The following is a 71174-nucleotide window of genomic DNA, read 5'->3' on the forward strand; positions in this document are numbered from 1 at the left end:
TTTTTTTTTTTTTTTTGGTTTTTCGAGACAGGGTCTCTCTGTGTAGCCTTGGCTGTTCTGGACTCACTTTGTAGACCAGGCTGACCTCGAACTCACAGCGATCCGCCTACCTCTGCCTCCCGAGTGCTGGGATTAAAGGCGTGCGCCACCACGCCAGGCTCATTTTCTTATACTAAACACAAAAGGGTCTGTTTACTGTTTACAAAACAGGAAGAAGAAGAAGAAGAAAAAAAGGAAAAATAATCTAGCTTCCTAGCATAGCCTTTTTTTCTTTTTCTTTCTTTCCTTTTTTTTTTTTTTTTTTGTTCTTTTGGCCAAAGTGGCTTAGGGCTTGCTTGCTCAAAGTTTTTTTTTGTTTGTTTGTTTTGTGGTTTTGGTTATTTGAAACCTGCCTGGCTGACCTGGAACTTGCTCTAGAACTCTGCCTGCCTCTGCCTCCCCAGCGCTTGGATTAAAGGCGTGCACCCCCCACCCCTGATGTACAGTCGAAACTTTTAACGACGATCTGCTCCCAAGATGTAGCGATGCTGGGTCTGAGTGAGCAAGGGCGCATTGCCAGGTCCACCCAGGGCTTATCACGGCTCCTCAGTGGGTGCAGCCTATTGCGAGTACACAGCTCTCCTGTCTGCGCTGTTGCTGAGCCGGGAAGGACGTTCCTTGCCTTACCGTTCTTCATGCTCCAGTGCTCTGCACTGAAACTAACTTCTGGGTTAAGATAAAGTCAGTCCCGTGGTGGGACACCATGGAGCGCCTATGGTTAAAGTCGGCCTCTTTCAAGCCGGGTGTGGTGGTGCACACCTTTTGTTCTTTTTGATTTTTCAAGAAAGGGTTTCTCTGTGTAGCCCTGGCTGTCCTGGACTCACTCTGTAGACCAAGCCAGCCTTGAACTCACACTTGCCTCTGCCTCCCTGAGTGCTGGGATTAAAGGTGAGGTAGAGGTAGGTAGATCTCTGTGAGTTTGAGGCCAGCCTGGTCTATAGAATAAATCCAGGACAGCCAAGCCTACACAAAGAAACCCTGTCTTAAAAAAACAAAAAACAAAGGCAGGCGTGGTGGTGCACACTCTTAATCCCAGCTATGAGTTCAAGGCCAGCCTGGTCTACAAAGTGAGTCCAGGACAGTCAAGGCTATACAGAGAGACCCTGTCTTGAAAAAAAAAAACAACAAAAAAGGCCTCTTTCCTGGGCAAAGCCTAGGGACACTGCAGCCTGGCTAGCTCTGAGGGCTGCCTTTTCTTGCTTGCTGTATAAATGAGGCCTGGGTGGGGCTGGGTGTGGGTAATGGCCGCTTTTCTTTTTGAATATTCTGCTTTCTATCTATGCATCTATTTATCTTCATTTTAGATATCTGGGGAGGTCAGAGAACAGCTTTTAGGAAGCTTCTATTGTTGGTTCTGGGTCTGGAAGGGTGAGGTGGGGGGGGATGAGGGTAGAGGGTTGTCAAATTCAGATTACCAGGTTTATAGGGGAAGCAGTTTTTTCCAGTGAGTCATGTCTCTGGCCCTCCCATCCTTTCTCTTTTCGAGACAGCTATTCCACTATAGAGTTTCTATGATAACGCCGTTTCCCACAGTTCAGACAAAGTCACACTTCCTCTCTACCGATTCCCTAAGGAACAAGGTGGATCCTGTGGTTTGGATTACCATCTCTGTTCTTTATTTGCCCCCAAAGTGGCCAGGCAAAGTTATTGGAAAGGAAGCAGGAAGCACTAGCTGTGAAGAGTCACAGCTGGGGGTGCAACGGGGTGGGGTGTCACACGCGCAGGGGTGGGGTGGGGCCCTGGCTCTGGGATTATAGTTCTAGTCCCTGAGCACCCAGGCCAGGCAGCTCACAGTCATCTCTAACTTTAGTTCCAGATGATTGGATGCTCTCTTCCCACCTGCTTGGGTACCTGCACACGCATGCACGTACCTACTCATGCAGTGGCTCCCACCCACTCATATTAAAAAAAAAAAAAAAAAAAAAAAAGATTTCAGGGTTGGGGATTTAGCTCAGTGGAAGAGCACTTGCCTAGCAAGCACAAGGTCCTGGGTTCGGTACTCAGCTCTGGGGGAAAATTTTTTCTTTTCAGCAGGCAGTGTTGATGCACACTTTTAATCTCAGCACTTGTGAGGCAGGGGCAAGTGGATCTCTATGAGTTCAAGGCCGGCCTGGGCTACAGTGAGAATTCCAGGATAGCTGGACCTATACAAAGAAACCCAGTCTTGAAAAACAACAACAAAAAGAGATTTTACAGCAGGCTACAGCAGTGAAGGCCCTGGGGGGCAACCAGCATGTTTGTGGCGTCCATTTGTTTTCCTTCTGTCTGTTTGAGTCCTGCGAGCTGCAGAATATTCCAGCCAACTGTTTGTTTGACCAGAGTTTCACCTGCCGCTCTCCCAAATTAAAAAGCCCCGGAGACAATCTCCTGAGGCGGCTTACCCAGTACAGGAGCCTTGAGGCCTGGGTCTGATCCTTGAAACCACATAAAAGTGGAAAGAGAGAACCAACCCCTCAAAATTATCCTTTGCCCTGCATAGGTGTCCTGTGGCAATGCACCCCCACCTGTCTCTCAGTCCCAGCCCTCAGGAGACAGAGGCATGCAGTCTCTGTGCTCTAGTCAGTGCTGTTCAGGAGTTCAGTTGAGTCAGTGAGGTAAGAGGCAGTGAGTGCAATAGAGCAGAGTTCACAGCTGTTCAGTTTGGGGAATTCAGAGGCAGCTTTTACTGGAAGAGTGTTGCAGAGACAGGTTGAAGAGAGAACAAACTAGACTCAGGTGAAGACAGAACAAGCCAGAGAATGAGAAGGAGCCAGAAGATTAGAACAGATTGCTAGAGTTAGTTTGAGGCCAAGCAGAGCAATTCAGTCAGAAGCTGAGAGAAGCCAGATTGAATCAGTCAGCTTGGAGAGGAGTTTGAGCCAGAACAGCTGAGTTGAACCAGCCAGCCAGAGTTCAAAAAGAACTAGAAAGGATGAGCTTATTCAGCAGTAGGTCTCAGAGGCTGGAATATTCTAGGCCTACATTAGATTGTATGGAGGATAGAAGCTTCCAGGATTAGGCCTAAGTTAGCAGACTTAACTCCAAGATAGTAAGCCTCCAAGAAGATAAATAAATAAAAGGCAAATAAAAGTTACTTTAAAACACACACACACACACACACACACACACAAATCAGGTCAGCAAGAAGTCATTTATAGAAGTCTGACCTGAGTTCATGTCCAGTGTTTACATAGTGGAGGGAGAGAACAGACTCCTGCAGGTTGTCCTCTGACCTCCACATGGGCGTTGTGGCATATACACATTAATAAATGTCATAACATTTAGTAAAAAAAAAAATTTAAAAGTAAATAAAAACACCACAGTATCACCACCTTAAAAAACTCAAAATCAAGCCAGGAGGTGGTAGCTTTATTCTTTAATCAAGCACACCTTTAATCCCAGCACTTGGGTGGTAGAGGCATGAGGATCTCTGAGTTCGAGTCCAGCTTGCTCTACAAAGCGAGTCCAGGACAGCCAAGGCTACACAGAGAAACCCTGTCTCAAGAAACCAAAACCAAAACCAACCAACTAAACAAACAAACCACCTCAAAGTAAGCCAGGCAATGGTGGCACACATCTTTAATTCCAGCACTCGAGGCAGGGGATCTCTGAGTTCGAGGCCAGCCTGGTGAACAGAGTGAGTTCCAGGACAGCCACGGCTACACAGAGAAACCCTGTCTTGAAAAACAAAATCAAACCAAACCCAGCAAAATCCAAAGTAGGTGTTTGGATTCCTCCATCCCTCCCCTAGCCTTTGCCATCCTGAGAGCCTTTCCTTCCCCTCTCCTCCCTGTTCTCCCCCTTTTCATTTCCTCTATGTAGCTCAGTGGACATGAGTACAAGCAATAGCCATTTTCTCAAAGCTTGCTATAGCAGCTACCAATGTGACTGGCAGATTTGCGCAGGCAGTGCAGTGGGAAAGCTTTTGGGAGAAGGGGAGGGCTCAGGTGAGTGCCGATTGGAGGTTGTTGGCCCGGGAAAGCTACAGATGTCTTACCAGAAGCAGGCCATCCTGAAGTGGGCAGTGGGTTGCCCACCTGCCATCCCAGTACTCAGGAAGTTGAGGCAGATGGATCATCGCGAGTTTGAGGCTAGTCTGAGTCCATAGTGATTTTTCAGCTAGCCTAGGTTACATAGCCAGACCTCCCCATACTGGGGGGAAAAAAAGGAAGAAGAAGAAGAAGGAGGAGGCTAAGGGTTTAACTCAGTGACAGAGTGTCTAGCTGTGTGAATCCCTGGGTTTTTTGTTTGCTTGGTTTTGGTTTTTCGAGACAGGGTTTCTCTGTGTAGTCTTGGCTGTCCTAGACTAGCTTTGAAGACTAGGCTGGCCTTGAGCTCCCAATCTACCTGCCTCTGCCTCCCGAATGCTGGGATTAAAGTCGTGTGTCACCACACCTGGCCTTCCCTATCATCTTGTAAATCAGGGTTGGCAGTGCAAGCCTATACTTCCACTTCGAGCACTTGGAGGAGGAAGAGAGTCATAAATAGGGAGTTCAAGGTCAGCCAGGGCTATCTGAGAACATCTTTTTTTTCCAGACAGGGTTTCCCTGTGTAGCTCTGGCTGTCCTGGACTCGTTTTGTAGACCAGGCTAGTCTCAAACTTGTAGAGATCTGCGTACCTCTGCCTACTGAGTGCTGGGATTACAGGCGTGTACCACCGCACCCAGCATCTGAGAACATCTTAATAAAGAAACAATATAATTATTGTATGAGATTATAATTAAATTAATTAATATAATGTGTTTTGGTGGATGCTTCCTAAAGGTGGCAGTCCTGTTGATGATCTAAATCAGCAATTCTCAACCTTCCTAGCGCTGTGACCCTTTAATACAGTTCCTCATGTTGTGGTGAACCTCCTCCTAACCATAAAATTATTTTTGTTGCTACTTCATAACCGTAATTGTGCTACTGTTATGAATCCTAGTGTAAATATTTGATATGTGTCCCCTGTGAATGGTTAAGAACCATTACTCTAAATAAACCATGTCCCTTTATGGGGAGTCATCGTAAATGTGACTTTACTACTGGCCACCAGAGGGCGCCGTGCTCCAGGATATTGTGAAACTGAGGCTCCCTCAGTCAAGCACACAGGCAGGAGATCGGGAAGGATGCCTATCAAGCCTTGTGGTCAGTTCCCAGAATGTTAAGGAACTGAACATTTTAAAAGAGATTGGTTTAGCCGGGCGTGGTGGCGCACGCTTTTAATCCCAGCCCTCCGGAGGCAGAGGCAGGTGGATCACTGTGAGTTCAAGGCCAGCCTGGTCTACAAAGTGAGTCCAGGACAGCCAAGGCTACACAGAGAAACCCTGTCTTGAAAAACCAAAAAAAAAAAAAAAAAAAAAAAAAAAGAGAGAGAGAGAGAGAGAGAGAGAGAGAGATTGATTTAAAGCGGCGCAGTGGTGCCACACGCCTTTAATCTCAGTATTTAGGGAGGCAGAGGCAGGTGGATCTCTGAGAGTTTGAGGCCAGCCTGGGCTACAGAGTCATTCCAGGACAACCAAGGCTACACAGAGAAACCCTGGCCCCCAAAACAAAAAAAAAAAAAAAAAAAAAAAAAAAAAAAAAAGAGAGAGAGAGAGAGATTTACTTAAGGTGAGCAGTTAAGAGCCACTGGCTGCTCTTTCAGAGGTCCTGGGTTCAATTCCCAGTGCCCAGATGGCAGCTCATTACTGTCTGTGGCTGCAGTTTCAGGAGGTTTAACACCCCCTTACAGAGATATACATGTAGGCAAAAGACCAATGCACACAAAATAAAAATAAATAAATCATTAAAAAAATGAAGAAGAAAGAAAGAAAAAGAATGACGGGCTGGGCTTGCAGCTTGGGTACTACAGTGCATCCATGACACCAGGCAAAACTGGGTGGTGGTGGTGTATACCAGTGGTCCTGACACTTTAGAGGTGAGAGCAGGAGCATCAGGAGCTTAAGGCCATCCTTGGCTACACAGGAAGTTAGAGGCCAGCCTGGGCTACATGAGACCCTATCTCAAAAGACAAAGCCAAACCAGGCCTGGCTGAGATGGAAGGTGCTTGCCATTAACCTTGATGACAAGCCCTGCCCCCAGGACCCACACTGTGGAAGACGACAGCAGATGTTTTCCAACCCCCAGTGCCCCACAACTAAGCAAATGTAACACAGCACCAGAGCACAACAAATCCAAGCCCTGTTAGCATCTGCCTAAAAGCAAAACCTCAGATCTTAGCTTCTGCTACAAACTGGCCCACCCCAGTCCAAATCCAGGAACTGTTTCTCGCCACCTTGTTCCAGAGTCCTCAGACTCCAAAGAGTCGATCCTCTGACTCAAGGTAAGGGCCGGCCCAGCCTGTGTTGTTGGCCTTTGGTGGTGGTGGTGGGCAAGATGTGTGGAGCGGAGGGAGCATGGAAGCCTAGTGCTGGTTTAAAGGAAGCATAGAAGGGAGGTGCGCCTTCAACCTCGAGGCTTTGCCAAGCTTAGCGCTAAGCCTTGAAGAAGAAACAGAAGTCTTCCAGGAGAGGAAGAGGCAATTGGAATTGCACAGAAAAGATGAGAGGGAAGTCATTTATTTGGTGCTGTCTGGACTAAGCAGGAGGATGACTTAAGAGGGGGATCTAGAGGGACCAGGACCAGGCTCTGGCTTTGCCTGAACCCTGAAGCAACACAGGATGGCATGAGAAGATGCCAACCAACCAGCCTTTAGCCCACCACTGCCTGAGAAATTGAGCATAGGTCTTGGAGTTCATTATGTACTGATTTCTTCTAATTTGAAACATTTCCTCCTAGGAAGAAGGGTGACTCCTTAAGATGCAGGAAGCGAACAACTTATAGATCTCAGGAAGTTCCTGAAATCAGCAGGATTCACAAGACCCCCCCCCCCCAAGGTTATAGGAGTAGTTATGATAGGCTTGGGAGAGGAAACTAAGCTGCTTGTAAGTTGTGCTGAGAGCTTCAGAGATGCAGCTTTCGTGAGTCCTTGCCCATGTGGGATAGGGTGGGCTTTTCAGGGATTCATATACCTTTTGAGTGATCCTATTCCTCCAAGTAACTGACCACCCACACTCTTGCTAGTAACGCCAGGAAACTCACTGGCTCATAAAGTTAGACTTTGATAGAATCATTGCTTCGGTTTGTCTTTGGCTTCCTCTGTGGGGGCAAAAAGATGTTTGTTCTTGTCACCCCAGAAAAAAGTTGACACAACAGGGTTCTGTCTAAGGAAGCCTCTGGAGGGATTTCCTTTCATTCTCCCATCTCCAGGATGTTACTTGGGAGTCCTTGGTCAGCCACACCAGCTGAATTACCAAGCTCCACGATACTAAGAAATCCCATCTCAAAAATCAAGACAGGGCAAGTTGGCTCCGCGGAGAAAGGCTCTTACAGCCTAGGTTAATGATCTGAGTTTGAACCATGGAACCCACATTGTAGGAGAAGGAAATCAACTCCCACGAGGTGTTCTCTGACCCCCCACACCAGGGCTCTGGCATGCGTGCCTTTCCCCAGCATACATAGATAAATGTAATATAAACAAAACTACAGTGTTTGGATCCTAAGCATTGATTTTGACATTGATCTATTGCCTCCACAATGCACACATACATGAACACACACAGAACACACATGCACACACAGACGCACACAGCTGCCCAGACACCTCTGTCTAAATCCACAATGAGTTCAGTTCTCGCTGGACTTTGCCCAGTGCAGTGGTTGTTACTGATTAGAATCTATCCTGAACACACCAGTTTTGTTTATCTTTGATACTCCCTCCCTCTCCTCAGACATTGTGAGTGTCCCTAGGTGGTGGCTCCTGCCAACTCTGTCTCTCTGAATAACCTGTGAGCCCCACAGGGAAGGAACAAGTGCCCAGATGGAGACTTTGCCCACATTGGGAGACTGAGTCACTGGGAGACTGGGGCCTGCAAGAAGGACAACTAGGGATGGGGCATGCTCTCCTTTACTTATCTCGGCTGCTTCTAGAAGGTTGGGCTTACCTTTTGATCAAATGACAATCATTGTTGAAAAGATACACAAACACAAAGAACATCTATAGACAAATATCTGAGGGGTTGTTAGCGCCCCTGCTTAGAATCACCGAGTGAGGGTCTAGGGGTGTGGCTCAGTGGTAGAGCCCCTGCCTAGAATCCCCCAGTGAGGGGCTGGGGTGTGGCTCAGTGATAGAGCACCTGCCTAGAATCCCCCAGTGAGGGGCTGGGGTGTGGCTCAGTGATAGAGCACCTGCCTAGAATCCCTCAGTGAGAAGCTGAGGTGTGACTCAGTGGTAGAGCACCTGCCTAGAATTCCCCAGTGAGGGGCTGGGGTGTGGCTCAGTGATAGAGCACCTGCCTAGAATCCCTCAGTGAGGGGCTGAGGTGTGACTCAGTGGTAGAGCACCTGCCTAGAATCCCCCAGTGAGGGGCTGCGGTGTGGCTCAGTGGTAGAGCACCTGCCTAGAATCCCCCAGTGAGGATCTGGGTGTGGCTTAGTGGCAGAACTCTTTTTTGTTGTTGTTGTTTTTTGAGACAGGGCCTCTCTGTGTAGCCTTGACTGTCTTTGACTCGCTTTGTAGTCCAGGCTGGCCTTGAACTCACAGAGATCTGACTACCTCTGCCTCCTGAGTGCTGGGATTAAAGGCATGCACTACCATGCCCGTCTTGTGATGGAACTCTTTTTTTTTTTTTTGGTTTTTCCAGACAGGGTCTCTCTGTGTTAGCCTTGGCTGTCCTGGACTCACTTTGTAGACCAGGCTGGCCTCGAACTCACAGCGATCCGCCCGCCTCTGCCTCCCGAGTGCTGGGATTAAAGGCATGCGCCACCACGCCCGGTTGGAACTCTTTTTTTGTTGTTGTTGTTTTGTTTTGTTTTGTTTTTAAGATTTATTTATTACATATACAGTGTTCTGCTTCCTTGTACACCTGCACACCAGAAGAGGACACTAGATCTCATTACAGATGGTTGTGGGCCACCATGTGGTTGCTGGGAATTGAACTTGGGACTACTGGAAGAGCAGCCAGTGCTCTTAACCACTGAGCCATCTCTCCAGCCCCATGATGGAACTCTTACGTAGCATACTTGAAGCTCTGTTTGCATCCTCAGCTCTGCAATAAATAAATAAGTAAATATTTTTTAAATGATAGAAAGGAGTGACATAAGTGACAAACACTTAAATTTATTGATTGAACCAAGGAATTACCAGTTTTAAACTGTGCCAGTTATAGCATATATTGTTAGGCAAAGCTTGTCATTGAGTTTGGGGTATGGCTGCATGGCATAGCCCTCACATAGTATACAGGAAAACCTGGGTTCCATGCCCACACCTTCCAATCCAATCTTTCTTGTAAGGCTATGGTAGGTGTCACCTGGAAACCAGGCTCTATAAGGTGAGTGACATCAGAGCTTTCCTCCCTATTTTGCTAAAACCGCCTGCATTGTTCAGTAGACACTGATTTCCCACCGACTATTCTGGCTTGGGGAGAGTGACATAGAGAAGTAGGGGCTATGTTAGATGTCTAGCCTTTCTCTAAAGACCCTGCCATGACCTTAGCTTTTTCTCAGAAGGCCAGCCCCTCACTCGGGGACTCTGGGCAGGCACTCTACCACTGAGCCACACCCCAGCCCCTCACTGGGGAATTCTAGACAGGTGCTCTACCACTGAGCCACACCCCAGCCCCTCACTGGGGGATTCTAGGCAGGTGCTCTACCACTGAGCCACACCCCAGCCCCTCACTCGGGGACTCTGGGCAGGCGCTCTACCACTGAGCCACACCCCAGCCCCTCACTGGGGGATTCTAGGCAGGGGCTCTACCACTGAGCCACACCCCAGCCCCTCACTGGGGGATTCTAGGCAGGGGCTCTACCACTGAGCCGCACCCCAGCCCCTCACTGGGGGATTCTAGGCAGGGGCTCTACCACTGAGCCACACCCCATCCCCTCACTGGGGGATTCTAGGCAGGGGCTCTACCACTGAGCCACACTCCAGCCCCTCACTGTGGGACTCCAGGCAGGTGCTCTACCACTGAGCCACACCTCAGCCCCTCACTGGGGGATTCTAGGCAGGTGCTCCACCACTGAAACAGAATTCCTCTTCTAGTGCCCCAACCTCTCTGTGTCCTTAAGTGCTTGTATGGCACAAGTAAGTCCTGGGTTCAGTCCTCAATACTACAAAACTATAAAAAGGAAAATGAAAGGAAGAAGGAAATAAAAGAGCGATGGAGGGAGGGAAGGAGGGACGGAGAGAAGAAGGGACGGAGGAGGGAGGTGGACTGGTGAGGAACTATGAAGATGTAGATTTGTTGGCCGAGACTCCCTCTGATGTGTACAGGGCAAGATGGTGGTCCTCAGGTTTTTCTCCCAGCTGCTGACCACCGCGCCAACCACCTCTTCCCTCTTCCCCCTCAAACACAGCCAAACCTTCAGTCTGGAGCAAGAGTCAGGCCCTCTGTTTCCATAACAACCACATCCTAGCAGTAAAAATAGTAACTTATTTTTTATTCAACTTCTTTAGCTGATGGAGGGGGAAACTATCCGTTTCTAGACTTGTGTTTTATTCCCGGGGTCTCCTACTGGTCTCCAAGGAGCCTGTTGTCAAGACCTGCTTGAAGGGGGACAGTCAGAAGGCTAGACAAACAGCCTAGGCCAAGGAGAAGGACACAGCCTTGGAGAGCTCCGACCCAAGCCTTTCAGGAGCTGTGGCTACAAGTGACCACATGGGATCCGACCTGGACTCTGTGATGAGGAAAGGTCATCAGAGAGGGTCACGGTGCACCAGCAGACCTTGTGAGCTGAGGCAGAGGGCTCGGGCAGAGATTCTGCTGGACGGCAGACAATGCATCTGACAGAGAGCCTTGATCCTGCAGGTTAGCACAGGGCTGGGCAATGTCGGGCTTAAGGCTCCTGGTTTTTGTCTCTGGGAAGTCTGTAGAAGTTAGAGCTCTGAGAGTTGTGTTTGCCGGGGAGCTCAGGATGCAGAACATAAGATTCAAATACATATAGTCCGCCCCTATGAGCTGTGTCCCTTGGGAGTGTTTTGGTCCCCCTAAATTCCATTATCTCCCATGAGTACCATACCATACTGACCACATAACCCTGGCTCAGTCCGGCTGTGTGTGTGTGTGTGTGTGTGTGTGTGTGTGTGTTGTGTGTACTTGTCCCCGTAGAGGCCACAGGTCAACATAGGGCATCTTCCTCTATTGCTTTCCATCTTTAAAAATAATAATAATAAAGATTTATTGGGCTGGAGAGACAGCTCAGAGGTTAAGAGCACTGACTGCTCTTTCAAAGGTCCTGAGTTCAATTCCCAGCAACCACATGGTGGCTCACAGCTATCTACAGTGCGATCCGCAGGCACACATACAGGCAGAACTTTGTATACATAATAAACAAACAAACAAACAAATAAATAAATAGTTAAAAAAAGATTTATTGTTTTATTTTATGCATTTGTGTTTCCCTGAGTATATGCATGTGCACTACAGACATGTCTTGTGTTCACAGAGGCTGGAAGAGGGTATCTCTGAGAGCCAAACCTGGGCCCTCTGCAAGAACAACAAGAGCCATCTCCAGCCTCTCTACGGTGCTCTGTCTGAATGTACACCCGCAGGCCAGAAGAGGGCATCAGATCACATTACAGATTGTTGTGAGCCACCATGTGGTTGCTGGGACTTGAACTCATGACCTCTGGAAGAGCAGCTGGTGCCCTTAACCACTGAGCCATCTCTCCAGCCCCTCTACCTTCTTCTTTGGCATAAGGTTTCTCATCAGATCTGGAGCTTACCAACAGGCTAGGCTGGCTGACTTGAAAGCTCCCAGCATCCAGCTGGCTCTGTATCCGCAGAACTAAGGTTATTGGCGCATGCTGTTGCAACCATGTTATATGTGGGTACCAGGGATCCAAACTCTGGTCCTCATGTTTGCATGGCAAGAACTTTACCCAATTAAGTTGTCTCTCCAGGCCCTCATTCGGGGTTTTTGTTTCCCTTTCTTGCCCCCTTCCCCCACTGCCACCTTCCCACCTTCTCCTGTTTCTCCTACCTCCTCCTCCTCGTCTGCGGTTGTCTGCTTCTTACTATGCAGTTTAAGTTAGCCGCTGGAATCACACATGGGGCTTTGCCATTTGATTTTACCACGAGAGGCAAACAAACACACATCTCCATCACAACTACGACACATAAATATAAATATAAATAATATAAATAACATAAGTACAGCTGAACATACCTTCTCCTCCTCCCATGTGCATAGTCTTTCTGCTTTTTTTTTTTTTTTTTTTTTTTTTTTTTTTAAGACTGGTTTTCTCTGTGTACCCCTGGCTGTCCTAGAAGTAGCTCCATAAACCCAGGCTGGCCTCAAACTCAGAGATCCACCTGCCTCTGCTTCCCAAGTGCTGGGATTAAAGGCATGTGCCACCACCAGCTGGTCTTCTACCTCATTTTTAAAATTAGGTTTTTTAAAATCTTGTTTTTTGTTTTGTTTTGTTTTTTGAGACAGGGTTTCTTTGTGTAGCCTTGGCTGTCCTGGACTCACTTTGTGGACAAGACTGGCCTCGAACTCACAGAGATCCACCTGCCTTTGCCTCCTGAGTTCAGGGATTAAAGGTGTGTGCCATCACTGCCTGGCTAAAATTAGTTTTTAAAGTTAGTATAAGGAGTAATAAGTTTAATTGTGGCATTTTTGTTATTACTTTCCCTCCTCTATACTAAAAACTGAATTCAGGGTCTTACACATGCTAGTCAGACACTCTACAGCTGAGCCATGCTTCTAGCCCCTCACTGGGGGATTCTAGGCAAGTGCTCTACCACTGAGCCACACCCCAGTCCCTTACTGGGGGATTCTAGGCAGGGGCTCTACCACTGAGCCACACCCCAGCCCCTCACTGGGGGATTCTAGGCAGGGGCTCTACCACTGAGCCACACCCCAGGCCCTCACTGGGGGATTCTAGGCAGGTGCCCTACCACTGAGCCACACCCCAGCCCCTCACTGGGGGATTCTAGGCAGGGGCTCTACCACTGAGCCACACCCCAGCCCCTCTCTGGGGGATTCTAGGCAATGCCTCTACTAGAATTAGAATAATATGCCCTGCTCTCTTTTGATTATTTTCCTTGAGATAAGTTCTTGCTAAATTGCCCAGGCTGGCCTCAAATGTGAGCTTCTCCTGCCTTTGCATCCCAAGTTCTGGGATGACCATGTTAGACGCCTTGAATTTTGAAACCAACACCTGAGGCTGGTCATCCTTATCTCCTGAGCACTCCAAAGTCTTTCCTTTTGCCTCTTCTTTCAGCCCTCTCACTCTCCCCCACCCCCTCTCATTTACTGCCAGTCTGGCATGATCTCCTCCTCACCATCTCCCTGTAGCCCTCTGGTCTTGCCCAGCCAGGGCTGTGCGCATGCCTACTCCAGGCTCAGCATTTGGAAGGCAGAGGTGGATCAGTCGGTCTTTTCTCAGTTTGCTTCTTGTTCTAGCTCCCTTGATGCAGGGGGTGTGCGTGGCACATCCTCAGGATTCTATAGGACACCAAACAAACATTGTTTTAACATGGACTAGAGCACGGCCTGGTGGAGCAGGCACATCCCACCCAGCCACCTGGGAGGCTGAAAGCAGGGGGCTTGCAAATTCAAGGTCAGCCTACGCTGTATAGTAAGTTCAAGGCCAGCTTGAGCAGTTAGCCAGACTATCTCAAAATTAAAAAGTAAGAAAGGAACCCGGGGACATAGCCTAACCACGGGATGTCCATATAGCATGCGCTGAGGCCTGGAGTCAGTCTCTGGCCCTGGGGCCGGGGGGAAACAATAAACACTAAATCAAAAGGATCCGGAAGCTGTGGACTCAAGAGGGGGAAGCTAGCCGGGTGTGGTGGCGCACGCCTTTAATCCCAGCACTCGGGAGGCAGAGGCAGGTGGATCTCTGTGAGTTCGAGGCCAGCCTAGTCTACAAAGTGAGTCCAGGACAGCCAAGGCTACATAGAGAAACCCTGTCTCGAAAAACCACAAAAAAAAAAAAAAAAAAAAAAAAAGGAGGGGGGGGAGCTGTGGGACTGAGGAGGAGAGGAGGTCTCACGAACTCGGGGACCCATCTGTCACAGTGCATCCAGAGCTGAGAAGCAGAGAGATGCTGGCTGCGGTTGTGCACATTTTTTTTTTTTTTAAATGTATTCAGTGCTCTGTCTTCATGCACACCTGCAGGCCAGAAGAGGGCACCAGATCACAGTATAGATGGTTGTGAGCCACCATGTGGTCACTGGGAATTGAACTCATGACCTCTGGAAGAGCAGTTAGTGCTCTTAACCACTGAGCCATCTCTCCAGCCCCTGGTGCACATCTTTAATCCCAGAATTTGGGAGGTAGAGGTAGGCAGATCTCTGTGGATTCAAGGCCAGCCTGCTCTACAGAGCAAGTTCCAGGACAGCCAGGGATACACAGAGAAACCTTGTCTGGAAAAACAAAACTGCCAACCACAATAGCAACTCTGTGTTTGTCTGTTTAGTTCTGTGTGTAAATGAAATGTCCAAATGACACTCCCTGTGCCAGCTGGTCGCCCTCTCCTTTCCCTTCATCTTGGCCACCCGTGGAAGCCGGACCAGTAAGGGACCTTCAATTTAAAAACAAACAAACAACAACAATAACAACAAAAGGCTAATTAACAACAAACTAAACACAAAAACCCCAAACCAAAAATTAATAATAATAAAAATAATAGTAATAAAATAATAATAAAAAATAATAATGCCATCACCACCAACAAAAATAAGCCAAGAGACAGAAATTCTGGCATTAAGTTCATCTTCGCTCTTTTACTCAAGATCAGCTCTCAGCCCACATTTAGGGTGCCCCTTCTCACCTCAACCTAACTAATAATGCAATCACCCCCAGACATGCCCAGAAGTTATGTCTTTGGTGATTCTAGGTCCTGCCGAGTGGAAACCAACAGTAGCTAACACAAGCATTGAAGACTATCTTGTCTCCCTCAGCTCCCTCAAGGGGTGTTCTAAATGTGTACAGAAGACAGATGGATCACCATGTCCTTCAAACAAACCAAGGTCCCCAAAAAGTAGACAACTGAAAAACAAGGAAAACTAAAACAAGGAAGCTGAATGTGGCGGCTGGTAAGCGGGTACAGCAGGTAAAGGTGCTTGCCACAAAGCAAGCCTGAAGACCTGAGGTTTGTCCCGGGTTATACACGGTGTAATGACAAAACCAACTCCCGCAAGTTGCCCTCTGACCTCCATACTCATGACAAATATATAAATGTAGGAGGCTGAAGTTTAAAGACATGAGGATGAACTTGCTGGTGAAGATTCTGGACATTCTAGAGTGTCCCCATCTTGGGAGGGCGTGCAGGGAGGGCAAGACTGTTATTCCTAGAGTCACAGAGTCCTGGGTGGCAGGGAGGATTCAGGGCTGGCAGGCTTCTCGGAGATGCACAGGGCTAAGAGCCAGCAACAAGTAGACTGAAGGTGCCTGCCTGGTCCAGGCCCCATATGTCCCCTGTGGCTTGCAGCGCTGGGCTGGCAAGTGGTGACAAGCAGTTCAGTCTAGTCTAAGCAGTCTTCTGCTGGCTGGAACAGCGATGAGGTGGAGGGGACACAGGGAGAAGCGAGCTGGAGGGAGGGGACCTCCCAGCCAAGCGATTGGCAGCGTGCGCCTCAGTCCCGTCCTCCCCCCCCCCATATCCCGCCCCCGCCCCGCCCCCGTCACCATCTGCTCGGGATTTGCGATTCTGAGACTCCAGGCTAGGGGCTCGGGGTTCCAGAGGCAGACGGTCAGGTCTTCCCAGGGCCCTGGAGCTGCCTCAGGATCCGACGTCCTTCCAACCTGCTGCGCCTCCTGCAGAGGCTCCCAGGGTTCCCGCGTCCCAGCCCCGGGCTGGGCGCTGATGGAACCGCAGCGATGTTCGCTCTGGCTAGGCTGCTGGATTTCCAGAAAACCAAATACGCAAGGTGAGCAACGGGACTAAGGGGGTGATAGACAAGGGCCAGGGCGCTGAGACCCCTCTTTCCGGTCTCCACTACTGGGAGAACTGGGTTTGATGCACAGACCCCACTGCCCGGGCTAGAACAGGCGGCATCGCCTTCGTGATGGAGTGGGAATTGTCTTCTGGCTTTCGCACGGGGCGCAGCGGATTCTCCGCGTTTCCTTTCTCCCTTGGGCGAGGCGCTTCATCGGTCCAGAGGAGTTTCCACATTTGTGATCTGGTGAAAGGTGAGCGTCTCCACCATTAGGGACCACAGGAGGATTATACGAGATGATCCTTAGAAAACACTTTGCGATGCCAGCAAGGGAGTGAGGGGGGTAGGGCAACGCTCCACCCCTGTGGCGCTCCGTGGGTAGTGTTCAATAAAAAAAAAAAAAAAAGGTTTTGCACGCACCTCCTGTCCGCCCTCAAAGCAAGGAAAAGGAACAGTAGATTCTCTTTTCAGGTGGAGAGACTGAGGCCCCCCAAACCCAGAAGGAGCTATGTATGGAGTCTCTGGGGGTCCTCCTAGAACCCTGATCACTTTTTCTTTTCCTGTTTTGTTTGCGACTTCTCACTAAGGTAGCCCTTGGCTGGCCTGGAACTCTCTTTGCAGACCAGGCTGACCTTTGACCTCACCGAGATCTGTCTGGCTCTGGAGCACTGGTCATTTCTTTTTCTGTTTTTGAGAGAGTCTTGTTACGTACCCTAGGCTGGTCTTGATCTAACTGTGTAAGCCAAGCTTGCCTTAAACTTAATTCTCCAGTCTCAGCCCTCTGCATGCTGAAACTAGAGTGAGGTAGCCCCACACCTCACAAGAGTATATATATATATATATTGTTTGTTTGTTTGGTTTTTCGAGACAGGGTTTCTCTATGTAGCCTTGGCTGTCCTGGACTCGCTTTGTAGACCAGGCTGGCCTCGAACTCACAGCGATCCGCCTGCCTCTGCCTCCCGAGTGCTGGGATTAAAGGCGTGCGCCACCACGCCCGGCCACAAGAGTACATTTAGTTAACATTTTGTGTACATGATTTCAGGATGTAGTTCTTTTGAGCACATTAATTGTGAAATATTTTGCGTGCTCTCTCTCTCTCTCTCTCTCTCTCTCTCTCTCTCTCCCTCTCTCTCTCTCTTTAACCCAAAGTGTTCATTATCTTGTGTGCATTTTGATTTGATTTGATTGCCTTAAAAGATTAGCATTATTATTACTACTATTATTTTTATTGTGTGTTGGCTTGTGTGCCACAGCATACATACGGAGGTCACACAACATTGTGGAGTTGGTTCTTTCCAACTTTATGAGTTCCAAGAGTTGAACTCTATCTGGTCTGCAGGCTTCCGTGGCAAGCTCCGTGGCAAGCTCCGTGACGTGCTGAGCCATCATCTCCTATGTCTTCCATCTCGTCCCATCCCCCACCCCACCCCCACCTCCCCTTTGAGAAAGTGTCTCACTCTAGAGCCCAGGCTTCCTGGGAACTCACTCTGTGGCCCAGGCCAGCCTTGCACAGGTGGCCATTCTTCTGCCTCAGCCTCCTGAAGGCTGGGCTTAAAGGTGTGTGCCAGCGCGCCTGGTTGCACACGGAAACTTGGTTGCCTCTGTGGTGGCTGGAGAAGGCGGACCTTTGAGAAGGGAATCATCGGGTCTCCGGAGATATAACTGTTTCTTTTGAGTGCATGCGCGCGCTCAGAGACAGGGTTAGCTGTCTCCAGAGCTGCCTGTTGCGAAGTGAGGCCGCCACTCCAGGCTTGCCACTTCTGCGCACTCCTGCAGATTTGCTGTCCTTGAACTGAAGCCAACAAGGGACTTGGACGGTCCAGGCTCCGGCAGGTCTATTCCGCGTATCCTGAGCTGACCTTAGCTCACAGCTGAGGATGGCCTCAAATGGGTTAGGTGTGTGCCACCACACCCATATTATGGGATGCTGGTGACTGAACCCAGAGCCTTGTGCCTGGCAAACGGATATATTGAGCTAGTCACCAAGCCTGAGGATCTCTACTTCCGTTTTTTGTTTGGTTTTCGTTTTTCCAGACAGGGTTTCTCTGTGTAGCCTTGGCTGTCCTAGACTCGCTTTGTAGACCAGGCTGGCCTCTAACTTGCAGTGATCCCCCTGCCTCTGCCTCCCAAGTGCTGGGGTTAAAGGCATGAGCCACCACGCCCGGCTAGACCTCTACTTCTTTTAGGTGGCCTGTCTCAGGTAGTCTGTCATAGCAACAGGAAACAGACTTAGAAGCTGGGGAGAGAGCTCCGCTGCTGAAGTTCTTGCTGCTCAAGAATGGGTACCTGAGTTTGAACCCCAACACTAGGGATAGAAAAGCCAGATGTGGTGGCAGGGAGGAGGAGACCAGTGAAATGTCAGAAGCTTGCTGGCCGTGCAGCCTGCTCAACTCAGGCAGGCCCCAGATCCCAGTGAGAGTCCCTAAGGAATAGCAGCCCCTCTGGTTTCCTTATGTACACACACACACACACACACACACACACACATGTGTATATATCACCCTCCAAGAACATGCATATATATCCCTCCATACACATACAGATTTAGATACACTGGGTATTTCTGAGTCCTGTCAATGCTTCTTCTTCTTCTTCTTCTTCTTCTTCTTCTTCTTCTTCTTCTTCTTCTTCTTCTTCTTCTTCTTCTTCGTTTTTCGAGACAGGGTTTCTCTGTGTAGCCTTGGCTGTCCTAGACTCGCTTTGTAGACCAGGCTGGCCTCGAACTCACAGCGATTTGCCTGCCTCTGCGTCTCGAGTGCTGGGATTAATGGTGTGCCCCACCACGCCCAGCTTTCTTCTTCTTTTTGATTGCTATCTTCTTCTTCTTCTTCTTCTTCTTCTTCTTCTTCTTCTTCTTCTTCTTCTTCTCTCTCTCTCTCTCTCTCTCTCTCTCTCTCTCTCTCTCTCTTTCTCCCTGCTGGAAAAAAAAGTTTTGAGTTCTTTTTATCTTATTATAATTTTTAATATACGGGTGAGGGTGTGCCATGGCATTGGTGTGGAGATGCTAGAACAACACGGAGATGCCTGTTCTTTCCTTCCACCGTGTGGCTCTCAGGGATTTAACCTCTGACCATCAGGATTGGCAACAAATGTCTTTATCCACTGAGCCATCTTGACGGGCCCCTGCTTTAGGAGTCCCAAGTGAGTGTCTAATGGTGAAGACAGACACAGCTTCCTTTCTCTGGTGATTTTTCAGTTTTATGGTCTGTACAGATGACAAAGACCTGCTTTGCATTTGATGTACATTTTTGAATTTGTTACACAGTGGGACGTAGCCTGAAGCTTGGCTCTTGATGTTTGTTTTGGTTTTTGAGACAAGGTCTTGTTATAAGGAGACCAGGCTGGCCTTGCACTTACAGAGATCTGCCTGCTTCTGTCTCCTTAGTGCTGGGATTAAAGCCTTTTGTGCCCTTTGGTCAGCATCTTTTTTGTTACTCTGACCAATAAGAGCTTCTCCCCCAGATGGACTCAGCTTTGAATCATCTCATACCTGGGGCAGGGGGTTTCTTTGGAAATTTCTCCCGAAATCCATCTATCTCGTGTGACCACATGGCTAAGGCTCCTTCTGCGGCAACACAGCTTCATGTTGGTTGAGTTTAGCCACGGCGACAGGAGCCTGGCGGTCTCCATCTAGCCTGATGGCTGTTAGCTGACTTGAACCCAGCAACCAGGTGAGGCATCTTGCTCACCTCTTCTCTTTTAAGCCTTAAGCCCCAAGCTTACTAGCTTATGGGTACCTCCATGCGTGCATGTGTGCTTGGTTGGCAAAGCAAAGGCCTTTGGGAAGCCACCCTTAGGCATAGTTTGCAGGGACACTCCTTCGTAGGCAGGAGCTTGGGTAATCAGCCTTCTTTGTCCTGAGTTTGACCCAAAGGACCTACTGATGGAGAGAGAATCCATTCCTTCAAGTTGTTCTCTGGCCTCCCCGCATGTATGGTGGGAGTGCACCCCTCATTCCCACAGAAACAAATGTCACAAAAAGAACCCAACTAACCAACAAGCCAACTTCACCTGCTAGTTCCTTTTCTTTGTGATACTTGGGTGCAGATTCAGGAGGCTGAGGGAGGAGGAATTGTGAGCTTCAGGCTGGCCTGGGCTCAGTCGTGAGCCCCTGTGTCAAAAACAAAGGAAAAAAGCAATACCAAAACAAAAACAAGAACAAGAAGAAAAAAAAAGCCTGAAAAACAACCCCACCCCGCCCCACCCCAAAAAAAGACAACGCACAAAGGCTGGTGGTGGTGGCAGACACTTTAATCCTAGCACTCGGGAGGCAGGCAGATCTCTGTCTCTGTGAGTTTGAGGCCAGCCTGGTCTACAAAAGCGAGTACAGGATAGCCAGGGCTACACAGAGAAACCTGCCTCGAAAAACCAGCCCCAGTTTAATATATGTCTCAAAAGTCCATATCGTGGTTGTGTGCTGATTTATTTCAATCTCCCATTTGGAGGTTTTTGGAAAATCCCACTTCTGAAATCGCAGCGCACTTCAGGGGGTTTGTTCTATAACCCATACGATCCTTTGTTAGCTCTGGGCATGAGCAGGCAGCTCACGTGGTCCCCAAGTTCCAGGTCATATCCGCTTGCTGCCCAGTGTGCAGTGACCAGGTCAAATGGCACCCCCCTTCCCTCAGTGGAGTGCTTGCACAGGACTTGGAATTCCTCCTAAGGCCACACGGAGACAAAGATAGGGTCCCAGCTTGTCCCACGGAGAGGCCTGTGGGAAGGCTGGGAGGCAATGATTTGCTCTGTGTTCACTGTGTTCTTCTGCCTGGTAGCGGACTGCTAGAAGAGGTGGCTGGCAATCTGTTTGTGGCCTTGTTCAGGCTGCCTTGGTGTCTTCCGAGACACTAAGATACGGACTGGGGTTGTGGGTCACTTGGTAGAGTTCTTGCCAGGCATGCTTAAAGCCTTGGGGTTCTCTCCGCAGCACGGCGTACACTGAATTTTGTGGCTTGCGCCTGCAACCCCAGCACTTGGGGAAGCAGAGGCAGGAGAATCAGAAGGTCAAAGTCATTATTGGCTATTGTATATTGAGTCTGAGGCCAGCATGGGTTATGTGGGACTCTGTCTCAAAATAAACAGACAAAACAAACAGACAAACTGGAGAGACTTGTATGCCAGCTACAATTGTGGCATCATGAAGGAGTGCAAGTTCTAGGAATGGTTTTTGCCCTAAGATGATGTGTGGCATCTTCCATAGCATCTGATATGAAGACTGGTATTGCCAAGTGTTGGTTATTATATTTTGTGTGTATGTTTTTCTAGAATCCAGGGGCCTTGTGCATGCCAGGCAAAGCGCTCTATGCATCTCCAGCCTCTCTTATTTTCATTTCATTGTGTGGTGCTCGGGACAGACCACAGCCTGGCTTACGGTGAGAAATGGTCTGCCATGGAGACTACACACTCACCTTTGTCGTTCATGCATTCCTGGGGGGAGGGGGGCGGTGGTCCAGGTGCATGTGTGCACATCCCAAGGATGAAGGTCAGAGAACAATCTCTGATGTGGTCCTCAGGTGCCCTCTACCTTTTATTTGGGACAGAGTCTGTATGAGTCTGAAGCTTTGACATGTAGGCCAAACTTGCTCAAACTCAGACCTTCAGGGACCCAATTATCTTTGAATTTCATCTCATTGTCCCTGCTCTTGGTTTTTATGTGGGTTCTGGGGATTTAAACTTAAGTCCTTGCACTTGTACGGCAAGCACTTTCCCGGCTGAGCCATCCCTCCCGGCTCCTTTTGACTTGAATTTTGAGACAGGATCTCCCTAAGTGGCTCAGGCTGATTTGGCTCTCACTCTGTAGCCCTTCTGCCTAAGCTTCCCTGCCTCAAAGTGTCAGCAGTGACAGACCTGAGCCCTTGGGCACTGGCTGCTCATGTGTTGGCTGTTTATGGCATTGTTGTTTCTAGGGTACCTATTTCCAGAGCGGGCTTGATGTAGCTTGTAGAAAGTGTCAAGGGCAGCTGGACTTGGTGGCGCATGCCTGTAATGCCAGGGCGCAGATCCCTGTGAGTTCGAGGCCAGCCTGGTCTACAAAGTGAGTCCAGGACCCTGTCTCAAAAAGAAGGAGGAGGAGGAGGAAGAAGAGGTGGAGAAGGAGGAGGAGGAAGGGGAAGAGGAGGAGGACAAGAACAAGAAGAACAAGAAGGAGGAGGAGGAGAGCCAGGTGTGGTGGTGCACACCTTTACCAGCACTCAGGAGGCCAAGGCAGGAGGATCGCTGTGAGTTTGAGACCAGCCTGGCTTACAATGTGAGTCCAGTACAGCCAAGGCTACACAGAGAAACCCTGTCTTGGAAAACAAAATGGAATAAAATGGAAAAAAAAGGAGGAAGAGGAGAAAGAAAGAAAGAAAGAAAGAAAGGAGGAAGGGAAGGAAGCAAGGAAGAAAGAAAGAAAGTGTCGAGGTCAGTGGGGCTGGCTGAGAAATTCTTTCTTCCCAGTAGGACTATGGGGCTTCAGCTGGTTTCTGTGTGTGTGGAGAGTGGGTGGTGGGAGGTGGGGGTCATTTGCTTGTCTTCCTGTGTTATGACAGATGGCCCTGTGCAGGGTTTCTTGGGATCTGGACAAGAGGTATTCTATCCATCACTTGTCAAGATTACCACATCTCATCTTGCTAGCCGGCCTGCTGCTGGGCACTGTTTTTCTCTGTGTATATACTTGCTTGTGCATACGTGTGGACACACGTGTGCTGCAGCACACATGTGGAGACCAGAGGACAACCTTAGGTATTAGATCATTGCCTTTTGCTTGAGGTAGAGTTTGAGATAGAGTTTCTTTTTCTTTTTTTAAAGATTTGTTTATTTACTATGTATGCAGCACTTCTGCCTGCTTGTACCCCTGCAGGCCAGAAAAGGATATCGGACCACATTATAGACTTGAACTCAGGATCTCTGGAAGAGCAGCAGTCAGTGCTCTTAACCTCTGAGCCATCTCTCTAGCCCCTGAGATAGGGTTTCTTGTTTGCCACAGAGAACACTAGCTGCTCCCAGGTGTCTGAAGCGTTTCCTGCCTTGGCCTCCCATCTCGCTGTGGGAGTTCTGATACTACAGATACATGCTACCCTGCTCAGCGTTAGGTGGGTTCTAGGGATCCGAACTCAGGTCCTCATGCTCTCAAGGCAGGGGCTTTACCCACTGAGCCATTTCCCCAGCCTTGGTATATATTTGAAATCCCCATTTGGTTTGCTTAAGCTGCTGCTTTGATTTTCTGCTCCCTCCCCACCCCCCCCACCCCCGGCACCCCACCCCCACCCCCAAGCACATTACTCCCACGGCCACCAACGACAATGGCAGTGCCAACTGCAGGGAGAATAATAGTCTTTGTAGCAGCACATATGCATACCCAAACTCATTTCCCATGAGACGCAGGGGTTCGGAATCGGGTTTGGAGGGGCCCTTTCTACCCACGCTTGGGTGAGAGCTAGTGAGGCTCCCAGAACAAGCTGTGTGCAGTCACCTCTTCCAGTCACTCACGCCTCCTGGCATCTGCAGGTCGCCTCCTTCACCCCTTCACTCTTCTGTTGGCCAGGCATTTGTAGGGAGCCACATACTGTATGCCCTGATAGTTTATCTATTTATTTTTTGAGATGGCATCTTGTTATGTAGCCCAGGCTGGCCAGGATATCACCATCTACTTGCCCTAGCTTTCCAAGTAGCTGGGGTGACATGTTCTGTATTACCATGCCCTGCTAATTAACTTTTTTTTCTTGATGTCACCGTGCCAAAATGATTCTGCTATGTATATACACAATTTTCTCTTAAATTTGAGTTGTTTAACTGCCCCAAGCTGAAGCTATGCTGTCAGACAAAGTGACATGAGCCACATTTTAAAACAGGAATAATTGAATTAAGAAAAATGAGCAAGTCTGCGTCTCAGTTACCTTGGTGACATTTTCAGGGCCCAGGATGCTCGTGGCTGGTAGGTTCTATTCTGCACAGCAAGGGTCTAGAACATTCCCGTCTTCACAGACACTTCTCTTGGAGGAAGCAAGGTCCTGAGGATTTAAAGTGTGCCATGCAAAGCTCAGTGTGGTAGTTTGCATTTGTCACCTTGGTACTCGGGAGTCGAGGCAGGAGGATTGCCCTGTGAAGGTAAGCTTGGGCTGCAGAGTGAGGCTTTGTCTCAAAAGGCAAGGATGGGCCTCCTGCATATTAGACAAGGACTCTACCAATGATCTCCATTCCCAAGCTGGTAATAAAAGTATTTAAATAAAGATGATGGGGCTTTTTTTTTTTTTTTTTTTTTGATAATATGCTGAGATCTTAGGAAATGAAACAGCTCCACCCAGAGTTCTGCGTCTCCTTCGTTGCTGGTGTGATGAAGGGGGGTGGTTTCCTGACGCCTGTGTTAGATCAGAAGTGATCCAGGGACACACGCACGCACAGATCCTGTGCTCTTCTTTATGGGACTGTACACCAACAGCTTAGCTACCGAGCCATACCTCTCAGCAATTAAAAAAAAATGTGTATGTGTGTGTGTGTGTGTGTGTGTGTGTGTGTGTGTGTGTGTGAGAGAGAGAGAGAGAGAGAGAGAGAGAGAGAGAGAGCATTTTCTTTCCACCATTTTTTTCCCTTTTGTCCTTACTGTCTCTGCCGCTGGGCTGAGTAAGCAGGTTATCTTCTGCCGACTGGCTGCTGGACCAGTCCTGTCTCTACCTCCTGTTTCACTGCAGGAGTGCTGGGAACTCCATATTTGAGCTATCACATCCATTTTTTGTTTGTTTTTAAGGTGAGTTCCAGAGATCAAACTCAGGTGGTCAGGCTTACACAGCAAACACTTTTACCCTCTGAATCCAGTTCTATCTTGATCCCCCCTTTTTTTTTAACAAATTTTTTATTAATTTTTTTTACATATATATTCATATCATTACACATATATACAATAAACTACCTAAAGTGAGAAGAACCACGGAACAGTCAGGAATTATATATATCTTAGCCATCTTTAACTGCAGGATTCGGTGGCATCAAGCACTATGTTGCCACTTGCTTCCAGAACTTTCTGTCTTCCTGACATGAAACTTTGTAGTCAGTCATTAAATGCTAACACTCCATTCCTCACCTCAGCCCCTAACTCCCATCATTCTCTCTGTCTCTGCCACTCCCACCCCCACCCACCCCGACTCTGTAGCCGAAGATTTTAGCTACCTTGGGAACCTCACCGAGGTGGAATCACATGGTATTTGCAAAATTGACCTGCAGTTCTTGTCAGGATCCCCCTGAGCTGTGTGGGCAGCCATCTTTGGTTTGGATCAGTAGACACATGGGCCCAGGAGACATGGAGAAGCTCTTTTTGCTCTTGCCTGGTGTCAGCTGACAGTAGTGTTTAGGACGACTGGCAGGCTATGCTAGCGACGGATGTCACATCGCATCTCCGGTGACCCCCCAGGACCCTTGAACAGCTTTACCTGCACCAGAGACAGCTGGTCCCCTGCATCCTGGCTTGTAACGTCCTCCGCCCTCCGTGGACTGCTAACCTTGGTGTTCAAGGAAAACTGTGTCTCTGCTTGCAACGTGATCTGATCGTGGTCCCCTCCTTTTGTTCCTCCTCCTTCTTCTCCCCCTATCCCTTGTCCCTCTTCCAACTTCTCCTCCCATTCTTCTTTTGTTTTGTTTTGTTTTCCTGAGACAGATCTCATATATCCCAGACTAGCCGAATATCCATCATATCGCTGAGGATGGTCTTGAGACTTTGATCTGACCCTCCTGCCTTCACACAACTCCCGGCCCCTGTTATGAGTTCTGATAATTTTTCAAAAATTAATCGTGTATGGAAACCAAGACTTTCCACATACTGGGGAAACCCTTTACCACCAAGCAACATCATTACCCCTCTTTTTGCTTAAATCTCCCCCCTCTTTTTTTTTTCTCACTCTCTCTCCCTCCCTCCCCCGACCTGCCCTGTCTGTTTCCCTCTCTGTGTGTAGGAGATGCGGGCAAAAGCATGCCACTGCGTGTATGTGACAGCTTTGGTAGGATCTCTCTTGTTTCTGCCACACTTCACACGTCTCTGCTGCCAATCTCTTCCTAAGGGTGTAGGGATCACAGACGTGCAGCATGTGGCAAATGCTAGTGTCCATTGAGCCATCTCACCAGCCACTCAGGTTGGCTTGTTTGTTTGTTTTCTTTTGAGACTAGTTCTTACTAAGTTGTCTAAGCTGGCCTTGAACTCACACTGTAGCTCAGGCTGGCCTTGAACTTATTCTGTAGCCAGGGAGGTCTTTCTTAAGTTGCGATCCTCCTGCCTCAGCACCACCAGGCTCAGTAGACCTGCAACACTGCAGACACCAAATATGAGGGTTCCCCACATGTCTTTGTTTTAAGCCATTTTCCCCTTCCTCTGTGGCTCTGCACCTCATTTGATCTGTTTGTGTGTTCGTGTATGTTAGTGTGTGTGCGTGCATGCATGAGTGCTTGTGTGGACATGGGAGACGTGTATGTATGTTCGCATGTGCATGTCGGGGCCGGCACGAGTGTTGTGGCACGTGGGCGGTCAGAGGATGACCTCAGCCGTTGGCCCTCACCTTCTGCCTTGTTTTGGGCCAGTCTCTTGTTCTCTGCGGTATACAAGAGACTTCCCAACCTGAGAGCTTCCAGGAGCTCCCTTGTCCCCGGCTCTCCTCTCGCTGGGGTGGCAGATATGTGCACATCACTGAGCCCAGCCTCGAGTCAGTCTTTATGTGGGTGCTGGGGATTCGAACTGAGTGCTTACACACAATAACTGCTTTCCCCACTGAGCCACTTCCCTAGTTCTCCTTGATTCATTTATAACAGAAGGCTACTTTATTCATACTTACAATGGTGTGTGTGTGTGTGTGTGTGTGTGTGTGTGTGTGTGTTTATGCTCACACATGCGCAGAGATCAAAGGACGCCTTTCAAGAATGGGTTTTTCCACCTGTGCGTTCTAGGGAGCCAACTCGGGTTGTCAGGCTTGGCAGCAAGCGCCTTCATCCACTGAGCCGTCTCGCTGGCCCATACTTTTACCATTTATTGTAACAGTGTACAGATGAACGTTAGGGGCCACTGCATCTGTGGAGTCAAGGTCCCCTCTTCTGTCCACCTTATCTCAGATTCATCCAATGGCCAAATCGCCAGTGCTCCCAGGCTGAGGGTCAGACCTCGGCAGCATCGGGACGCTGACAGGAGGACAGTCAGTCAGTTATTAGCAGCCCCATGGGGCAAGAGGGCAAGTGGGGAGGTCAGAGCCCACAGGGATTCTGCAATCTGGATGTTAATAATTATCTCTTCGGTTGACATCTGTAGCTAGTGTTGGGGCAAGACAGGGAGGAGAGAGAGATTGGGCCGTATTGTGAGTTGTCTGACCCAGATGGGCAGCATGAAGAAGACATCCATGGGACACTGGAGGGATGGCTCAGGGTTAAAAGAGTGCATACAGAAGGTGGCGCATGCCTTTAATCCCAGCGCTCGGGAGGCAGAGGCAGAATGGCTGTGAGTTCGAGGCCAGCCTGGTCTACAGAGTAAGTCTGGGACAGTCAAGGCTACACGGAGAAACCTTGTCTCAGAAAACAAAAGCAAACAAACAAACAAAAAAGTCCGTACAGCTCTTGCAGAGAACCTGAGTTCGGTTTCCAGCACCCATGGAGGGCAGCCCATAATTTCAGCTCCAGGGAATCTGACACCTTCTTCTGGACTCTGTGGATAGCTGTATGTTCAGTTATCCTCAAATATACACATAATATAATGACGATGATGATGATGATGATGATGGTGGTGGTGATGATGATGATGGTGATGGTGACCTTCATGGGGCAAATAAGAGGGTTCACCTACTGCCAAGCCTATTAACCTAGGTTCAAAGCCTGGTGTTCACATGGTGGAAAGAGATCACCAACACCTGCACATTGTCCTCTGAACTCCCTACATGTGCCACGGCACACATGCAGCCCCTCCACAAAAAAAAAAAAAAAAAAAAGCAAATAGATGTAATATCATTTTAAGTTAAAAGGCACACATTTGGGCTGGAGAGAGGGCTCAGTGGTTAAGAGCGCTGCCTGCTTTTCCAGAGGTCCTGAGTTCAATTCCCAGCAACCACATGGTGGCTTATAGCCATCTATTACATGACCAAAAGAAAAAAAGAAAAAAAAAAAAAAAAAAAAAAGCACACATTCATGGGTCTGGGAGACGGTTCCTTGATTAAGTGCTTGTTGGGTGTGAGGACCTGAGTTCAAATCCCCAGCATGCATGCAAAAGGCAAGTGTGACACATGTCTGTAACTTCCATCCCGGCGTGGGTGAGGACAGAGGCAGACACAGGAGGATTCTGGGGCCTTGCTGAGCAGCCAGTCTAGCTGAAACAGCAAGCTTCAGGTTCAGTGAGAGACACTGCCTCAAAAAATAAAATGGAGAGCGATAGAGGAAGCTGAGATGCTCCACAGCACACATGAGTCAATGGTCACATGTAACACGTACACATGAACACACACACACACACACACACACACACACACACACACACAGCTGTAGGCAGTACTCCTAAGTGTACACAGTACACCATTTGTATGCCTGCAGTGATGTTCCATGCGGAGATGGCTCAGTCCATGTTTTAGTTTGGTTCCTGTTACTGTGACAAAAAAAAGAACTTGGGGAGGAAAGTGTCTATTTGGACGAGCTATAGTCCATCTTTGATGGATGCCAAGGCAGGAGCTCAAGGCATGAACCTGAAAGCCGAAACAATGGATAAAGACTGCTTACTTTTTTGTTCTTGTTGCTGTTGTTTGTTTGTTTGAGATAGGGTTTCTCTGTGTAGCCCTGGCTGTCCTAGACTCACTCTGTAGACCAGGCTGGCCTTGAACTTGCAGCGATCCGCCTGCCTCTGCCTCCCAAGTGCTGGGATTAAAGGCGTGCCCACCACGATACCCGGCAACACTGCTTACCTACTGGCTTGCTTCCAGGCTCTTTTCTTATAGAGGTCAGCTTCTTTTCTTTTCTTTTGTTTCTTTCTTTATTATTATTATTTTTTTTTTCTGAGACAGGGTTTCTCTGTGTAACAGCTCTAGCTGTCCTGGAACTCACTCTGTAGACCAGGCTGGCCTCGAACTCACAGAGATCCGCCTGTCTCTGCCTCCCTGAGTGCTGGGACTAAAGGCCTGCGCCACCACACCTGGCCAGCTTCTTTTTTTTTGTTTGTTTTTTGTTTTTGTTTTTTCGAGACAGGGTTTCTCTGTGTAGCCTTGGCCATCCTGGACTCACTTTGTAGACCAGGCTGGCCTCGAACTCACAGCGATCCGCCTGCCTCTGCCTCCCGAGTGCTGGGATTAAAGGCGTGCGCCACCACGCCCGGCCCAGCTTCATATGGTCCCTTTCTCCTCTCTGCCCAGGGCCTCCTCCATCAATTAGCAGTTAAAAAGGTTCCCCATCTTCTCTTCCCAGGTGTCTCTAGTGTCTGTCAAGTGAACCAGAAACTAAGCAGTACAGTTGATAAAGAGCAGTGCTCACATCGGGGAGGGAGAGGTACACGGATCGCTGTGAGTTCGAGGCCAGCCTGGTCTATAAAGCGAGTCCAGGACAACCAGGGCTACACAGAGAGACTCTGTCTTGAAAAAACAACAAAACAGAACAAGAGCTTGTCATGAAAGCACGAGGGGCCGAGTCTAATCCCTAGCACTCACCACATGAAAATCTGGACATGGTGGCATGTGATCCTAACATCAGTGCTGGCGAGGCGGAGGCAGGTGGATGCCAGGAGTTCCCTGGCCAGCCAAGCTAGCCTACTCAGGCCTGTCACAAAAAAGCAAGATGAACAGGTCCTGAGAGGCAAGACTGGAGGTTCACAGCCCACCTCCACACATGTGTACACACATGTGTCTGCACACTTATAGGCACCCTCACACGTGAACTTCATCCCCCCACCTCACACACACACCGTTCGCCATCTTCTTTTTGAACAATTCAGTTTACCAAAATATAAATCTAAATTTTAAAAAGATCTATCTAGCCGGGAGGCGATGGCACATGCCTATAATCCCAGCACTTGGGATTACACACAATTAAAAATAAACAACATAGCTGGGCTAGGTGGTGTGTGCCTTCAATCCCAACACTTGGGAGGCAGAGGCAGGTAGGTCTCCATGAGTTCGAGGCTAGCCTGGACTATAGAGTGAGTTCCAGGTCAGCCAGAGCTGTTACAAAGAGGAACCCTGTCTGGAAAAAAAAAAAAATCTGTTTTTGAGACAGGGTCTCACTATGTAGCTCTGACTGTCTTGGAACTTACAAGGCAAACACTTCACCTCCTGGGCTACCTCCTCAGCCTCCTTTTAAAAGTATGTTTATTTTATGTGATGTGCACATGTGTATGACCACATGCGGGTATTGTAGGTGAGTGCAGGTGCAGATGTAGATTAGACTGGCCTTGAACTCACAGAGCTCCACTTGCCTCTGCTTCCTGAGTGTTGGTATTGAAGGCACACACCACCTAGCCTGGCTATGATTGTTTATTTTTAATTGTGTGTGTGTGTGTGTACGCACACGTGTGCACATGAGTGCAGTATCTGTAGAAGCTAGAAGGATGTCATGTCCCCTGAACCTGTAGTTACAGCCAGTTGTGAGCTGCCCAGTGTGGGTATTAGGTCTGGAGTTTGGGTCCTCTGGAAGAGGAATCTCTCTAGCCCCTTTTTATCATTGTCGAGATGAGATCTCACACTAGAACTTACTATGTATTCCCAGGCTCTCCTTCAACTCACAGCAACCCTCCTGCCTCTGCCTTCTGAGGGCTGGGGCTGTCGGCATAGGCCACCACTGTATTTTATGTGGTCATGACGTCAGTACTGGCTGAGTGTGCTGGACGTGGTTATAATCTCAGCATACAAGAAGTGGAGGCAGGAGAGTAATTCATGTCAGACCACTCTGGGCTCTATAGATAGAACCTGTGTCAACCAGACCAACACACTTGATCCTTTTGTTTGGCTTTTGTTGTTGTTGTTTTGAGACAGGGTTTCTCTGTGTAGCCCTGGCTGTCTTAGACTCACTTTGTAGATCAGGCTGGCCTCAAACTCACAGCGATCCATTTGCCTCTGCCTCTCGAGTGCTGGGATTAAAGGTGTGTGCCACCGCTCTCCAGCCAGCTTCCTTTCTTTTATGGTTCATTTCTTCTCTCTGCCCCGGGCTGGCCCTGCCCACAGTGAGCTAATCCTCCTCCATCAATTAGCAGTTAAAAAAGTGCCTCATGAGCAGGGCATGGTGGCACACACCTTTAATCCCAGCACTCGAGAGGCAGAGACAGGCAGATTGCTGTGAGTTTGAGGCCAGCCTGGTCTACAAAGTGAGTCCAGGGCAGCCAAGGCTACACAGAGAAACCCTGTCTCAAAAAAAAAAAAACACCCAAAACAAAACAAAACCAACTCCCCCACAAAAAAAGTGCCTCCCAGAGGTTGATTGCCACAGGCCAATCTGATGGAGGGAGTTCCCCATCTTCTCTTCCCAGGTGTCTCTAGTGTTTGTTTCTCTGTGTAGCCTTGGCTGAACTGGACTCACTTTGTAGACCAGGCTGGCCTCGAACTCACAGCGATCCGCCTGCCTCTGCCTCCCGAGTGCTGGGATTAAAGGTGTGTGCCACCACCCCGGCCTTACTTGATCTTAATCAAAAGGTTAAGAAACAATACCAGCCAGTTGTGGTGGTACATGCCGGTAGGATTTGATGAAGGGGGTGGAGGCAGGAGGATCATGAGTTTGAAGCCAGCCTGGGCTAAACATTTTTGCCAGGTGTGGTGGCACATGCCTGGAATCCCAGCAGTCAGAGAGGCAGAGGCAGGCGGATCTCCGTGAGTTTGAGGCCAGCCTGGTCTACAAAGTGAGTCCAGGTCAGCTAAAGCTACACAGAGACATCATGTCTCAAATGACAACAACAACAACAACAACAAAATAAAAATAAAAATAAAAATAAATAAGCAATACCAAACCAACACAGAAAAACACAACAGCCAGGGCCTGTGAGCCAGCAGGCTGTGTGTCCTGGGTCCTGGGGTTCAGGTCCAGCTAAGACAATACCCTGCCCTCCTGGAGTTCATAGTAGCATTAGTGTGTGGCAATCCGCGTATGGAAGTGTGGCTAGGGGAGGGCAGGAAGGTGCGAGTGTGGTAGAGCAGGGGCTGTGATGCCTTCATAGGCTACAGCGGGGTGTGAGGAAAGGTTGAGGTGGTATACAGTAAGTGCTGACTAGTTGCAGACTGACTCAGAGGGTCGCTGGCCACGCTAATGAGCGGAGCTCATTCAGTGCTGGTCCGTAGCTTGCTCGCACACCCCCCTCCTTCCTTTCCTCCCTGTCTAGGGTCTCATTATGGAGCTCAACATCACCTCAGCTCAGGCTGGCTTTAAACTCACTATGTAGCCCAGGCTTGACCACAACCTCATGCTCCTCCTGCTATTGTTTCTGGAATGTTGTGATGACAGGCCCATGCCACCATGTCTAGTCTTCCTCCCTTTTCCCATGGTGTGTGTGTGTGTGTGTGTGTGTGTGTGTGTGTGTGTGTGTGTGTACACATGTACATGTATGTGTAGGCCAGAGGTGAACATCTGGTGTTGTACCTCAGACATTACCCACCTTTATTTTGAGACAGGGTCTCTCTCTGGCCCAGGCTGCCTGGCCAGTGAGCCCCGAGGCATCTGCCCATTTTCGCCTCCTTGGAGCTGTGATTACAGGTGTGCCCCACCAGCCCTGGCTTCCCTTTATATAAGTTCAGAGAACTGAACTCAGGTCTCAGTGCCTGCAAGGCCACCACTTCATCAACTGCGCTGCCTTCCCAGCCTCCTTTTAAAAGTGTGTTTATTTTAAGTTGTGTGTGTGTGTGTGTGTCTGTCTGTCTGTCTGTCCATGTGTGGGTATAGTAGATGAGTACAGGTGCCTGTGAAGGCCAGAGGTATCAGATCTCTTGGAGCTGGAGTTACAGATGATTGTGAACTGCCTGATAAGGGTACTGGGACCTGAACTCACTTTTAACCACTGAGCAACCCGGCCTGGTTTTTATTTTTAAAGACATGATCTTACATTATAGCCCAGGCTGCCTAGAACTCACTAGTAAGCCAACCTGGTCTCGGCTTTTATTTTATTTTATTATTTTGGGGGCTGGGGGACAGGTCATTTGGCCTCATGTGTTTGGATAGAATGTCATGGTGGTAGGAGCGTGTGGAGGAGAGTTATTCACAGGAAGTAGAGAGAAGGGGACAGGAAGTGACCGGGGATAATAGACTCTGTAGGACCCACTCCCAGTGACCTACTTTTTTCCCCAGTTAGATCCCACCTCCTAAACTCCCATCATCTCTCAGAATAGCAGGCCATCTGGAGACGACACATTCAACCCATGAGCCTGTGGGGACAAATCATATCCAATTGGTAATGGAGTTTGTATGGTGCAATATTATCTTTAAATTGTCTCGGGCTGTTTGGGCAGCTATTCCAAAATGCCAGAGACTGAACAGCTAGCAAGCATCTGTTTTGAGAATTTCTGCGCTGGGGAAATGTGAACAGTGCCCGCCCCTTCCTCATCAGGAGCCCCGTGGCAAGCCGAAGCGTGATTTCCGTCTGAGTTCTCTCTGGAGAACCAGTGAGTTCGTTGGGTTTACTTACAGGTGAGGCTGCTTTACAGGAGCGTAGGGTTCAAGCAAAGCACCTCCACTGCGCAGTCTTCACCCAGCATGGATGGCGGCCATTTCCTTGGCTGCATAGATGGAACTATTCAGTTAGCTTCCCAGCCTGTGTACCCTAGCGCCTCCCAGGACACAGAATTAGGGCAGAAGGGTATACAGATGGCTGTGAGGAGCAGCTGGATGCTCAGGTGAGTGTCGATGAGCCTTCCACGAGGGAGGTGCCAACAGCCGGTGGGCCCACTCAGGATGGGCACCGCTCATCCGACGAAGGTGGCGGCTGTTTGCTTGAGGTCCAAATGTTACAACAGAAATTCAGGTCACGGGTGGTGTCCCACACTGGTAATGCCAGCACTCGTGAGGTAGATATGGGAGCGTGTATCCTGAGGCGGATCAGGAGTTCAAAGCCATCCTTGGTCATGTAGGTTGACAACCAATCAGGGAGGGCGATGGGAGACGCCCTCCCCCACCTCAAACACCAAAGTGAAACCCAACAACCACCAGAATCTATCAGAAATGTCCTCAAAATGCCAGGACAAACCCCCAGCACAGCCAGCGTTGTCAGATTTCCAGGGTCCAAACATTCCTGTACCCTCACATGGCGTCAGGAGGGCTGGAGAGAACTCTGGTATCCTCTGAGGATGGCATGGATCGTATTGATGAGGTTCACCTCCTGACTTCATAGTCTCAGAGCCCTTCCGCCCGACGCCATCATATCCAGCTTGTACCATATGGATCTGGCAAGGGGGGACATGAGCAGTTGGTCCACGACACTGGGATGCACCTAATTTTACCATTTGACCCAAAGGCCATCTCTACTGTCTCTTCCAGGAGGGTTGCCTGGTCCTAGGATCTTGTCTGCGATTAGGCATTGTTAGCCATTGGCCTCTCTCTGCTCGGAACTCCTTCTCAGCCCCCCACCCCCTGCTCCCCACAGCCCTGCAGCGCATTCAGGAAGCTCTCAGGCCGGTTGATTTTTTAGGAGATCTCTTCCTCTGGAAGCATGGGGTAGCTTCTCTGGATCCCAACAAGGCTCTGTGTGCCCCCCCTCGTGTGTGTGTGTGTGTGTGTGTGTGTGTGTGTGTGTGTGTGTGTGTGCATGAGTGTGCACAGGCCTAAGATAGATGTGTAGTGTCTTTTTGTCCACCTTATGTTTGAGGGAGGATCTCTCACTGAACTTCGAGCTCACTGAGTTGGGTGGACAGGCTGGCCAGCAAACTTCAGGGATCTCCCATCTCTATGACCCCCTCACCCCTAAGCTGAGCCAGGGTTACAGATATGTACTGCCACATGCATGCTAGGAGATTTAAACTCAGATCTCTGTGCTTGTGTGACAAGCACGTTACCATCTTGGCCGTCTCTCACGTCCATCTTTTTCAGACAGAGGCTCATGAAGTCCAGGCTGGTTTTGAACTCTCAATGTAGGTCAGGTTGACCTTGAGCTCCGATCCTTCTGCCTTCATTTCTTGAGTGCTGGGATTATAGGTATGTGGTATTATATCCAGTTATCTATCTGTCTGTCCATCCACCCATCCATCCATCCATCTATTAGCCATTCATCTGTCTATCTATGTATCCAAGTATCTATGTATCTATTCATGTATCTATATATATATCTATCGATCCATGTGTTTATGTAACTATATATGTGTGTGTGTATGTATGTATGTATGTATGTATGTATGTATGTATGTATCTATCTATCTCTCTATCTATCTAATTCCTATAGTCTGGGTTTGTTAGCTGAGGCTAGCTTTGAACTTCCATTACAGCTACCAGCATGCCTGGGTTTATGTTTTATTGTGTAGCCCAGGATGGTCTCAGACACTTTATTTAGCTGAGAATGGTTGTTGATTCTTCTGCCTTGGTCTCCAGAGTGTTGAGATTACAGGTAGGCATCTTGACACCCAACTTCTTGCTTTTAATGAATTCATATTTAATTAGCTATGCGGCCGGTGGCTCCATAGCAGCACAGATGTACTACCCAGGGCTTAATGATATTCACAATTGACATTTTTCAGAAGAAAAGCAGAGTGCATGATGCATTTCACACACAGCTCAACAGGAGGCAGAGGCACCGATGCTTCCAACTACACTACATTGATTGGTAGAGATAATGGTCAGTTCTTTTTAAGAGTATCCTGTTGCCTGGCAACCTCATACCCACTGGTCCCTCCAGCCATTAGTTATCAAGATGAAAATCAATTCTTTCAGTCATTAGAGTGCTGCAGTTTTCTGATGAGCCCTTCCAATATTTTCTTTTAATAAAGAGAACCCTGCCTGCTTCCCCAGCTGCTGCACCGCCCTCCCGCCCCCGTTACCTAAAGTCCTCTCATTGAGTATTCCAAAGTGGCTGGATCCAAGATAAAGCCAAGACTGCACTTCGAAGACAGGCCTCAGAGGGAAACACGTCGTTGAATGGAATGCATTTGGAGCGTGGATATCCATAGATGTGGGAGTGCTGCAGCTCTGTGAACCCCTGGGGGACAAGGCGGGAGGGGAGGGAGGGGAGGGAGAGAGCGAGCGCACAGGATGTGTGTGAGTCCAGGGACAGTCTGTCTGTGGCTATTTTACTTGCGAGCCAATGCCTGGATACTGCACGTGGGGGATGGAACTGGACTGAAAATAAGAGGCACCATGTAGGAGAAACCCTTTGATTCTGCAATTAAAAAAAAACTGTGTGTGTGTGCGTGTGTGTGTGTGTGTGTGCGCGCGCGCGCACGTGCGTGCGTATAGGGGTGCATCACACACCTGTCGAGGTCAGAGGAAACTCTCCAGAGTTGGTTCTCACCTTCCACCATGTGGTTCCTAGCTTTGGAGGCAAGGTCCTTCCTTTATCCACTGCGCCATCTCACCGGCACCTGGACTTTTGTTATTTGACACAGGGTCCCACTATGTCACTCAGGCTGCCTTCAAACCAGCGATCTTCTTGCATTAGCCCTTTGAGTGCTGGGATCACAGGCGTGTGCCACTGTATGCTGTGTTAACCACCTACGTACCCTCCACCTTGCCTTTCTCTCTCCTTCCTTCAGGACAAGGTCTCATGTATCCCAAACTAATCTTAAACCAACAATGTAGCTGGGGATAACCTTGAACTCTGATTCCTCCTACATTTCTCTCCCCGGTGCCAGGATTGCACGCATGTACCATCATGCCTAGTTTTATGCAGTTGGACTGGGCTCCCACTGTGGCCCTCAAGCATGCTTGGCAAGCACTCTACCCAGTTAGCCCCATCCCCGGCCCTCGGGGCATATATATCTCCTGCCTGTTCTCAGGCCGTGCAACATGGTATTTTGGAGCTGTGGTTTGAGAACCTGCTCTGTGGTGCGGGGTCAGGTTTTCCTTTGCTGGATTGAACTCTGCAGGGAGCAGGATTTAAGGTCTCCAGAGCAGAGCACTAAGGCCAACTGGGATGGACCCTCTCTTTGTGAGGCTGCTGGTATGTGTGGCCTAGGGAGCAGGGCTAACTTGGGACCTAAGCTTTTTCCTAAACAAAACTCTCCATTAAATCAACACAGCCATGTTGGTTGTAGGGTGCATCGTTTGCTAATTGCTAGGGGGATGGGCAGAGTGAACGTTGCTGTCTTGCGTGCACCTCTGTGTCTCTGTCGATGGAATGGCAGCACCGTATTATACACCCAAGGCCCGGTGAAAAAGGTGAAGGGACTGCCTGTGACATGTTCCTTAGGAGAGCTCAGCAGTGGGACTTCCTCCCTTGAGCTTGAACTCAGGGCCTCCTGCAAGCTAGGCAAGCACCCTACTGCTAATTCATGCTTCCAGCCCCTCACTGGGGGACTCTGAGCAGGAGCTCTACCACTGAGACACACCCCAGCCCCTCACTGGGGGATTCTAGGCAGGGGCTCTACCACTGAACCACACCCCAGCCCCTTACTGGGGGATTCTAGGCAGGGGCTCTACCACTGAGCCACACCCCAGCCCCTCACTGGGGGATTCTAGGCAGGTGCTCTACCACTGAGCCACACCCCAGCCCCTCACTGGGGGATTCTAGGCAGGTGCTCTACCACTGAGCCACACCCCAGCCCCTCGCTGGGGGATTCCAGGCAGGGGCTCTACCACTGAGCCACACCCCAGCCCCTCATGGGGGATTCTAGGCAGGTGCTCTACCACTGAGCCACACCCCAGGCCCTCACTGGGGGATTCCAGGCAGGTGCTCTACCACTGAGCCACACCCAAGCCCCTCACTGGGGGACTCTGGGCAGGGACTCTACCACTGAGCCACACCCAAGCCCCTCACTGGGGAATTCCAGGCAGGAGCTCTACCACTGAGCCACACCCCAGCCCCTCACTGGGGGATTCTAGGCAGGTGCTCTACCACTGAGCCACACCCCAACCCCCTACTGGGGGATTCTAGGCAGGTGCTCTACCACTGAGCCACATCCCAGGCCCCTGCTTCTAGGCAGGTGCTCTATAACCAAGTCACCCTTCTAGCTGCTCACTAGGGGAATCTTGGCAGGAAGCCATGCTTCCAGCCTTTTCACTGTTTTGTGTCAGGGTCTCATTAAGTTCTCAGTTGATCTTGAATTCACTCTGCAGCCCAGGCAGGCCTGGAACTTGCTATCCTTCTGTTTTAGCCTCCCAAGTAGTTGGGGGGGGGGGTGACTGGCTCACATCCCTAGATCTGGCTAACTAGATGATTTTGATGCTGCGAGGAGTCTCAGGTGGCACAAGCCCAAGGTTCTCTTTCCCAGAGACTGAGCCAGGTCACTGTGAGCCTTGTGGGAGGAGCCCTGAATCTATGAATGGACACAAAGAAACTGCTTGGGGGCTCTAAAGAGAGGGGAGAGCTGCCTCCCGGGGGCCCTCTTGTTCCTGGCTGTCCTTGGCCTCTATGGGACCGACAGACAGAACTTCCTTTGTGCAGGAGTCTGGGCAAACCTCTTTAGTCTCTTGTCCAAGGGACTCAGGGTCGCCACTGGCAGGCACCAGCCCAGCGGGGGGGAGGGGCAGTGGCTGTAGCAACTTTCTCCTTCTCTCTATGGCCAGCGGTGGTGGTGGTGGGGGGTAACAGACCTCCACACCCCAGGGATGCGCCAGAGGGAGAGGGAGAATCTTCAGAAGCAAGGCAGGGAGTCGCAGTCCCCCACGCCTCCTCTGTTCATCAGCTCTGACCCTGTTGGGCACACTCTCTAGTCTCCCACATTAGCCTCCCACGTGGGTCGGCGGACTCCAGTCTTCCACTGCTGAAGTTGACTGGGACACACTGGGACTGTACGCAGGCCATTCAGCCTTGCCCAGCGCCCCCTCATTATATTTCTACCTTCATCCCTCAGTCCTTCTAGAAGTGGGCTGGGAGTTCCTAGTGTGGATTTCCCATCTTTTACTACCCTTCTCTTGTGGATGGGCATCCAAGGGGTTTCTGACATTGATTTTAGCCGGCTCTGACCCTACCCAGTGGAGAAGCACTGGTCGTGTGTGTGTGTGTGTGTGTGTGTGTGTGTGTGTGTGTGTGTGTGTGTGTAAAACAGTGCCCCTGGAAGCGAGACATTTTATTTCAAAATAATGACACACAGAGAGCTCACAAATGGAGGTCAGAGGACAACTTTTGGGAGTCGGGTCTCTCATTCCACTGTGTGGGTCCCGGGGATTGAACTCAGGTCATCAGCCTTGGCTGCAAGCGTTTTCGCCTTTTTTACTTTTTAGTCATCCCACCTGCCTTTCCTACAAGTATGTTATGTTGGTTTTGTTGGTTTTAGTTCTGTCTGGCCTTGCATACTGACTTAGTATTTCTTTTCTTTCTTTTTGGTTTCTTGAGACAGGCTTTCTCTGTGTAGCCCTGGCTGTCCTAGACTCAATTTGTAGACCAGGCTGACCTCGAACTCAAAAAGACCCACCTGCTTCTGCCTCCTGAGTGCTGGGATTAAAGAAGTGCGCCACCACACCCATATTGCGTACTGATTTAAAACCTGGATTTTAGTATTTAAAATCTCATTAAAGTGCTGTGGATGTGGCTCTGTGGTAGTTAGCCTGAGGTTCTATCTCTAGTACCAAATCAATCAATGACCCAATTGATCAGTAGGACTGTGCTGTGTCTCTGTGGTAGAGTGCTTGCTCTGCTTTAGTGCGCTACTCCGACTTTGCTCAGACTTTGATGCTTTGTCTTTAAATGTTCCAACCTATTCTCTCCCACATGCCCAGAACACCCTCCTCAAGTCCTCAAAGCAAACCTGCCCCATTGTCCAAACCTGGGACCTAGTTTCCGGTTACTCTCCATGCCGTCTCTCCCTTAAAATAATTCTTAAGATCAAACTGTCATTTTAGATCTGGCTGCTGCAGTATAAATGTGTATTTCATTTCTTAGGTGGCCTTTTGAGTTAGTTTCTTTCATTTAGCATGGCTTTTGCAGGGTGGAAAGGGGGGGCGTGGCTGGAGGTGGAGTTAGGGATCTTTCGCATGCTGGGCAAGCACTCCACGAGCTGTCCCCTCTCTTCCTAGCGTACTGTTTTGAGGTTTTCCTGAGCTGTAGACGATAACAGTCCAGGATTCTCTTTTTATTTTATTTATTGCATTTGTTTGCATGTGGGGATACACACATGCCATGGATCCTGGGTGGAAGTTAGAGATCCGCTTGGGGGAGCTAGTTCTTTTCCTCCACCGTGTAGGTCTCAGGATTCGAACTCAAGTCATCAGGTTTGGCTGCAAGCCCCTTTAGTGGCTGAGCCATCTCGCTGGCCCCACTTTCTTCTTTTTTTTGTGTGTGAGGGTTTGGAGACAGGGTTTCTCTGTGTTGCCCTGGCTATCCCAGTAGACTAGGCTGGCCTCAAACTCACAGAGGTGCACCTGCCTCCACCTCCCCGAGTGCTGGGATTATAGGCATGCGCCACCACCGCCCGGCTTTTTTTTTTTTTTTTTTAATGTTGTGTTTATACATTCATCTATGCGTGTGCTGAACAACTGTCCGTGAGCATACATGCTGGCAGAGACTGGCTCCAGTGTCTTCTTATTTGCCCTTCATCTTATTTTTCTGATAGTCAGCTAGACTGGCTGGCCAGGAAGGGGACCCAGCATCTGGTTCATTTGGGGGCCTGCCAAGGGGCTTCAAGGTTGCCTGCAGAATGGAGATTCTGTTCTCCAGCGATGGGGGAGCCATGCTTAACCTCTGCCTTTATTTTGCCTATCACATTCCTGCTAAGAGTCTTGGCTAACTCATGGGGAACTTTTATCTTTTTTGGTCTTTGTTTTGTTTTGTTTTTTTCGAGACAGGGTTTCTCTGTGTAGCCTTGACTGTCCTGGACTTGCTTTGTAGACCAGGCTGGCCTTGAACTCACAGCGATCCGCCTGCCTCTGCCTCCCAAATGCTGGGATTAAAGGCATGTGCCACCACTGCCTGGCTGGTCTGTTTCAAACAAAGCATTAGCTATGTAGCCCAGGCTGGCCTTGAACCCCTGAGTCTGTTGCCTCTGTCTGCCCGGTGCTGGGATTAGCACACTCAGCTTCTTGCAGTCTTGGGATCGCTTCTGTGACTGACAGCTTTGTCCCGAAGCATCTACACTTGATATCTTCCGTCTGTTGACGTCAGACCTCTGGGGCTGCAGAGGTGGCTCAGGAGGTCAGGTGTCCACTGTGCAAACACAAGAACCTGAATCCGAATTTCCAGAACCCACGTAAAAAGCTGGGCATGGCAGTGTATGTCTGTAACCCCAGCACTAGGGGCTGAGGCTGCAGGGACTGGTGCATCCCTTTGGGGCCATTGGAGGCCGACTGGGCCAAACTGGTGAGTTTCAGATTCAGTGAGAGAAGCGAAGGTCACAGAAAAGATGATGGAGAGTGACTAAGGGAAATGCCCCTGTCAGCCCGGCCTCCACTGGTATCCAAATATGTGGGCACTCACATGAACACACATGGGTACTCACATGAACACACATGGGTACTCACATGAACATATACCTCTCTCTCTGTCTCTCTGTCTCTCTCTCTGTCTCTCTCTCTGTCTCTCTCTCTGTCTCTCTGTCTGTCTCTGTCTCTGTCTCTGTCTCTGTCTCTCTCTCTCTCTCTCTCTCTCTCACACACACACACACACACACACACACACTGGTCTTCTGCAGAGAATAGATATACTTTTTTGTTTGTTTGTTCTTCTGTGTAGCTCTGGCTGTCCTGGAACTCACTCTGTAGAGCAAGCTGGCCTCATACTCACAGAGATCCGCCTACCTCTGCCTCCCGAAGGCTGGATTAAAGCCGTGCACCACCACCACCCAGCTCTGATAAACTCTTCATGTGTTGTTTGTTTTTCAAGACAGAGTTTCTCTATGTAGCCTGGATTTGTTTTGTAGATCAGACTGGCCTCGAACTCACAACGATCTGCCTGCTTCTGCCTCAATGAGTGCTGGGATTAAAGGCATGGCGGTACCACACCCAACTTTTAATAAACTCTTGAACATTGGATTCTTTCTCAGCATTGAAAAGGAAGGAGGGTTAGGGCGTGGTTTGGTGTCTTGGTTTCTTTTCCTGTACCTGTGATGAAATATTCTAACAAGGGCTGGACGGTGGTGGCTCACTCCTTTAATCCCAGCACTTGGGAGGCAGAGGCAGGTGGATCTCCGTCAGTTCAAGACCAGCCTGGACTACAGAGTGAGTTCCAGGACAGCCAAGGCTACACCGAAAACTTTGTCTCAAAAAAACAAAAAACAAAACAACAACAACAAAAAAAAAAAAAAAAAAAAAAAAAGAAAAGAAAAGAAAGAAAGAAAGAAATATGCTAACAAGTACAACATAAGGGAGAAAGGGGTTTGTTCCAGCCAAGTTCAAGGGTTCTGTTCATCACGGCAGGGAGGTCAAGGCAGCTGGAGCTTGAGACAGCCGATCACATTGTACCTGCCCTCAGGAGACTGGAGAGAGAATAGATGCTGCTGCTCGCTGTGCCCTGCCCCCTTTTTGAGGCAGGGGTGCGGGGTGGGTGGGGGTTACAGGGAGCGTGCGCTCGCGCGCGCGCGCGCGCGCGCGCGCGCGCGTGTGTGTGTGTGTGTGTGTGTGTGTGTGTCTCACTATGTATACCAGGCTGATCTGGAACTCTATATAGCCCAGGCTGCCTCCCAGAGTCTAGGATTCCACCTAAGGTACCGCCCACAGTGGGTGTGTCTTCTCGCCTCAACCAATAACATTAAGATAGTCCCCACAAGTATCACACTCCACCCCACCCCCACCCCGTGTTTTTCTAGTTGCCATCCCCACCCTCAGGGGTTTCAATGATTCTGTTAAGTCATAAGTTCTCACTACCACGCCTAGCACACATAAGGTCTTGGAGCCTTTCTACAGCATTGCAAAATAAAATGAATTATGTAGAAACAAACAGAAAAGGGACTGTGGAGATGACTCAGTTGGTCCATCCCCTGCAAACACAAGGAGCTGACTATACTTCTCAGCACCCATATACAAACCGGGAATGATATCAGCCTCCACACACATATGCATACAAAAATAAATAAAACACTTCTTTTAAAAAAACCAACAAAGGCCTGGCGATGGCGGCATACACCTTTAATCCTAGCACTTGGGAAGCAGAGGCAGGAAGATTGCTGTGAGTTCGAGGCCAGCCTGGTCTACAAAGTGAGTCCAGGACAGTCAAAGCTACACTTGACTGTCTCGAAAAACCAAAAACCAACCCAAAACCAAATAAAACCAAACCAAACAAAACCAAAAACAAACAAACAAACAAACAAACAAAAACCTCCACCAAAACCAACCAACCAACCAAAAACAAACAAAAAACTCCCACCAAAACAAACAAACAAAAAGAAACCCAAACAAACAAAAAAGCTGGGCGCAGTGGCACACGCCTGTAATCCCAGCTTTCAGGGAGGCAGAGGCATGCAGATCTATGTCAATTCGAGGCCAACCTGGTCTACAAAGCCAAGGCTTCATGTAGAAACCCTGTCTCAAGGGGGAAAATAGGGCCAATGAAATGGCTCATCAGTGAAAGGAGCTTCCTGCCAAGCACAGCATCCTGAGTTCGAATCTAGACACCCACAGGATAAAGGAAGAGCACTAGCTCCTATAAGTTGTTTGCTGACCTTCACATGGAGACCTTGATTCAAGTCTCTCTCTCTCCTTCTCCCTCTCTCTCTCTCTCTCTCAAAAATAAAAAGGAAAGAACACACAACAACATAGATGAATCTCAGTTGCATTATATATATATATAATGGGGAAAAGAAGACAGAAGAGTTGAGAATTACTACCAAAATGACCTTTAACAAGGATTATTTTTTGTAGTGTTGTGGATTGAAACCAGAGCCTCATACATACTAAACAAGTACTCTCTGCCAAGCCACACCCCAGCCCCTCACAGGGGGATTCTAAGCAAGTGCTCTACCACTGAGCCACACCCCAGCCCCTCACTGGGGGATTCTAGGCAGGGGCTCTACCACTGAGCCACACCCCAGCCCCTCACTGGGGGATTCTAGGCAGGTGCTCTACCACTGAGCCACACCCCAGCCCCTCACTGGGGGATTCTAGGCAGGGGCTCTACCACTGAGCCACACCCCAGCCCCTCACTGGGGGATTCTAGGCAGGGGCTCTACCACTGAGCCACACCCCAGCCCCTCACTGGGGGATTCTAGGCAGGGGCTCTACCACTGAGCCACACCCCAGCCCCTCACTGGGGGATTCTAGGCAGGTGCTCTACCACTGAGCCACACCCCAGCCCCTCACTGAGGGATTCTAGGCAGGTGCTCTACCACTGAGCCACACCCCAGCCCCTCACTGGGGGATTCTAAGCAAGTGCTCTACCACTGAGCCACATCCCAGCCCCTCACTGAGGGATTCTAGGCAGGTGCTCTACCACTGAGCCACACCCCAGTCCTTCACTGGGGGATGCTAGGCAGGAGCTCTACCACTGAGATGCATCCTCAGCTCTAAGGATAGTCCATTTTTCTTTTGAATGTACAAACTCCTCTTTGACATTTTGCAGAGATTGTTCTCTATTCAAAGCACAGTTGCCACGGGGCGTGGTGGTGCACACCTCTAATTCCAGCACTCAGGAGGCAGAGGCAGGTGCGTTGCTGTGAGCCGAGAGGCTAGCCTAGTGTACAAAGAAAGTCAAGGACATCCAAGGCTACACAGAGAAACCCTGTATGGAAAAACCAAAACCAAAACCAAACAAATCTAAGCAGTCGCCTTGCACCTAAAAACGTGCTTTGTCTTGATTCAACTATTGGTTTTCCTAAACAGAGTCCCCCTGTAGCTCAGTTAACCTCAAATTCACTGTGTAGTGCAGGGTCCCCCTTAAGTGCTGATCCTGACTTGGGGTAACAGGCATACACTGTTTTTTGTTTTTTGTTTGTTTGTTTGGTTGGTTTTTCGAGACAGGGTTTCTCTGTGTTAGCCTTGGCTGCCCTGGACTCGCTTTGTAGACCAGGCTGGCCTGAAACTCACAGCAATCCGCCTGCCTCTGCCTCCGAGTGCCGGGATTAGAGGCGTGCGCCACCACGCCCAGCAGGGGTGCACTGTTATGCACAGCTGCAGCAGCACTAGGTCCATTATCAAAAAATAAAAATAAAAATCCATTCAAATTCCCCAAACCATGTTACAAAATTATACATAAATTAAAGTATAAAAAACGATTTTGTTGCTAGTCTAGGGCTTTTTGAAGAGAAATGCTGAGTCCCAAGGAGTTAAGAGAAAGGTCTGTGGGTCTTCAGGGTGGTGGGAATGGTCTGTTGGGCCTCTGCCAAGGCGTGCTCCCCCACCTTTAAGCCCCTGCCCCCCGAATCCATCACCCTCTATTCAATAGCTACAGCCTAAAGGAGAGACAAGGAGAGTTTTGTGGAGAACAGAAATAAATAAATAATGGCCTGCCCCAGGTCTCCACGGCAACCGTGACATCACCCTGGACCCACATGGCTGGCACCATGGGTAGCTTGCCTAGTGTTAAAGGCACAGGGGAAGATACGGTGGCTTGTGGTGACAGGTGCCGGACTTCCCTCGACCCAAAGGGCGTTAAGCTTGCCCAGCTGTGGGTCCCTTTACCGTGTCCACCTGGCTTCAGACCAGCTGGTGGCAGCATCAATTGTCACTGCCTCTTGGGGGCTTTGATAGAGCTAATTAACAACACCTGCTGTGACTCGGGCCAGTGTCCTCTCATGCCTGCAAGGATGGAGTATGACACTCAGAGCTTGAGCACACATAGTTATTCTCTCACAGCTCTTGGAGGGCTGAGTGCCAGGATGCAGGTGTGGGCAGGGCTGGTTCTTTCGAGCTCTGACAGTCCTTTCTCTAGGTCCTGGGACATTTGGTGGCTTGTAAACATGTTGTTGCCATCTCTGCCTCCATGACATCAGGCCATCTTCTCCCTGCAACTGTTTTTTACATGGCATCCTGCTCTAGGTTGTTTTCTGCCTTCTGCACACAATTTTATTTGTGTCCTTGAAGCCTGAACTTTGCATATGCTGCCACACCCCAGCCCCTCACTGGGGGATTCTAGGCAGGTGCTCTACCACTGAGCCACACCCCAGACCCTCACTGGGGGATTCTAGGCAGGTGCTCTACCACTGAGCCACACCCCAGCCCCTCACTGGGGGATTCTAGGCAGGGGCTCTACCACTGAGCCACACCCCAGCCCCTCACTGGGGGATTCTAGGCAGGGGCTCTACCACTGAGCCACACCCCAGCCCCTCACTGGGGGATTCTAGGCAGGGGCTCTACCACTGAGCCACACCCCAGCCCCTCACTGGGGGATTCTAGGCAGGTGCTCTACCACTGAGCCACACCCCAGCCCCTCACTAGGGGATTCTAGACAGGTGCTCTACCACTGAGCCACACCCCAGCCCCTCACTGGGGGATTCTAGGCAGGGACTCTACCACTGAGCCACCTCTCCAGACCCTTTGTGCTTTGAGTCAGGATCCCATTAAATTGCTCAGTGTTAGAGTCAGCCTCACTTTATATCTCCAGAAATTCTCTTACTTGTGACTCTCTTGTCTCTGTCTCCCAAGTTAGCTTGGATAATAGGGCTGCACCATCAGGGCTAGATGCATGCCTAGTGTTCTTTCTTTCTTTTTTTAAATTTTATTTTATTTTATTTTCATTTTATGTGTCTGGGTGTGTGCCTCAGACTCCCTGCAGCTGGACTTACAGACAGCTGTGAGCTGCCATATGGATGCTGGGAATTGAACCCGGATCCTTTGGAAGAACACCCAGTGATCTTAACTCTCCAGCCCCCGCCCGCACCCCCCACCCCCGCCGCATGCCTGGTTTGCAATCTTACCCTGCAAAGGTACCCAGATCCCTCAATGGAAAACAGTTGGTTGCTACGGCTCAGGAGCCCTGGGATGCTCAGCCTGGAGTCTTCATTTTTTTTTTTTTTCATCTGTCTGATGAGCTAGCTGAGCATCACCCTGTCCATGTGACAATAGGATGACAGCGGGGATGTGGGGGGATGCTGTGGAAGAGCTGGTGGCTCGGGGAAGCTGCCATGGTCTCTTGAGTCATCTAGGTGTCACCGTATAAATCAGACACAGGAACACCAGAGCAAGCCATGGACCTCCCTCCAGCCTTTGCTCCTCTCTTGCCACACCATCATCCCACTAGCTGGTATACAGAAGGCATCCAATAAGTGCTCTGTGGACTACAGTGGCAGAGAGCAAGCTCACAGAGGGCACTCATGAAAAGCTCCAGTGTACCTACCAGCACGAGCCCGGCATACAGAAGTGCTCAATAAACGGTCGCTGATCTGTCTGTGACATGGAGACAGCACAGAGAAGGCACTCCACAAATGTTCCATGTACTGTGTCAGCAGAAAGCTGGCATACAGAAGGTGCTAAATGAATGTCCCAGGGACCCAGCATTGACCTGGCATTCAGCAGGAGCTTGATAAGACCTTAAAGAATCATGATGCACACGGGCCTTTGTTCTGAGCCATATGTTTTGGGGGAAACGCACAGTAATAATTGCGTTTGCGTGTGTGCGAATGTGCGTGTGCACACCGGAGAGGGTCCTCGGCGTTTCTCTCCCTCTCTGTTTTGCTACCTCGAGGCGGGTCTGTATCTAACAAGCTTGGTTAGACTGGCCGCTGGAATGTTGGCATCCGTCTGTGCCCCCTGCCCTCAGTGCTGGCATTGCAGGTGTGTACAACCGTGCTTTACTTTTCACAGGGGTGCTTGGGATTCGAACTCAGATCTATGTACTTTTACCTATGTACTTTTATGGGTATGTCCTCAGCCTGTATAGGTGGGATCTTGAGGTAACTATCTCTTTGGGTGGCATCTGCCTCCCTCTAGTGGATGATGCTGGGCAAAGCTCCAGGGGAAACTTGGGCACAGCGGTCTGGTTCTGTCTGTCTGTTTGTCGGGCTGGGTGGGAGATGTGTACAGGAGCTTCTAACTGGAGACCTGGGACGCCTCTGCCTGGCCCCACTGATACTCAAGTGTCACCCAGGCTAACTGGAGTGCCTTTTACACTTATGTCAGAAGCCTGCTGAGCTGGGACGGAGTTGTGCGCCACCTGGCGATGTCACTGCTCTGCTCCAAACTGTGCTGAGTGAGAACTGAGCGGAGGCAAAGACATTTGGAAGGTCCCAGACACCAACACAAAAGCAATGATGTTTGTTTGTTTGTTTTTGTTTTTCAAGACAGGGTTTCTCTGTGTAGCCTTGGCTGTCCTGGACACACTTTGTAGCCCAGGCTGGCCTCGAACTCATAGAGATACACTTGCCTCTGCTGCCCTGAGTGCTGGGATTACAGGGGTGTGCCATGGCATCTGGCTATACAAATAATGCTTATTATTATTTAATATTAATATTAATTAAGCTTAATTAATTATATTATTCTATATAATATATAAAATAATATTTAATGTTTATTTATTTATTTATTTATTCATGAAACAAGGCCTCAATATGTAGCCCTGGCTGGCCTGGAACTCTCTATGTAGGCCAGGCTGGCCCTAAATTCACAGAGATCTATCTGTCTTTGCCTCCTAAGAGCTGTGATTAAGGGTGCTCGCCCAAGTGTTTATCAATGTGCATATACATGTGCATTTGTGTATGTACATATGTGTAGGGCATCTGATCTCCAGGAACTGGAGTTTCAAGTGGTTGTGGGCTACATGATGTGGGTGCTGGGATTTGAACTTGGGTCCTCTGCAAGAGCAGTAAGAACTTAACTACCAAAACCATCTGGAGCTCCAAGATTATTTCTTCTTCTCCTCCTCTTCCTCCTTTTTCTTCGCTGTGAGTTCGAGGCCAGCCTGTTCTACAAAGGGAGTCCAGGGCAGCCAAGGCTACACAGAGAAGCCTTGTCTCAAAAAAGCAAGAAAGAGGAGGGCAAGAGGAAGGAGGAGGAGGTCTGGGAATGAGGCTCAGCCGGTAGAGTGCTTGCGTGGAGCCCTGGGTCCTATCCCCAGCGCTGCATGAGCCTGCACTGTGGTGCGCACCTGTAACTCCCAGCACTCAGGAGCCCCCGGCTGCTACCTGGTTGAGTGCAGGGGTTAAACAGGTGCACCAATTACAGCAGTGTCCGAGGTGGTGGGGACAGAGCTCCAAGCTTTGCAGGAGCTAGGAAAGCAGTACACGGAGTTGCATTCCCAGCCCCAGTAAAGGTTTGGTTTTTTTCCCCCCTCCCCCAAATATTGCATTGAAGATTAGACACAAAACGCTCAGTGGTTTTAAAAAAAAAGCGTTATTGCTTACAGCTGAGAAGACGGCTCACTAGGCTCAGTGTTAGCTGCACAAGCGTGAGGACGTGAGTGCAGAGCCCCCAGAACCTACGTAAAAGGCTTGCAAAGCCAGAACTTGCATTGGAGAAGCAGGGAGGCTGAGATGGGCAGATCAGGGAGGCTCACTGGCTAGGCAGCCTTTCCCGGCTGGTCTTTCTGAACTCCCCTTCCCCCCTCCCCCTGTCCCCCCCCCCCCACCTCTCATTGCAGATTTATGAATGACCGAGTCCCGGCGCACAAGAGGTACCGGCCCACAGAATATGAACATGCAGCCAACTGTGCCACTCACGCTGTGAGTTGACTTGTGGGGTGCTGACATGGGGGGGCCCTTCCGGGTGGGGGGCAAGGAAGGCGCTCTTCTCAATCTAGTGTTTATTTGGTGTCTGCGTGTGTGTGTGTGTGTGTGTGTGTGTGTGTGTGTGTGTGTGTGTGTGTATGCAGGTGAGTGCGGGTGCCCATAGAGGTCAGTAGAGGGTGTCAGATGCCCTGGGGCTGGAGTTACAGGCAGTTGTGAGCTGCCCAATGTGGGTGGTGGAACTGAACCCTGGGTCCTCTGGTGTGATGGCTGTGATGGTGCACGCTTTTAAAAAATATTCATTTTATGCATGTAATTGTTTTGCCGGCATGTATGTGTATCACATGCTTGCCTGGTGTCTGAGGAAGCAGGAAGAAGGGGGTCAAACCCCTTGGAACCGGAGTTATAGATGGTCTAAAAGGATGCTGGGAATTGAACCCACGTCTTTTGGAAGAGCAGCAGTGGGTGCTCTTAACCACTCAGCAATGTCTCCAGCCCTCCTTTCTTTCCCCTTTCTTCACCTCCTTCTCCTCTGGCCTCCATTGGCACCTCCCTTGTAGCCCCAAAGATAATTAAAAATAAATACTTATAGGATGATGGTGATGGTGATGGTGATGGTGGTGGTGGTGGTGGTGGTGATGGTAGTGGTGATAGTGATGATGGTGATGGTGATGAAGTCTGGATGGACCCAGGTGTGGTGGCACAGGTCTGTGAGTCTAGCCTTTGGGAGTCTGAGGCAGGAGGTAGTTATTAGTTTGAGGCCGGCCTGATGAGAGGTCCTGTCTCACACAGAAAGTTCATGGTACCATATCAACGTGTACACCTTTTAAAAATCTGTGTGTGTGTGTGTGTGTGTGTGTGTGATGTATATCGATGTGCCTTCTTGTGTGTAAGAGTGTGAGCACCCGTGTGCCGTGATGCTGGTGTGGACACTGGAAGACAATTTCAGGTGTCATTTCTCACCTTTTACCTTGGTTGAGATGGCCTCTGTTGTCCTGGTGTAGGCCAGGCTAGCTGGTCCATGAATTTTGTATTCTTTTGTCTCACTGTACATATGCTGGGATAATGTAAAAATGCCAGGATTATAGACACGCCCTACCATGTGACCCCAAACCACAGGAATAAGGGTCCCCAAACAGAGATGTTGAGGCAGAGGACCAGGAATGAGAAAATAAAGAGAATAGAATGATGAAATCGGGAGGTCTACAAGAGCTTGTGACTCACATCAGCAAGTTTATTAAGAAACACAGCATCAGCTGGGCAGTGGTGGCACACGCCTTTAATCCCAGCACTCGGGAGACAGAGGCAGGTGGATTACTGTGAGTTCAAGGCCAGCCTGGTTTACAAAGTGAGTGTGGAAAGGCCAAGGCTACACAGAGAAACCCTGTTTCAAAAACAAACAAACAGAAAGAAAGAAAGAAAGGAAGAAACCTCATCCAGAGACAAGGTTTCTCTGTGTTAGCCTTGGCTGCCCTAGACCTCACTCTGTAGACCAGGCTGGCCTCGAACTTACAGAGATCCATGTGCTTCTGCCTCCCAAGTGCTGGGATTAAAGGTACGCGCCACTATCAGATCTCATATACTGTTTGCAGGGGGAAATGGAATGGAGTCAGCAAAAATCTATCACGAAATGGGACAAAGTCAGCAGAAAACTAATCAAGCAATGTTGCAGAAAAGAGACACAGCATATCTCAAGTGTGTCACAGCCTGGGCACACAGCAGCCTTGGGACTGATAAGCACAGCCCTTTAGTAGGGAAGAGCTGGGTTCCCAGGATCTGTCTGACATCACAGCTCCCCCAAGACTCTGGACGTGACTGGCTCTGCCAATTGTGCTCATAGTTTTTGACAAAGAACTATGTTCCTTCTCCATACATCAAGGCCTCAGGGAAAGCCTTGGGTTGGCCTGGCTCCAAATGACCAGGTCTGGCTTTATGCAAGCTCCCAGGGTCTGATCTCAGTTCTTCACATGTGTGTGGGAGCTCCCCAATCCATTATGTACAAGTCTTAGTTTGTAATTGTAATTTTATGTCTGTGGTTGTTTTTTTTTTTTTTTTTTTTGGCCTGTGAGTATGTCTGTTCGCCGTGTGCATGCCAGGTGCCCGCCAAGTATTGAGTGATGCTGGTCGTAGGAGCCGAAGTAGAGGGAGAAACTCACCAAGATGCTGAGCCTTCATTTCCTGTAGGAGCAGCGGGGGTTCAGCCTTCTTGGAAAAGAGTGACACCCACCTAGCTCACTCCAGTCACTTTATTCAAACAGTACACAAGGTTAATTTGGGAAAGGCCCCAACGACCAAAGTTATCTTGCTCTTGCTGCCCGGAGAGTAGACGACCCGCAGAAATCTCAGTCCCCTTTAACCATGCCTAGCCGCAATCAAAAGAAAGAATGCCAGGTTTGCAAGGAGTGTCTTTGGACCAAGGTTGGTGCAGCTGCAGGCTCCCACAATACACCAGGTGCAGACCTTACACAGAGACATCATTTCTTCAAGGTTCAAACAGTCTCAGAACAATCTCTCAGCCTCTACCGATTGACCCAAGCACAGCAAAGGCTTCGCCGAAACGTTTCACTCAAAGCCAGATGCAAAGGCTTCATTTTACACATTACTACAACAAAGGACGGCAGAGGGGATCAGATCCCCTGCAGCTGGAGTTACAGATGGTTGTGAGCGACCCTGTGGGCGCTGGGAATTGAACCTGGGTCCCGTTAGCCTCCAAGTGCTTGGTGGGTACCATGCTGTCTAAGTATCAGGCAGCACGGTCTAGCAGCAGCTCTCAGCTTGTGGGTCGCAGCCATTGGAAAACCACACATTTCCCACGGTTATCAAGTAGCAGTGAGAATAAGTGTGCGGTTGGGAGTTCCTAAGACCGTAGAAAATATGTGTTTTCTATTGGTCTCAACCCTGCAGGTTGGGAACCGCTGGATCTAGAGAAAGGAGGCGGGGGGGCAGTCAGTGCAGACATCCTGGGGCTTTTTACTCCAATCTGAGCCTGGCCAGTAGAGATGGCTCAGTGGGTAAAATGCTGTCTATACAAGCACAGGGATCCGAGTTCAATCCCCAAGGCCTACATGGTGGAAGGAGAGATCTGACTGTCTCTGACTTCCACTAGTGCACCCTGGATCACATGTACACACGTACACACACACACACAGACACATGCACACATACATGCACACACACACATGCATGCACACAATGCATGTGCGCGCACACACACATACTAAATAAACAGAAAATTTGAAAACAAACACAAACAGGGGCAGGCTGAACTGTGACTGAGAAATGGCAGCCTCTACATGTGTAAGCACAAAAGGGTAACCCACCAGCCATGTTAAGTCACATGCTAAAAAGTCTGCTGTGCTGCATATTGCAAAGCCCTGCTCCCCACACAAAGGTGGGCCTTGTGGGTGGAGAGATGGTTCAGGAGTTGAGACCATGTACCGCGCTTACGGAAGCAAGCACCCTTGCCGGAAGTCTTAAAACCATCTGAAAGTCCAACGTCCTCTTCTGGCCTCTACTACCTCCTGCGTTCATGTGCACGAGCCCCCACCCCACCCCACCCCACACATATACACACAAGTAAAAGTACAATGAATCTTTATGTATCTTTGTTTGTTTGTTTGTTTTGCTTTTGTTCTTTTGTTTGTTGAGACAGGACTAGCTTCTCCATGTAACAGCCTTGACTGTTGTGGAACTCACTTTGTAGACCAGGCTGGCCTCGAACTCACAGAGATCTGCCTGCCTCTGCCTCTTGAGTGCTGGGATTCAAGGTGTGAGCCACCACCACCTGGCAAAATATATCCTTTTTTTTTTTTTTTTTTTTTAAGGCTAACAGTGTTCTGTCTTCTCTCCCTCTAGTTCTGGATCATTCCCAGCATCCTTGGCAGCTCCAACCTCTACTTCCTGTCCGACGATGACTGGGAGACCATATCTGCCTGGATCTATGGCCTTGGCCTCTGTGGCCTCTTTGTGGTATCCACCATTTTTCACACGGTCTCTTGGAAGAAGAGCCACCTCAGGTACCCTCCTGCCTAGTCCGTGGAAGGGCACAGGGACATATATATGCTCTGTACACACTAGTCAGTGATGTGTCGCTATTCACCTTGGCGGGAGGCCTGGGGCATCTCTATAACCCCCCAGAACGACAGGCAGCCTGGAAGAGTGTTGCTCTAGTCCCTTCCACATGGAGAGACAGAGGCTGGAGGAGGGTGTCTACAGGGCGAGGTAGGTGCCTCCCTCAACTCCACCTCTCAGTCCCTCTCCCCCTGAGGAAAAGGCAAGGCTGTCCCTGGGTGTGGCTGCTGTTGCTCTGCCCTGCCTGCCACACAGGGGCTGTGACCTGCCGCCTTCTCTACCCGCCCTAGGATGGTAGAACACTGCCTGCACATGGTCGACAGGATGGTCATATACTTCTTCATTGCGGCCTCCTATGCTCCTTGGTGAGTGCCAGCACCCACCACTAGCCGGCTTCCTTTCTCCTGCTTCTGTGTGCATTTGGGTGCGTGACTGGGGAGCACATGGGCAGGGGAGGAGGTGAGAAGATATGCTCATGCTTCCTCCTGTGCCAGGAAACACCTACTTATCACCAGTGTCTGGTGTATCCTTCAAGGGTTGCTGTAGGCAAAAAAGAGCAAATGTGTGTGCCTGTGCACATGCAAATACTTATATGTTCATTAGCATATATTAACATATATTTACATATTTGCAGACATAAACAGATATCTATGGCTGTATAAATAGATGAACAGACATACTTGCACATATATGAAGATATGCATGTGGTTTTGTTGTTGTTTTTTTTTTAATTATTTTTTTTCGTGTGCGCGACAAGGTCTTAGGTTACCCAGGATAGCCTTGAACTCCCTATGTACCTGAGGCTAGCGGTGGATTTCTGATCCTCCACTTGTTCAGTGCTGAGATTTCAAGTGTGTACAATGGTGCTTGGCTTGTATGTATGTTTTAAAAGCATTATTTATTGCTGAGGATGGTAGTGCACGCCTTTCGTCCCAGCACATGGGAGGCAGAAGCAGGTAGATCTCTGTGAGCTTGAGGCTAGCCTGATCTACATAGTGAGACACCCCCATTTCAAAAACTTTGCTCATCTTTAACATATTGTTATCTCCCCCCTCACCCCCCCCCCCCCCCCCCGCACTGTGAGCGTCCTTGTCCCACTTGGGCAGCCATTGGTGGTGACTGAGTTGCTCTGGTGTCGGCTTCCTGTGACAGGCTAGCCGTGAAGTTCTTGGCCTTGGTGCCGCCCCCTCAGGCTCTGCCTTTGGTTTTCTCTCTCCCAGGTTGAACCTTCGGGAGCTGGGCCCCTGGGCCTCCCACATGCGCTGGCTGGTCTGGATCATGGCCTCCATTGGTACTATCTATGTCTTTTTCTTCCATGAACGGTAAGTCAGGGCTGGGGAGTCTCAGACTGGGGACGTGTCCCTTGATTCTTCAGCTCCACCTGCTTAGCAGCCTCAAGCAGGTGAACCCTGAAGAGGGCCCCAGAAATGTGAGGACTCAGCCTTGCCTGCATCCTACTGTCCAGGAGGCTCCTGACTGTACAGTTGACCCTATGGCCCAGAGGGACAGATCTGAGGCTGTGTGTGTGTGTATGTGTGTGTGTGTGTGTGTGTGTGTGTGCGCGCGCGTGCGTGTGTGTATGTGTGCAATTGCATGTGTGTGTAAGGGTCAGAGTTTAATGCTGGGTGACCTTCTCAACCACTCCATCTTAATTTTTGAGAGAGGGTCTCTCACTGAAGCCAGGGGTCACCAAGTAGCTAGCCTGGCTGGCCAGTGAGCGCTAGAGGGCCCTTCTGTCTCTTCCCTCTAGAGGTGAGGGCCCAGGTGTGGGTGATCATGCCTGGCTTTTATGTGACCACAGGGGTTTGAACTCAGGTTGTCTCGCTTGTACAGGAAGCCCTCTGTCAATGAAGCCGTCTCCCCCAGCCCTGAGTGTTTTCCAAAAAATGACATCACAAGTGGGGGTTGGGGAGAGGGCTCTGTGGGTGAACTTCCTGTTGTTCAAGCACAGAGACACGCACCTCACACATAATGTGCACCTGCACACATGTGTGAAATTTTTTTTTATTTCACTTCTGTGTGTCTGTGTATCTGTATATGTACACATGTGTGTAGGTACCCAGGGAGGCAAGAAGAGGGTGTCAGATCCCCTTAGAGATGAAATTATGGGTAGTTGTGAGCTCCCCACTGAGGGCACTGAAATTCCAACTGCAGGTGCTCTTAATTCTTGAGCCGTATATCCAGCACACTGCCCTCTCTAGGTTTTGGTTTTTGGTTTTTGTTTGTTTGGGTTTTTTTTCTTTGTGTGTGTGTGTGTGGTTTGTTGTTGGTTTTTTGAGACAGAGTCTCTCTGTTTAGCCTTGGCTGTGGACTCACCTTGTAGACCAGGCTGGCCTCGAACTCACAGCGATCCGCCTGCCTCTGCCTCCCGAGTGCTGGGATTACAGGCATGCACCACCATGCCTGGCTCTAGATGTTTTTTTTTTTTAATGACATCATAGGTTATTTGACCCACGGATCTAGTTCACCTGTCACCTGCCTTCCCTAGTCTGTGTTATCAGATAATGGGGGAAAGGCTTTACGAGGGGACAGACCCTGACACCTTTTTCTGCTATGGAGCCAGAATGAGAGTCACTAAGTGGGGGAGGATTGAGAAGCTGGGGAAGCAGAAAATAACAAAGTCCTGTAACCGCAGAGCCCACAGGGGCCTCCAGCAGACAATGAATCCAGAATGGCATATGGTTCAGTTGATCCAGTAGTTCGGCCCAGTCAAGAATAGCTGCTTGAAGCCTGTGGGAGAAGGTGCTGGGATTGATTAGTAATGTCTGCCACAGGCCACACATCGGCAACACCCATGTGCTTGCTATGCTTAAACTTGCAATCCATGTTCTACCTACAGTGTATACTTTAGAGATTTAGACATAGGCTCAGAGAAGAAAGGGGGCTTGTCATATGATTTGCCCAAGGTCACATGATTCTCATCACCTATAGACGTCACTGGGTAGGATATGAGCCAAGGAGTGCCACACAGAGAAGATCTCCTCTTCTCACTGGGCTGGTCTTCAGTATCAGAAAGTTGTGTGTTCTGTCCCTGCTTGGGAGCCTGTCCTGAGACCACGTGATTTGTCTTCCCAGGTACAAGCTTGTGGAGTTGCTCTGCTACGTGGTGATGGGTTTTTTCCCTGCCCTGGTCATCCTCTCCATGGTAAGTTTCACTTGCCCAGCGTGAGGACTCCGATCTTCTGGAGGACACATGTGTTAGCTGGACCTGCCTCTTGAGACTATCAGTCGAGCCCTCTCTGGCAGCAGGGAAACAGAGACCCAGTGGGTCAGTGTGCTTGCCTAACGGGACAGAAAACACAGAGATCTCATCTGGAAACGGCAGCATCCCGTGTGGCTAACTGTGATGGTTAGGTCTCCGTCTACTATAAAGGTGACTAGACAGCTCAAGCAAGGCGCTGACCACGGTGCCTGGCATGTCGTGCCTGCTAGGAAACACTAGCAGGTGTTTGACTGCTGTGTGGCTAATATACAGCGACAATACTCGGGAGGACTGGGGGATATGTTATGGTGTGTGTGTGTGCGTGCATGTGTGCGAGAGAGAGAGAGAGAGAGAGAGAGAGAGAGAGAGAGAGAGAGAGAGAGAGAGAGAGAGAGAGAGAGAGAGGAAGATGCTGCCTTGGAGCTACTTGCAATACCACACAAAAGCTTTTATTTTTATTTTTCCTTTTGTTGCTGTGACCAGAAGCAACCTAGAGGGCTGAACTGGAAAGATAGCTCAATGGTTAAGAGCAGCTGTTGCGCCGGGCGTGGTGGCGCACGCCTTTAATCCCAACGCTCGGGAGGCAGAGGCAGGCGGAGCTCTGTGAGTTCAAGGCCAGCCTGGTCTACAAAGTGAGTCTAGGACAGCCAAGGCAAAACATAAAATAAAATAAATAAATAAAAGAGCAGTTGTTGCTCTTACACACACTTTTAACTCCAGATTCAGGTGATCTGGTGCCCTCTGCTGGCCTCAATGGGTACTGCATACAAAAGGTCCTCCCCTACCCCCCAACTAAAAATGAAATCATTTTTTAAAAGCAGCTAAGGAAAGAAAGGGTTTGTTTGGACCGCAGTTCCAGGTCACAGTCTATAACTGAGGGGAAACCAAGGCAGGAACTTGAAGCAAGTAGTCACAGGTAAGAGCAGAGAGAAGTGAATGCACGCTTAGTGCTCAGCGTGCTGTTGCTACTGTTACAGCCCAGGACTCCTATTCAGAGGATGGTGCTGCCCATTTGCAGGCTGAGTCGTCACGTGTCAATTAAAATAATTGAGACAATCTCGTACAGCCACAGCCACGAGACAGCCTGATCTAGACATTTCCTTGTGACTCTTCCAGGCACTTCTAGATTGTGTCAAGTTGGCAGTTAAAACTAAAGCACCACACAGGATCTTTAAACTTTCTAAAAGGGGGCTGGAGAGATGTTTCAGATGTTAAGAGCACTCACTGGCTGTTCTTCCAAAGGTCCTGAGTTCAATTCCCAGCAACCACACCGTGGTTTATAACCATCCATAGTGAGATCTGGTGCCCTCTTCTGGCGTGCAGTGAACATGCAGGCAGAACACTACAAATAAGTAAATTAATCTTTACAAAAGTTTTCTAAAAGATACTTTTTGGAGAGAATCTCATGAAGCTCAGGCCTGGAACTCACAGCAATCCACCTGCCTCTGCCTCCTGAGCACTGGGATTAAAGGTGTGAGCAGCCACCGCCCGGCTAGGGTCTCAGTATTTAGCTTACGTTCTCCTTGAGCGTCCTGTGCGACCCAATTACAAAAGTAGCCTTTGAGATGATGTTTTGTTCTTTGAGGCAAATCCTTGTCTAGCCCAGGATGACCTTGAACTTCTAACGCTGCTGCATTTGCCTTCTCCCGGATCCTGGGTCTCTATGGTCCGAGTTAGCCATCAATAATCAATTGCAGATTTGGGAAATTAATGTGTTGAGGCTTCCTAGGGGATTCTGGGCTTCCTCCCCCACTTGTATGTCTTTTCCTTTGGGAGGCGGGAAATGACGAGCCTTTCCTCTGACTTGTGTCCTGTCTTTTTCTTTCAACAGCCCAACACTGAGGGCATCTGGGAGCTGATGACAGGAGGGGTTTTCTACTGCCTGGGCATGGTGTTCTTCAAGAGTGATGGAAGGATCCCCTTTGCCCATGCCATCTGGCACCTCTTTGTGGCATTTGGTGCTGGTACCCACTACTATGCCATCTGGAGGTACCTCTACCTGCCCAGCACACTACAGACCAAGGTGTCCAAATGAGGTGGCCCAGACTTTATGGGTCATTTGGACTTTAGGGTCAAAGCATTTTGGGAAATGAACTGTGAACTCTAACCCAGGTCATAGTGCCAAGGTCTGCCTGCCTTCTCCTGGATTGAATTCTTCATGGGTCTAAGGTACCTTTCAGTGATGGCAAGACCCACCTTTTGACTCTCCAGCAAAGAAGAAAAAACATTTAGTCATTTCCATGGAGGAGACATTAATTCAGTACTGTGTCTACTTTAGACTTTTTTTTTTTTTTTTTTTTTTTTACTGTAACCAATATTAACACCTTCAGAAAAGGGCAAAATAGGGAATGGCCGTCCAACAGGTAATTTTTAAGGTCCTCAGGGCCTCCCTTTCTCCTGCAAGGGGAAGTCACCTAGCATTGTAGATGACAGGCGGGGAATATCCCTGACCAATGCAGACATCACCAATCAATTACAGGACGTGCATAGTGGTAGAATTCTACATAGTATTCCATGCAGACACTACTAATTGATTCTGATGGAATCAGATAGAATCTCTTGGCTGGCCTGGTATGTTAGCAGACAGGATCACAGCAGAGCCATTAGAAGTCTCTGTATGGAGGAGCATGCTTATCTCTGGACGTCATTACCTTTTATTTCCCCATCCACGTTTAAGGGAGTTCTTGGAGTGGGCTGTTTGGAGGTGGTGCAGGGCAACCAAGACATACATTCCCAGCAGCCCCTGATGCTCTGCTCCACCATGGCTGGTTCTTGGTTCTAGAGGAGCTGAAATCTGGGCCGAGGATGCTGCTATTTGGCCATTTTGGTCCCCTCTCAGAGAATCCAGAGAAATGATGAAGCTGTGTTCACCAGAGGTTTTGGTTTTTTGTTTGTTTTCCTTGGCATCATGAGATGGCTCGCAGAGGCCCCTCTGATGGGCCACGAGCAGGGTCTTCATCTATTGGAATGAGTGGAATGTCTGCATCCCCCAGCCTCTGAAGTGACCTGTCAGCTAAGAAAACGGCTGCCAGGGGCTTGCTCTCAGCCACCTCTACTCCTGGGCTAACGTCTCCAGAAGACGCCACCTGGACACTGGCTGAGTGCAGGCAGGAGCCACAGGCCTGGCTCCTGACCTGAACTGACACCTCAGACTCTCTGGAAGAGTCTTCTGAAAATCTAAGGTCTTACTCAACAACTGCCAGGCAGATGGGTGTGGGCGAGGGTGGGCCAAGACAAGGTGCCTTATACTTTGCTCTAGCACATTCCAAGGCATTTCAGGGCATCAGCACCTGGAATCCCGTATGTCAAAGCCAATATTAAAATCAACTTTATGCATTCCTCAGAAAGATGGTTTTGGAGCCAGTGAACTTTAGGATTGGTTTTTGTCTAGCCTGCTTGTGCACGTGAGTGCTCCATGGGTGCGTGGGTGTGAGTGTGAACGGGTGGTAGTGTGAACATGTCTGAGTGTACACATGTGTACACATGTACACATATGCATGTAAAACAGGACTTCCAGCCCCTGCAAACCATCTTGGGTAACCTTGTCCCCATGGATCTCCCCCATATTTCCTCCAGCTGGGTCCAGAGAAGAGGATCATACTGGAGAGAGCGGGATGCTGATTGGGATGCCAAGACCCTTGTAACTGGCCTCCTCCTGGGCCTGAGGCTGTGGGGGAGGGGGGACCACCTGGAAGGCTGCATGGGAATGCCCCAGGTGTGGTGCCAGCCAGACCAAGAAAAGCTTCTGCCACTAAGATGCTGATGGGGACCAGGGAGGTTCCCAGGAACAGTGATGGATGCCTAGGACCCCAATTTCATTCTTCAAAGTGACCACATGCCTCCTGCTGAGCTCTTGAGTTGAATAGCTCCATTCCTTGTGCCCCTGGGCTGGGCATTTGATTTGAATTGTCTCTAGACAGCCACCCACATGGGCTCTTTCTCCTACCAAACTCCTATTTATCCTTCGAAGCCCAAATACACATTGAGGAGCTTGTAGGTTTTGTGTGACTCTGGGGCTATCCTCTGCACCCCTCACTTCTTGTGTTCATCCACACCGCAGCTGAGAATCCTGTCTGCCACTCAGAGATTCAAGCTTCTCCTGGAGGGTGGGGATGTCTTGCTAGACCTGGCATCAAATCTGTCACACACACACACACACACACACACACACACACACACACACCCCTGGAGCCCAACTTAGTTATGCTAATTGCCCGCCTGGAAAGCAAGCTCAGATTGGCAAGGGTTTTGGTCAATCTCTTTCTCTCTGTGCTAGGTGTCCCCAGCTATAAAACAAAACGCAGTAGACAGTGTCTTATATGGGAGCTGGCTCAGCAGTTAAGGGCACTGGCTGCCCTTCCATAGGACCCAAGTTCAATTCCCAGCGCCCACATGGCAACTCACAACCATCTCTAATTCCCATTTTGGGGAATCTTAACACCCTCTTCTGGCCTCTGCAGGTACCAGGCATGCCTGTGATGCGCTGACACACATGGAGGTAAAACACCCACACAAATAAAGATAAATCAATAAAAAATGACAGCAACTTCTAGGGCCGCATGGAGGAAAGAATACGGGTAATAGATACACAGTGGGGCCGGCGGGACGGCTCAAACGGCACAGGTGCAACACGCAAAGTCTGATGACATGACTTCAATTCCCTGGGCCCAGAGTAGGAGAGAATGGACTCCTGTGAGCTGGCCTCTGTTTTACACACACTCTTACACTTATAAACACACTCACACACACACATAGAGCCTGGTGCCCAACTTAGTTATGCTAATTGTCCACCTGGGAAGCGAGCTCTGATAAAGAGGACACCTGTGCTGAAATTCTAGCCCAAGGAATAAATCTTTTTTTTTTTCTTTCTTTTTCTTTTTTTGTTTTTTTCTGTTCGTTTGTTTGTTTGTTTTTTTGTTTTTCGTTTTTTGTTTGGTTTTTTGAGACAGGGTTTCTCTGTGTAGCCTTGGCTGTCCTGGACTCACTTTGTAGACCAGGCTGGCCTCGATCACTGTGATCCACCTGCCTCTGCCTCCTGAATGCTTGGGATGAAAGGCGTGTGCCCCCACACCCCGCTGAATAAATCATTTTTAAAAATGATTTATTTATTTATTTATTATTATGTATAGTGTTCTGCCTGTATTCCAGAAGAGGGCACCAGATCACATCACAGATGGTTATGAACCACCACGTGGTTGCTGGGAATTGAACTCAGGACCTTTGGAAGAACAGGTGGCACTCTTAACCACTGAGCCATCTCTCTAGCCTCAGGATAAATCATTAACGTTGAAATTTCAACTCTTCCCTTGCTCCAATTCAAGAAACACTGCCCATCAACTCACATCATTCAGGGAAGGGAGTTTCCCAGGATTCCATTCCACCCTAGCCCCGGCACCATCTACCACCTGGGCAACACAGCAGGAAAAGACAGCCCCATGTGTCAGTGCCTCCGGCCGTGACGTACTAGGTGTGTGGGGCACAGCGCGTGCTGGATCCTTAGATGCCAGCCTTCCACTATGGCCGCGCCCCCAAAGTGCCATGGAGATTGCAGCCAGGTGTTTCCCAGCTGTGCACAGCTGGGAGAGCTTCCTGGCAGGGCTTAGAACAGGCCGGGGTTTGGGGGATTTGAGTGAGTCTCAAAGCAGAGCTAGATTGGAAGTGTGAGCAGAGTTGGGTGTGGGTGGCTCTGGTGGGAAGGCGCAAGAGGGAAAGCCTGCGTGGCAGGAAGAGGAACTGCATGCAGGCCTGGGTCTCCTTGTTTTAAGCTGTCTTGGCTGGAATTGGGTTGTTTTACAGCAGCACAATATGACAGGTGGCTACAGGGGCTTGCAGGGAACCCTCAGCCCTGCCTTTCTGCCTCCCCAGTTGTCTTGTTCGACCCCCCTGCATTTTCACCCCTCCTTTTCTTTTTTCTTTTTCTTTCTTCCTTTCTTGTTTTCTTTCTTTCTTTTTTCTTCCTCCTTCCCTTCTTCATTCATTCCCTCTTTTTCTTCTTTCTTTCTTCTCTCTCTCTCTCTCTCTCTCTCTCTCTCTCTCTCTCTTTTGGTTTTTCAAGACAAGGTCTCTCTATGTTCTCTTGGCTGTCCTGGACTCACTTTGTAGACCAAGCTGGCCTCAAACTCACAGCAATCTGCCTGCCTCTGCCTCCCAAGTGCTGGAGTCAAAAGCGTGCACCACCATGCCCAGCTCTTTTTTTCTTTTTTTAGAGACAGGGTCTCTCTACATAGTCCTGGCTGTCCTGGAACTCACTATGTAGACTAGGCTGGTTTCAAAATTACAAACCCACACCCGCTTGTTTCTTTCAGCAGAGAGCTCTGTCTGTTTCTGTGTCTGTGTCTGTCTGTCTGTCTGTCTGTCTGTCTGTCTGTCTGTCTCTCTCCAGAGTCTCCTGTAGCCAAGAACAATCTTGAACTCTTAGTTCTCCTGCCTCTACCTCCCAGGGCTGGGATTACAGGGGTACACCACCACACCCAGTTTATGCAGTGCTGGGTATGCAACCCGGGGCTTTGTGCTTGTCAGGCAAGAATGCTACCAGTTCAGCCACCCCCTCCTTTCCTAGCTCTCTTTTCCGTTTAAGTCTGGAGAGGAACACTGCAGGCTTTCCTCTAGAGCTCTCCTGACCTGACCCTAGTGATGGGGACGAAGAGGAGGGTTCCTGGGGCACACGGGCCAGCCAGTCTGGCTGAGCTGGTGAGTTCCAGGTTCAGTGAGAGAAAGTGTCTCAAAGAAATAAGGTGGGGGCCTGCAAGATAGCTCAGCCTGTAAAGGCTCTTGATGCCAGTGAGTTCGATCCCTGGGACCTACAGGAAGGAAGGAAAAACATCTCTCCCTCCCCCCAAGATGGCTGAAAGTTATCTTCTAGACCTCCGTATATGAGTCACAGCACAATCTCCCAGCCCCAATATAAATAAAACTGTGATTGAAAAAAAAAATTAAGATGGAGCCAGGTGTGGTGGTACATGCCTTTAATCCCAGCACTTGGGAGGCAGAGGCAGGCAGATCTCTGAGTTCGAGACCAGCCTGGTCTACAAAGTCCAGGATAGCCAGGACTACAAGAGAAACCCTGTCTCAACCCCCACCCCAAAACCCCTAAAAATACCAAACAAAAAACCCAAACCAAAAACAACAACAAAAATAAGATGGAAAGTGGCTGAAAAAAGTGCCTGATGTTGACCTTTGCCCTCACTTGTGCATGTATACTCACATCTGCATTTCTATGTGCACACACATGAACACACATGTACCCACAAAAATGAATAAATAAAAACAACGTTAAAATAAGAATAGAAGATGTGCATTTGGACACAGAGATGTATTTATTCAGCTGGCATTTGTGGGGTAGAACTGGGGCTTTTAGGATCAGCCATGTCACCACTGGCTGTGGCAGCTCTCTGAACAAGAATCTGCCCTCTTTTTTGTTTGATTGTTTGTTTGTTTGTTTATTGTGTTTGAGTGCTTTATCTGCAGAAGAGGGCATCAGATCATATTATAGATGGCTGTGAGCCACCATGTGGTTGCTGGGAATTGAACTTAGGACCTCTGGAAGAGCAGGTGGTCCTCTTAACCTCTGAGCCATCTCTCCAGCCCCCAGAATCTGCCCTCTTATTCCAACAATTTTCTCTTTGTAGCTGGTTTCAAGGTGAGCTTTAAATCATCTTTGGCTCTGCTGTTCTCTCAGTGTGTGCAAGTGTGTGTGTGTGTTTTGCACACGTATCCAGGTGCCCAACGTGGCTAGCAGAGGGCACCAGATTTGGAGTGCAAGTTACATGAGCTTGGGAGCCCCTAGTGTGGGTCCTGGAAACCAAACCTCGGTCTCCTGCAAGTGCTCTTAACCGCTGCGTCATCTCTCCAGACCCTGTGTGCAAGTTTTTGTGTAGAACTGGGTTTCTGCTTCCCCAGAGTGTTCCTAGGTAGTTTAGGAAAACCATCATCTGAGAAACTACAGATTCCTAAAAGCCACCAAGTGGCTACTGCTGATAGTCGGTGGGACAAGGTCTAGAATCACGTAGGAGACATGCCTCTGGCATGTCAGGGAGGGAGGTTCTAGAAGAGGTTAACTAGGTGGAAAGACCCCCTCTGAACATCATCCCAGGTGCTGGGGTTCTGGACCAGTGCCAAGGAGAAAGTGTGCTGAGCAGCAGTGTGTATTGTCTTCTGCTTCCTGCCTGGGGACTCGATGTGCTCATCTGCCTCACACTCCGGCCATCATGCCTTCCCTGCTGCAATGGTTGCACCCTCAAACTGAGCTGAAATGAACTCTGCCTTTCTCACGGCAACCAGACAAGAAACCGATACACTGTGACACCCCGTGTGTTCCCATCAGCAACGTGTAAAGGTCCTGAGTTCTCTGCATCCCCACCCACTTTATGTATATATATATGTTGTTCATTAATATTTAATATTGAATTATTATTTTAGTATAATCCACAGTTACTCCTTAACCAGCTTTACACCCAAATAACCACACAGAGAGACTAGAATCTACTTAATTGGCCTAGAGTACAGTGCCACACAATAATTACTTCATCTTAAACCCCCAAACGAGTATCGTTTCTTCCCACTCAGACTTTCCATTTTATACTTGCTTTTTACTCATGTCCTGCGTCTGGCTCATTCCTCCTGGTGCTTCCCCATCCTCTCCAGGTGCATCCTTCATCTCCATCCTGGTCTTTCTCCTCCTTCTCACTGGACCAGAATGCCTCACCCTAGTCTCTGTTATTGCTCAGCATTGGCTAGGTGGCTTTTATTGGCAATACAGAGAACGAATGGTGACATGTTTACATAAACTTGAGACAGGAGATACTGAGAATAAACATCACAGTGCAGTGTCAGGATTGAAACCATATAGTGTGGTGAAGAAATCAGCATTTGAATGAACAAGGGTAAACTGTACACACACACACACACACACACACACACAAATAACAATATATACATACATACAACTCATGTGTATCTATATGACTTAGGGGTACACATATATAAAATATAGAAATACATAGTTCTCTGTGTAACTGTGGATGGCCTGGAACTCACTATGTAGACCAGGATGGCTCAAACACACAGGGCCTACCTGTCTCTGCTGGGATTAAAGGTCTGCACCACCATGCTTAGCTAAAAGTATTTTTTATTTGTCCTTTGACAAATGAATACATGTGTTAGGGGGTATTTTTGTTTTGTGTTGGTTTTGAGACAGTGTTTCTCTGTGTAGCCCTGGATGTCCTGGACTCGATTTGTAGACCAGGCTGGGGTCATGCGCGTGCCCGGCTGTTATAGGGTATTTTGATGATGTTCATCTCATTGTCTTCATTTAACCCTTTCTCTGTCAGGTGGCATTTAAGGTACATAGGCAACTTACCAGGAGCTATGCCACTGAGGAAAATGGCTGTCCTTCCCTGTCCACATAGCTTCTCAGGGAGGGGCGTGGCCTCATGACAACATGGATGGGCCGGTCTCACCCAGCATTTTAACTTATTTGTTGAGACAGGATCTCATTCTGTGGCTTGGACTGAGTCCCTGCTCCAGCCTCCCGAGCACAGGTGTCTGTATCATCAGGCCTGTCAGCAGATGCTTCCCACAAGCTCCTGTGGTGCAGTCTGGACTCCTGTACTTCCTCCATCATTTAGGAGAAAACCAGGTTCTCAGTAAGAGCATCTCTGAGGATGCGGAGGCAGGCAGAGCCGATCTGAATCCAGTCCCACCCAGTCTCAAGTGGAACTTGCCAGAGTCACAGATCACCTGCCAACGTGCAGGAAAAACAAAAACAAAAACAACAACAACAAAAAAAACCCAATTCTTTAGTCTAGGCCTCTGAATGTTTGTTACACAGCACGATGACAGCATTAGATGATTGTTACACTATTGGGATCGCACTGCATTATAATGAGATCTTTATACCAGCATGTGAAATATTTTTAGATGTGTACATTGGGGAGAGGGGGAAGAGGGCATTTGCCCATGCCTGCATGCAGGGTGATGGAGAAGGATATCAGGTGTCTTGCTTTACTACTTTCCAGATTATTCCTTTGAGCCAGGGTTCTCTCAATGAGCCTGAAGCTAGGCTAGAAGCCAACAAAGCATAGTGATTCTTCTGTCTCTTGTCCCCGCAGTGCCAGCTAGGGTTACAGATGTGTGTGTGTGTGTGTCCACACCTGGATCTTTACATGGGTGATGGGGATTTGAACTCAAGTCTACCTGTTTATGCAGCAAGCGCCCTTGCCCAGTGAGCAGCCTCCCCAGCCCCAGAGTGAGTTTCTTGAGGCTGCCTTGCTCAGCTTTGTAACCCTGACATCCCATGTGTTACCAGTGATGGGCAGCACTGGACTCCTAACAGAATGTGTCTGCCGACACTTGTCCTTCACCACCACTGTGGGTCTTCCTACGAATCCATTCTTCTTGTTTCTGGAAAATCTATCCTTCCAGGCCATATATCCTAACTTGTGCTTCTCTCTTCGGATACTTAGGTGCTGACAGTCCTGGACCTCTGCCTCCCCCTAGTGGCCAAAGATGGCAGCTCACCATTCCTCCTGCGCCTCCTCTGTGTGTGTGTGTGTGTGTGTGTGTGTGTGTGTGTGTGTGTGATGGGTGAATGCATACATGTGTGTGCAGGTACACATGCAGTTGTATGTGAGTAGAGGTACAGGTGTCTTCGTCAATCACTATCATGTTTTAAAATTTTTAATAATAAAAAAAAAAAAACCCGCATTCCAGGCCAGGTCTGGTGGCACACTCCTGTAATCCCAGCACTCAGGAAGCAGAGGCAGGCAGATCACTGTGAGTTCCAAGAGGCCAGCCTGGTCTATAACCTGAATCTAGGACAGCCAAGGCTACACAGAAAAGCTCTGTCTCAAAAAACCAAAATAAATAAAATAAAATAAAATAAATTTAAACAGCACATTCCAGCACTCGGGAGGCAGAAGCAGAGACAGGTGAATCTCTGTGAGTTCAAGGGCAGCATGGTCTACAGAATGAGTTCCAGGACAGCCAGGGCTACACAGAGAAACCCTGTCTTGAAAAATAAAGCAAAACAAATTACATTTTTGTCTTGTTTTGTTTTGTTTTTCAAGACAGAGTTTCTCTGTGTAACCCTGACTATCCTGGACTCACTTTGTAGACCAGGCTGGCCTCGAACTCACAGCAATCCACCTGCCTCTGCCTCCCAAGTGCTGGGATTACAGGTATGAGCTACCACGCCTGGCTAAAAATCACATTCTTATTTATGTATTAATTTTTTTCCAGAGCACACATACTTTTATTTATTTATTTTTGGTTTCTCGAGAAAAGGTTTCTCTGTGTAACAGCCCCAGCTGTCCTGGAACTCTCTCGGTAGACCAGGATGGCCTTGAACTCACAGAGGTCCTCCTGCCTCTGCCTCCGAAGTGCTGGGCTTAAAGGCGTGCGCCACCACTGCCCAGCTCAGAGCACATACACTTTTATTTATTTACATTTCATTAGTTTAAATCCAAGAAGATTCCACATCCAATAAGCTTTTGCAGGAAAGTTACTTCTGGATTTGCCATAAACCATGCTGCTGTTTCCATGTGCTGTTTCTTGTTTGCCTTTTGGAGACACTGCATTGGTTTTTATTGTTGTTTGGTTGGGTTGTTGTTATTGTTTTGTTTTGTTTTATACACATGAGCACATGTCCTGAAGATTACATCTTGGTCATAAGCATCTGTAATTTTTTTCGAGACAGGGTTTTTCCCTGTAGCCCTGGCTAAGCTGGAACTCTCTCTCTCTCTCTCTCTCTCTCTCTCTCTCTCTCTCTCTCTCTCTCTCTCTCTCTGCGTGTGTGTGTGGTGTGTGTGTGTGTGTGTGTGTGTGTGTGTGTGTATGTAACCAGGCTGGCCTTGATTTTTTTTTTTTTTTTTTTGAGACAGAGTTTCTCTGTGTAGCAGCCCTGGCTACCCTGGACTTGCTTTGTAAACCAGGCTGGCCTTGAAACTCAGAGATCTGCCTGCCTCTGCCTCCCTTGAGTAGTGCTGGGATTAAAAGCATGTCCTTCTTCTGCCTGGCTAGCCGTGTGCTCTCTTTGGTTCTGGAGACTTTGCTCGTAGCCAGCAAAAATGGCCTTGCACCATAGCCTTCCAGCCTTCACTCAATTACCAAAACAGGAGTTTTAGAAGTCCTGTTCCCAGCAGGCCTCCACAGGCACCAACATGGCAGAAAGAGGAAGGCAACACCCTGAATTTTTACTTTGAGTCAGGGTCTCACCATGTGACCCAGATTGAGTCCCTCCTTCAGGGTCTGACTATGGAGCCTAGAACTTTCTATCTAGACAAAGTTGCCCTCTGCCCCCTGAGTGCTAGGATTAAACATGTGTGCCACCGTACCCGACCTGCTTTACTTTTTATTAAGCGAGTTCCCTTATTCAATTTGTGTCCCTCGTCCCCAGTGTTTTGTTGTTGTTGTTATTTTTTTTTTTAGTTTTTTGAGACAGGGTTTGTCTGTGTTGCCTTGGCTGTCATGAAGTCACTTTGTAGACCAGGCTGGCCTCTAACTCACAGTGATCCACCTGCCTCTGCCTCCCTAGTGCTGGGATTAAAGGTGTGCGCCACTGTGCCCAGCTCACCTCCTACTTTCTGCTGCTTCCCGTGGATGCCACCAAAGCACTCTAGCAAGCCCTAACATGGCTAACGAAGACCGGAGCATGGCAGACATGCTGCTGAGAGGTTTTTGCCTTTCTGCCCTTTTCCCCCGTTACCTCTATCTTACTAAACCGTTAGCTTACGTTGCTGAAGCTAGCCACCAAGGTCCATTGACCTATTTGGCCACTTCCTCCTCTTGCGGCTGACTAGCAAGGTCCAGCTACTAAAACCCTCAAGTTCAACAGTCAAAAGCCCTCTTTTGACTACCCTAATTAACGTGCCCGGTCACAATTAACTCAGTCATCCTGACTCGGGGTTTCCCCTTTCCCTTTATAAACTGTCACTTGCCTATAGGCCGAGTCTGCTTCCTCTCTATCCAGAAGCCGCCCTTTGGCCCTCCAGGGTAAAATCCCTTCCCCCCTTCCCTTCTTGGTTTTCCCTTTCCCCTTGTCCTCTATCTTCCGCCTTGGTCTCTTATTCCCTACTCTTCGTCCCTCTGGGGCAAGTGAACTTCCTTTGTGCTGAGAGCTTGGTCTTGGGGGTGCCCTGGGCTGTCCTCCTTTCCCTCATGATATGACTCCATCAGGGGATGGATCTATTGGGTAGGCAGGTGGTCCGGTGGGTAAAATCACTTGCTACATAAACACGAGGCCCTGAGTTGGAATTGCCAGGATCCGTCCGAAGGCCGGATGCACAGCACAAGCGTCTGCGAATCCAGCACGCCTACGGGAAGAGAGGAAGTAAGGATGGGAGGGTCCCTAGGCCAGCGAGCCTGGAGTTCTCAGTGGAAAATAACAGAGTGATCTTGTCTCAAATAAGACAGGACCGTGGGGAGGACCAAACCTTGAGGATGTCCTGTGACTTCCACAGACACATTGTGGCACATGTGTGCCCGCATTCACGTGTATGAGTGTGCTCATATGCAAAGCAAACACACAAACGAACAAACAAGCAAACAAACAAACAGCTAATTCATTGACTAAGTCAGTGCCCTCTGGATCTAGGCAATTACCCAAAGCTCCAGCTCTGACTGGCTTGCATTGAGGAGCAAGGCCTCCATACCATAATCCCTTTTGGTGGGATCCATCCCCAGTGGGATTGATTGTTGAACAACTGCCACTACGTTAGTTGGGCCTCTAGCCTTGGGTGGAGGAAAATCCAGTCCAGCATGGCTCATAGGCACGTATGTAGTGGTGTTTGCTGTTGGTAGGCGCCTCTCTTCCCCGAGCCTGCCCCCCTCCCAGAGCTGCTTGTGTGTCTTTCCAACATGGTGGCCAATCCACCTCAGAGCAACTCATCTAAGACAGGGCAAAGGCAGAAGCAATATCGTGCACTGTGTAACTCCAGAGTGGTAGTATCACTGAGACAATGTTGTGTTGGGCACACAAGTCATCCTGGGTCAACGACTGAGTCTATGAGGTGGTGAGAGAATCAGGAAGCCCCGCTCATTGGCAGCCATGTTGGAGGTTAGCTACCACATAAGTAACGCCCGCCCCCCCCCCCCCCATGATTTCAGTCTTGAAGGAGAAACGGAAATTATCTAGGTGATGAAAGCTGGTTTTGTGGGATGAGTTGTGAGCTCCCCTAAAAGTCAGATCCTGAAGTACCAATTCCCAGTAACCCCCAGAATGTTACTGGAAGTGGGGCCTTTAAGGAGGTAATTTTTAGGCTTCTTGCAAGGGTCTTAGTTACTTTTGCATTCCTGCGAAGAATACTTGACAGAAGCAACGTAAAAGAGGAAGACTGTCTCAGTTTATGGTTTCCGAGATGGCAATCCTTGGTCACGTGGCACCACATGTTTGTGCAGAACCGGGTGGCAGTGAGCTAATGTGTGAGG

General features: G+C 49.2%; 1 protein-coding gene across 1 annotated transcript; it reads left to right on the forward strand.

Annotated features, from left to right (window-relative positions):
- The first annotated feature begins 15749 nt into the window (after positions 1-15749).
- Positions 15750-59013, forward strand: Mmd2 (monocyte to macrophage differentiation associated 2). Its single transcript, XM_051161119.1, has 7 exons — positions 15750-15920; positions 49393-49474; positions 53333-53493; positions 53839-53913; positions 54769-54870; positions 56624-56693; positions 58582-59013. The coding sequence occupies exons 1-7, from the start codon at positions 15871-15873 to the stop codon at positions 58783-58785; spliced, it is 744 nt and encodes a 247-aa protein (XP_051017076.1). The 5' UTR covers positions 15750-15870; the 3' UTR covers positions 58786-59013.
- Positions 59014-71174: the final 12161 nt, after the last annotated feature.

Source organism: Acomys russatus, chromosome 19, assembly GCF_903995435.1.
Source record: "Acomys russatus chromosome 19, mAcoRus1.1, whole genome shotgun sequence".
Lineage (NCBI taxonomy): Eukaryota > Metazoa > Chordata > Mammalia > Rodentia > Muridae > Acomys > Acomys russatus.

Excerpts from the sequence above, each read along its gene's own strand:
- Mmd2 (XM_051161119.1), top strand. The coding sequence starts at position 15,871 with ATGTTCGCTCTGGCTAGGCTGCTGGATTTCCAGAAAACCAAATACGCA. Across the intron at positions 15,921-49,392 it reads CAGAAAACCAAATACGCAAG|ATTTATGAATGACCGAGTCC; the intron begins GTGAGCAACGGG and ends CTCTCATTGCAG. Across the intron at positions 56,694-58,581 it reads CCCTGGTCATCCTCTCCATG|CCCAACACTGAGGGCATCTG; the intron begins GTAAGTTTCACT and ends TTCTTTCAACAG.